Source organism: Nelumbo lutea, chromosome 1 (genome assembly GCF_056320005.1).
Source record: "Nelumbo lutea isolate HS-2025 chromosome 1, American lotus-T2T, whole genome shotgun sequence".
NCBI classification, from domain to species: domain Eukaryota; kingdom Viridiplantae; phylum Streptophyta; class Magnoliopsida; order Proteales; family Nelumbonaceae; genus Nelumbo; species Nelumbo lutea.
This window is the reverse complement of record NC_142684.1, coordinates 64,903,308-64,975,396: the sequence shown is the minus strand read 5'-3', so window position 1 is coordinate 64,975,396 and position 72,089 is coordinate 64,903,308. Positions and strand designations below refer to the sequence as shown.

The 72,089-nt window shown below is 39.7% G+C and overlaps 1 protein-coding gene across 2 annotated transcripts; it reads left to right on the top strand.

Moving 5' to 3' along the window:
- Positions 1-21,960: 21,960 nt before the first annotated feature.
- Positions 21,961-53,555, top strand: LOC148874964 (COP9 signalosome complex subunit 6a-like). Of its 2 annotated transcripts, XR_016104840.1 has the most exons (11): positions 22,190-22,557; positions 23,069-23,157; positions 49,526-49,619; positions 50,379-50,440; positions 50,521-50,599; positions 50,735-50,827; positions 50,896-50,996; positions 51,186-51,241; positions 51,365-51,470; positions 52,805-52,974; positions 53,063-53,555. XR_016104840.1 is itself a non-coding variant. In XM_088963936.1 (10 exons), exons 1-9 carry the CDS (start codon positions 22,278-22,280, stop codon positions 51,444-51,446), a joined length of 936 nt encoding a protein of 311 aa, XP_088820062.1. In that variant the 5' UTR covers positions 21,961-22,277; the 3' UTR covers positions 51,447-51,470; positions 52,805-53,065. The 2 variants fall into 2 exon arrangements, 1 of the variants encoding a protein (XP_088820062.1); XM_088963936.1 differs by having other exon boundaries at positions 21,961-22,557; positions 52,805-53,065.
- Positions 53,556-72,089: the final 18,534 nt, after the last annotated feature.

Here is a 72,089-nt window from a genome sequence, read left to right as displayed (position 1 = left end):
AGGATTTGTGAAAAAAAAAAAAAAAAAAAAAACAGATTCTCAGCATGTAAGTGTAACCCGGGCACCAATAACTTCAAGAACGCAGAAGTGATCATGGGCACAAACCATATAATTCACCTAGGCACACAGTACCTAAAACCCAATTGTGTCTTGACAGAACCCAATTCTATCAACAAAGGCATCTCAATCAGCACCCCAGAACCACCACAGATGATCCCAAATGGAAGACAATAAGGATAGACGTGTAATGCACATCCTAATTGAATAAAATAACACCGAGTAACCCAGTAATCAAAAACGTACTCAAATAATAAATTGTTTCATCAAAGGGGTAGACCGAATTGAATGGAAATCAACAACAAACTAGAAATAGGAAGAAAGAAAAGGGTAAAAGTGGGTCTTTCAGCCAAAACAACGGTCAAAACGGGCTCAAGTGTTTGGGTAAATGTCAATAGAATTGAGTTCAACAAAGAGAAAGATACAGATTTGAGACTTTGAAAAAGAGCCAAACAGAGTATTTGCAGGAGTTCCCAGAGGGTTCGATTTTCGAAGTAGAAGTAGAGCCCGGGACGGCAGTCGCTCCTCCCGCAACCAATTCTCTCATTTTCTACTGTTTCTTAAGAATAGAACCCTCCTATTGTTTCTTACAAATAGAACCCTCTTTCTCTCCCTTACGTTTGTTGTGTTGGGGTGGAAAGTGGAATGCAGTCCCCACGTCCCTGGTACCTCGCTGTGTGAGTCTTCCGACGACCGGTTCGGTCACTGGTGGGGGCGGGACGCTCTCGTGTTTGGAGTGGAATTTTCAGTCCATTATTGTGTGACATGTTGGTGGGGTTTAAACCTTCAATTATTCAAAACTCTCTGTTCAATCTTTATCCGACGAATCTAAATTGACTTCTGGACCATCTTTGTTCTTTTAAAGGTTTTCCGGTCATCAACGGTTTTGACCTTGAGCATTTCCTCGACCAAAACACTGATCAGATTTTACCATCTAAAGCCATTTCCTCGACCAAACGCCGGATGCAACACATGAAAAATAGAAATTGATATAAGCGCATATGGCAAAGCCGGGGATTGCGCCACGTGGCATCAGTCAGACGAGATCTTGGCCAGCCATTCCTAACAACCCTTTACTCAATTGCAAGGTAAAGTATAAAAGGGGGTACCTAGCTTAACGTAGATCCATCTTGTTCATTACTCTTTTCTAGTTCTCTTGCGAGTGACCTTGTTTGAGCCCTTGTCTCAAGCCTTGTCTATCCCCTCAAACGCTTGACTAATTTGATCGTCGAAATCTATACCCCTGAGACAACACCCGGGGCCTCTGACGTGCTCTCTTATTCTCAAGTTGGACACATCAGACTCGGCCAAAGATGTGAAATTGGCTTGTTGCCCTCGGCCCCATCCTTGTCAGCAACAGAAATGATGCGGACCATGAAAAAGACAATCAAAAACTTAATTAGGGTAAAAATCAAGCATCCTATTCAAACCACACGTTGCTTCTTGAAGGAATTATTGTTTTACATTGTATATCCCACGCATAGATGGAGTAAAGACATGAATGCAAATGAAATTGGATTTGTGCTCAAACCGCCCTTAATGCAAACTATAGCAAAAGAGTGGGAGTGTGGTGTAGGGATGACCATGGGACGGGTAGGGCCAGGCGGGGTATTTCTAGGTCAGGCATCCAAGCCAGACCATATGAATATACAATATTTATAATCAAAATTATATAACATGAATTGGGATCTGCTCCTCACAGAGTTAAGGGTGGATTTGAGCCAAGCTGAGTCGAATATTTGTCTATTGAAGCTGAACTTGCCAAAAAAAATGTTAGGCTCAAGGTCGATTTGAGCTAAAGACTTGAGTTCGAATTCGGCTTGGCTTAAAAGTTCATATATTCAAACTTAACTTAGCTCAGCTCAAGCTTGATTATGAGCCAAGCTTCCTATAAAAAATAAAAATATACATGTAAAAATATTTTTATTTTACATGCAAAAAATAAGAATTATAAAAAATATTTATTATTAAACATAAAAAATAAAAGTATTGTATATATATAGACTCCGACGAACATAAGAGCCGATGCACACCGACTTGAGCACTTCAACATCCAGCAAATTCCTCGAGCCGAGAACATAAGAGCCAATGCATTTTCCAAGTTGGCCAGCTCCCCAAGAACCAACCTCGGCAAAACAATACGATTGGACATCCTGGCCCAGTCGAGCATCACGCAGATAGTTCTCCTCGTCCTCCCGGTATAGAACGACCCATCCTAGATGGACCCTATAACACAGTACCTTCAAGGCACACTTCTAGAAGATTGGACAAAAGCAAAGAAGCTCCAGCACAGATCAGCCCGGTACTACCTTCTCCAGGGTCAACTCTACCGCCACTCACATACTCTCCCCTACCTGAAATGCCTCTCCCCATTCGAGGAAGATTACGTTCTCAGGGAGATCCATGAAAGCACTTGCAGAGACCATCCTGGCGCGCACACGCTGGCACACAAGGCACTCCGGCAAGGTTATTTCTGGTCGATGATGAAACAGGATGCGGCCCAGTTGGTTCAAAGATGCAACAGTTTCCAACGACACTCCAATCTCCACCACCAGCATGCAGTCCCCCTGAAGCCAATCACCAGCCCATGGTCGTTCGTGCCATGGGATGGACATCCTCGGCCCCTTTCCCATTGCGGTTGCTCAGAAGAAGTTCCTCCTGGTGGCGGTGGATTACTTCACCAAATAGGTAGAAGCCGAAGCTCTAGCACGCATTACTGTGCATAATGCCCAGAACTTTTTCTAGCAAAGTATTATTGTCTGTGGATTCGGTATTCCGCACATCCTCATCACAGATAACGGGACATAGTTCACTGACCGAAAGTTCGAAGCTCTCTGCACCGACCTAAATATCAACCACCAAACCACGGAAGTACACCAACCTTGAGCAATGGGCAGACCGAGGTGACCAACCGAACCCTACTGCACGATCTGAAGACTCGATTGGACCATGCCAAGGGGAGGTCGGCCGAGGAACTATCAAGCATACTCTGGGCATACAGGACTACTCCGCGGGCAACCACCAGTGAGACTCCCTTTAGCCTGACCTACGGCGCCGAGGCTATGGTTCCTGTAGAGATTGGCCCCCCAACCTTCTGGGTCGAGCTCTTTGGTGAGGACCAGAACAACGAGGACCTCTACGCAGAGTTAGACCTGATCAAGGAAGCCCGAGACCGAGCATATGTCAGGATGGTAGCACAACAACAAAGGATGGTGAAGTACTACGACACTAAAGTCAGAAGACATGAATTCAAGACTGGCGACCTCGTCCTTCGCAAAGTCATAGTACCCGCGCCTAGAGAAGGAAAGCTCGGACCGAACTAGGAAGGACTGTATAAATTCACCAAGGTCCTTGGCCCAGGCACCTACAGGCTCAAAGACCTAGATGGCCAACCAATATTGAGGAGTTGGAACTCGAGAAGTCTCAAGATGCACTACCAGTAGACTTGCAAGCAATAAGAGTTTCCTTTCTTTTAAGCTACAACTCTAACCCCAAGACACACACATGCCCACTGCACACACCGCACATACACATGCTAAGCCGCACTCCAAATCGAATTGACTTCGTCGATCTCCGAACAACTGAGTCCATTACGCCCATCTCGGCAGCATATCACCGACTAAGCTACCCAACTCAGCTGACAACGGCTGAGCCTAAACATGGAGGAATAACGCCCCCGCCCACCAAGGCCTAAGGGTGGTCGAGGAACTCTGCACAACCGCCGGCTTAATGGCTAAGCTAGTTGGGAAACGACTGCCCTACAAGTGCTCCAAAAGCTCCTGAGATTGGAAACTGAGCATCCCATGGCTAAGAACTCAGGAATCGAAAGATCTCAGGCAACTACACCTCGACCGGCACAAGACCGGGGATGTCGAGGCCACAGCCAACTATACCTTGGTCGAGACAAAACCGGGGATGCCGAGGTGAAGCCCAACCGGCTATGCCTCAACTAACAAACTAAAATTGCAGAAATACAAAGAAGTCCCCCAAGGAACAACCTACCCCGGCCGGTCACACCCCTGTCAACAGGATACAATAAGATGACGAGGCATAGCCCATCCCGGCACACACAATAGCGTAGCCAGACATGCCTCGGTTGGGAAAAGAAAAAGGCACTAGGGTAGCAACATATATGGACAGAATAAAGAAAAACTAAATATTAATTCATTACATCGCTTAAGGCTCAGCATACCGAGCGCAAGAAAAAAGAAAAGAGAGAGAGAGAGAGAGAGGGAGAGAGAAGGCAGCCGCTCAATCCTTGACAGTAGAGTCAGCAGCACCATCAGCAGGTTCGACTTCAACATCAGCTCCCTCGGCAGATCCTTATAGAGAATCCGGATCGAAAGCACCCCAGCCCTATGACTCATCAGTCAACTCCAGATGGCGACGAAGGATCCTTCGACGAAAGAGGTTGAACCCAACCGCAAAGGAAGCTTCGGCATATTCGTCCATTTGTAGCTGCATATCCTCTGATGCCTTGTACTAGTTGACTGGCTCCTCGGCAACCTCCTGCCTCAACCTGTCTCGCTCTGCCTTAAGCTCGGCGATCTCTCGCTTCATCTCCCAAACAAGACTGACCTACTCAGCCAACTATACCTTTAGCTCAGCCACCTCCCTCTCAAGAGTGGCTGATTTCTCCCCAGCAGCCTGCAGCTTGGCCAACTAGGCCTTCTGCCACATATACTTGGAGTGTTCTCGTTTGTATGATGACCAGAGGTCTCGTAGACGATCAACCAACGTGACCGTCACACAAGCATTCTGCAAACAAACATGATAAGTATACCAAGAGAGAGAACAAAACACAAGGAATAAGAAAAGGATACTTACCTGGGCCACGAACCGTAGCAGCGCACACTCCAGGGCTCCGCTACCGACCCCGATTGATTCCCAAGCTATGGGCATTTTCATGATTCCCCATAGTAACTGCTCAGGAACCCCAGGCATCTCCAGATTGTCATCCACACAAACTGACCACCTCGACATGTGCAGACCTGAGCTGCTGCCTACCTCAATTACCGATGCGGGATGATGAACCCCTTCAGGGTCGACCACGACGACGTCCTCCTCCTCAGCCTCCCATTGTCGGACTCCCCTTTGCCGATAAGCCACCCTGTTTGTGGAGCGTAGCTGCTCTCTTGTCTCATGACGAGCTTCCGGTTGCACACCGGCTTGCTCCTGCCTTTGTCGAAGTGCCTTCATTCGGAAAATAATCTCTTCCTCATTGGCCATACTTATACATGCAACACAGGATGCCCAAGGTAAGTAAAAGGCATGCAAGATAAATTTAATTCAACGAACGAATAAGTAAAGGAAACAGACCAGCCACCCTCTCCATCAGTCCGACGAGCATCAGCATCTCCGAGCATATGTACGCGATAACATCGATTTCATGGGTCATGCTTAGGGTCGACCTCTCATCCCAAGTGAGTGCTGACCATTGAGGTTGTGGTAGAGTCATCATCGGCTCCCGCAGCTCGGCAGGAAAAGGGGAACCCCCGGGAATGCGCATGAAAAAGAACGGCTCCTTCCAGTGCTTAACAGAGGAAGGGGCCCCGACCAACAACCGAATATTCTGCCGAGTGGAGAAGTAATAGTACCCCTACTGATGGTGTTTCAACTAGAGTATAAAATTCACCATCCCCAGGGTCAGCTCGATATCGCGGATGGCACAATAGAACATAAGGCCGAGCAAGAACCTAAAGGAGTTTGGCATCAGCTGCATCGGCAACACCCTGTGCCAGTTTAGCACCTCGGCAAACCCCTCGCTCAACGGGAACCTCAGCCCAGCCTCCAAGTTGTGCTCATAAACGCATAGTTCATCGGGCTAAGCATCAGTGGCCATCTCCTCGGGAAGCGGACACCTCGTTTGGTATTCCACAGTTATAGCGTACATAGCTCGGATCCGAGCCATATCCCTAGGCGTCAAGACATATGGTGTGGTGCCAAACCGGTGACCTGCCCGTAGAGGAAGCTCTGCCTCCATCCCGGAGGAACCAGCCTCAGCCTCCTCAATTTTGGCATCCACAAAATCTCTCAGCTCAGGCTCGTATTTTGAGCCGTAAGAAGTGCTGGAACCGGAACTACTAGAGGACCCAGAAGAGGAAGAGGACCGACGAGATGAAAAGGACATATCGGGCAATTTACAAGAACTAAGGAGCAAAGGTCACCAAGCTATCTGCCATGCCGGTTGCCGAGCTATCCGCCGTGCTATTTGCCGAACAACCTTTCGAGCAACGAGTGTCGAACACCTTCTTGCAAGTAATACTAAGGATAGGGGGTCCCCCCCCCCCATCTTCCCTTTTATAACCAACAGGGGCACAAACCGAGGAGAGATCAACGGTGCAGATGAAGCAGCTCTGAGAACGCCTTAGAAGACCAATCGAAGTGACCAATAACATACGACAGGAATCCTCGGAAACTGAAGCGACATCCTCTACAAGCAGCGATTATGACTATTAATTGTGCTGATTCAACTATAGTACTGGTCCAACCTTCAATGTAGAGACCCGTAGTACTGGTCCAATCTTCGATGCGGACCCTCGGCTAGGCCACTCAAGTCCTCGACTAGGCCACGTAAGACTACAAGGCCGCACAGTAGCCTGGCCGAGCACCCCCCCCCCCACTCCTCGACAGCAAAACTGGGGGAGTGGTTCGCGAACTGAAACTTCGATTCTCATTTAAGTTTTGCAGCCAATGAGCAGAAAACTCCTCGGCAACGACTGACTTGGCACGGACAAATAAAAAACAATCTCAGTTTCACAGCTCAACAACCCCAAAGGAACCCGTCTCCGCAACTCGGTGCCCCATGGCCAAGCATCACAACCTCAATTCCGGAGCTCGGCCTCCGACTGGCAGCAAAAGGCCTTTCCTCGACATACGGCCGAGCTAAGCCCCGACTTCAGAAGCTCGGCACATCACAGCCAAGCATTACACAAGCCCCACCTCCGAAATACGAACCCAACTCCAAAGCTCGGTGCACCATTGCTAAGCATCACTACGGCATAGAAGCTCGACTTCCACTTGGAGTCGAAGTCGTTCCCCAGCTCCACCAGGACGGACTTGGAAGCTCAATTCAACACCTTGGCTCTTTGCTGAGCTATGCAACCGCGCAATGCTTCGGGCCAAGCACTCCCCGTCCTCGGCTACAGAACTGGGGGAGTGGTGTTTGGATTCTAAAGTTAGAGCTCCTAGAGTTTTGCAGCTGACAATGGGAAGATTCCTCAGCCATTTTCTATATTGCCCGATTCTCAAGATTTCAACAAGCACCAAGGAACACCAAAGGGGTCAGACGCCCATCCAGACATCAACTTGAAGTTCTTCAGCCAAAGAACAAATTGGACTACTCCATTCCTCGACTTCAGAACTAGGGGAGTGGTGTTTGAGTCATGGCTAAGCTGGCCCTGTGAGACACGTGGCCTCCCAGCTATTGTCCTGCCACATCATCCTAACTCGGCCATGTCAGCACAGCTCAGCCACGTCAGCATAACTCGGCCACGTCGGTCGAGCTACGCTATTACTATGGCCCCCCATCTTATCCTTCCAGCCACGTCAAATGGATGAGCACAACAAGAAAGACGACTCCGCTAGGGAGTGGGACTCTATCTCGATTACCTCGGCAGTTAACCTCATCCCGACAACCTCGAAAGCCCAATCCGACCAGGACACGGATCTTCGGCTACAAAAAGGTACTCCATGCTCGAGGTAAGGGATCCAACTTTTGAGACCCGTACTGTTACTTAGCTCAGACCAACATCCTCATAGCTCGGCCCGACTGGCCTCTTACTGACTTGAGCGTTGGAGTACTTACCCGGGGATAATTCCTCATGCCTCTGACTTCTTTCTTGATCACAGGTCTTGAGACGCAGCCCCGTCCTTGTAGCTTGGCCTTGCGCTATCAGCAAGGACTATCTTATTGCTCTCCTCAGTTCGTGCACCACCTCAAATTGAGCAGCATCAAAGGGGCAATGCTCCTTCTTGTCGTCAACAACCACCAAGTAAAGAACCCCATTACCCAATCATCATCAATAATTTGGTAGATCATCTATTTCACCTTTGCAACTTTTAGTTTTAATGTTATATCTTCAAGTACTTCATAAAGTATAAACAATTTGTCACAAGCATGGAGGTAATCCAGAAAATATATGACTATGTCACAAGCAGAGTCTTAACTAAATTTGATCCAGTTAAGACCCATTTGCTTTGAATGGTACACTACACATTATTTCTGATTAATAATTTCATTTTATTTTATGATAATTCATATCAAAGTTAACTAATTATTTTGTGATTAATTGAAAATTCCCAAACAATATTACTATTTTAATAATTAATAATTTTAATTATATTTATATTTTTAGGATTAATTATTAATATTTTCCACAATTTGATAATAGTTTACCAAAATTAATTAATTATTTTTAGGATTAATGAAAAAATAACAAAATTCACTTAAAATATATTGTTTATATCCATGATTAATTAAAAATTACCACAAATATATTACTCTATTTAGTAATTAATATAAGTGATATATTAATGATTCATGATTAATTAATTAGCATTAATTAATATAAATTATTTTATTACTATTCTCAATAATCCATAATATTGGTTTTATTAATTAACAATATTTCTGAATATTATTGTTAATAATAGTAATATTTTTACAAATTAATAATTATAAAATTTGTTAATTCATAATTAAGAATTACTAACTATAATTATAAATTTATTAATAAATTTTAAATATTAATTATAAAATTTAAAAATAAATATTAAGAATTTTTGAATAATTAAAAATACCATACAATATTATTATTTTTAGTAATTAATATTACTGCTAATAACTATAAATTAAAATTAGTGCCATTAATTACCAGTGGGGACCCATGTGATGGACAAGTTTGTGAAAAGAATTTGAGGCAAAAGGAGCTAGTGGTGTAGCTTAGGTTGGCTGGACCTAACATGAGCCCGACCCAACTTAACCAAAGCTTTTGCACAAGTTAGGCTTGAGTTTCAAACTTCAACATGGGTTTAGGCCAAAAAACTCAAGGCTAACCTAAACTCAGGTTGGGCTTGGGTTAAGGCCTTGAGTAGTTTGAGCTTGACCTGACCTAATTTGAGCCCATGCCAACATTTTATGATATACACATCCCCATATTATCAATATGTTCTACCTGGAAATTGGGCTATAAAGCTCAATATGCCCAAGTCCAAGTCCAGCCCAAGATGTTGGGATAAGCTCAGGTTGGGCCTGAGTTGGTAAACTAAAGCTTAACCTTAGGTTGGTAAACTCGGGCATGGGTTAGTAAATTATCAGTAATTATAGTAATTATTATCATTCTATTTTTGTTATACATTAGTAAATTGTCAGTAATTATTGAAACTTATTAGTAATTTTTCTCTTACCAACCTATCCCTAACTTGAGCTTTAACCCAACATCTTGGGTTGGGCTTAGGAATGGACATGTTGAGCTTTGTAGCCAAATTTCTAGGTATAATATATCGATGATATGTATATATATATATATATATTACAAAATGTTGAGTGAGCTCAAATTGATCAAATTGGTCAGGCTTGGGCTACTTGAGACCTCAACCCAAGCCCAACATGAATTTAGGTTAGGCTTAAGTCTTTTGGCCTATGCCTAGCTTGAAGTTCGAAAACTCAAGTTCTTTTAACAAAGTGCATGCATCACACGGGTTCCTGCTAGTTATATAACATATTTTAATAGGAAGTGATTTTGGAGGCTGAGTGATGGATGGTTTTGTAAAACCACTCTACTAGTGATAGCCATTGAGACCAAGTGTAGGAATGAGCCTCTACGAAACAACGAATGCAAGTATTCAGGGTGTGGTTGATCACTTCCCTCTGCCATTGAACAGGGTGTGGTATGCTGAATTTATTCAAGGTGGGCACCCTATACCCAGAGCAACTCCTTCTAGAAATAGATTGTAAATGCAAAGTCCTTATCACTAACGATTTTCTTCGGCATCCTGTGCAATTTAAAGATGAAGTGGAACTATAAAATAATGATATTTGGAGAGATGGTCTACGACCACCATTATGACAAATTGTTTATTAAAGGGAGGCAAAATTGACACATAAGTCCATGTGTGCTCCTGAGTGGGTAGTAGTTGTAATAACCCTAGCAATGTCACATTCTCTACTTTGTTTTGTTGACAGATTTCACACTCTCATAGGAATCAGTCTCAAAGTCGGTAAAGGGGATAGGATCAAATTCTGGAAAGATCATTGGTGTCTGAACCATACTTGGCTAAAGAGTTTCCTCTTTTCTACCAGTGTGTCTCCAATCTGAATTCTTCGGTAGCTGAAGTTTACACAGTTTTGGGCAATGAGGTTACATGGGTTCCCTAGTTCAGGACAGGTCTTTTTGACTGGGAAGTTCAAGAAGCTACGAGATTGTTGGAAATTTTACAGGTTCAAATCATTGACTACAATCAGGAAGATCAGTGGAATTGGGTTTGGTCCAAAGAGGGTATTTTCTCTATAAAATCTATGGCCAGCAGACTCTATAGTAGAGTGGCAGATGAGGACTTCCCTACTGTGCAGGTTTGGAATTTAGTTTGCCCATCAAAAGTTAACTTCCTTGTTTGGACAATGGCCTTAAACAAATGTCTGTCTAGAACCAATCTTGAAAAAAAAAGATTGTAGATCCCAAATAAATCTTTTGTCCTTTGTGATGATCATCTGGAATCTATGAATTATCTCTTCATTCATTGCCCGTTTGCTACCTATGTGTGGTATCACTTCTTAAAGGCTCTGAGGATATGCTAGGTCATCCTAAATCGGTTAAGGAGTTGCTTTGTAGTTGGAAGCTCAGTAATTTGAAGAAAAGAGAGAAATTGGTTTGGATCTGCATCTTGGCAACAGTGATTTGGGCTATTTGGTCTAAAAGAAATAATGGAATTTTTAAGCAAAGAGTGAGAGGGCCCGAGGATATAGTTCAGATGGCTATTGGTAAACTGATCTCTTGGATTTTAGTCACCCCAGAATTCACACATAAATGTAACCCAGTTACTGAGAAATCAGTCAATTTGGTGCTTGTAATGGGGGTGGGTTTCTCAGGCCTGCCTTATTGTTGGCATGTTCTGTTTTGTACTTTTATTAGTTTGATTTAATAAATTTATCTTAGCTTTTCAAAATAATAATAATAATAATAATAGAAATAATAATAATAACATTATTAATTAATTAATAGTATTAGAAAAATATAGTATTAATTAACTAACAATATTGTTGTATTTAGCTAATTACAGTATAATTTTAGTTACAGTATAATTAATTGTAGTATAGTTGTATTTAGCTAATTACAGTATAATTTTAATTGCAATATAATTAATTGCAGTATTGTTGTATTTATCTAATTATAGTATAATTTTAATTGTAGTATAATATTAATATGTGATTGTAATATTTATTTTAATAATTAAAGTATTTTTTCAATAATTACGGTCTTTTCAATAATTACAATAATCAATATTAACATTATTTTCAATAATTATAGTATTTATTAATTAGAAGTATTTATAATTATAGTGTTTTTCATAATTTTTAATAATTAATAGTATTTTAAAAAATACTGCATTTATTAATTAATAGTATTTTATTTAATTAATAAATATAATATTTTGATAAATATAGTATTTTTAATAATTATAGTATTTTAAAAAAAATAGTATTTATTAATATAGTATTAATTATAGTATTTTCACAATTTTTAATAATTACAATATTTTATTAATTACAGTCTTTAATAATTAAATTATTTTTAATAATTATCGTAGTTTTCAATATTTTGAATAATTAATAGTGTTTTAAAAAAATACAATATTTGTTTATTAACAACATTAATTATAGTATTTTATTAATTAATTGTATTAATATCAATATTAATTAACTATATTTTATATATAATAAATATAGAAATTATATATAAGTTTTTAATAAATACCATATTTTAATTGTAATTTAATTTAATATTTCTATTATCCTTATTGGATTAGCTCATTAGCTTTCTAAAAGGATTAGCTCATTATCTTATATCAACAGAAAACCATAACAATGTCATTATTTATATCCTAATTGGTTTGTCTTATTAGATCATAGGAATCTATATACTTAATGCTTACAAGAAATTATAACAATGTCATTATTATTATCATAATCTATATACTTGAATTATAATTGTTTCCACATGGTACTAATGGATGGAATTCAAGCATATCATCTGCAAGTGGGTCTAAGGTTTCAATGAGAGCATTTATTTCATCAAGATTACAATACAAAGAAGTAGAAGGATTGACACTTTTGAAGGAAGGAAAGTTATTCCAACTTCCAAAAATTTGTATTTAATTCTTATGCAACAATTGAACATAATTGTTTGAGATATATTATAAATAATCAAGCAAACTTACGATATGATCTGTATCAAGGTCTAGAAGATGTTGTTATAGTTGGAGATACCAATGTGTCTGCGGTAAGAAGAATATTTATATTGCCATCTTCTTTTACAGGAGGGCTATGATATATGATACAACAATATCAAGATGTAATGACCTGAAATTCAAGAAGAATTAAACAAAATACCATGGCAACAAATAGAAGATAGACCTAATTTGGTTGCTAGAGTCTTTCATATTAAATTGAAGCAATTACTTTCAGACTTAAAGAATGATAAACTATTTGTAGAAGTTATTGCAATTATTTACATATTTAATTGAATTTCATCATAAAAACTGTAGTTGAATTTTAAAAGAGTAGGCTTCCACATTACCACATACTTATAACACTAACAAAAGAAGCTAAGCCTGTAACAGCTGACGATATTAATACTATCATATGTGTAGAAATACCTAACAAGGAAAATGATCTTCCTTATGAAATACTATCATATGTGTAGAAATACCTAATAAGGAAAATGATCTTCTTCCTTATGAAACAGTGGTCCAGTGTATGATACATGGTCTATTTGGTGAGCATAATCCAAATAGTCCATGTATGATCGAGGGGAAGTGTTCGAAGGGTTACCAAAAACCATTTTGTAGTGAGACCACTATTAGCAAGAATGGATTTGTTGCATATCGAATGCAGAATGATGGAAAAAAAGTTATGATAAATGAGATTGAAATTGACAATCAATGGTCATTCCATATAATCTAGATTTATTGTTAAAGTATGATGCACACATCAATGCTAAATGATGTGTACAAACAAAAACTATTAAGTAATTATATAAATACATACACAATGGCTTAGATCGTGCAACTAAAGTAATTGAAGAAAACAATGTGCACATTACAAATGGTGGAAGGCAACAATATCAATAGGTGGATGAGGTCAAACAATATTGTGATTATCGTTACATATCTTCAATTGAATTATGTTGGAGGATATTTAAATTTGAAATTCAAGAACACTTTCCAGTAGTTGAGCGATTACAATATCATTTGCCAAATCAACAAATGTTCATATTTTCATATTTTGATGACTTTAACACAATTCTTGCTCACCCGGATGTTAGAAATAGTATGTTGATAAAATGGTTTGAAACAAATGAGAATCATGAAGATGCAAGAACGTTAATGTATATGGAACTTCTTACATGGTGGGTGTGGAACAAACATAGAAAAGATTGGAAAAGAAGAAAATGACAAACATGTATAGGGAGAGCATATTATGCAATGCAAACTCAGGTTAAAGGTATTATTTGTGCATGTTGCTTCATAAAATAAAACGAACAATGTGTTTTTAGGATTTAAGGACAGTTAATGGTGTTGTATATGCAACATTTAAGAAGGTTTGTTCAATTTTGGAAACAATGGGAAGACCTTACAAATGATTTTCAGGTAACCATGAGAAGACATACTAGTGATCTTACATTAGAATTAGATGCACCTACATTGAAAGACATGGCACTTTATGAGATTGAAAATATTTTGAATAAAAATGGAAAATCTTTAAAAGAATTCCCACCCATGCTAATGCCATCCAACCAATACTTTCAACTCTTGTGCAATAAGTTGATTCGTGAATAATTAAATTATGACAGTGTGGTGGAAACTCAAAACTTTGCTATATGGCATGAAGGCTTAAATGCAGTTCAAAAATCAATTTTTGACAGGATAATGAAAGCACATAACAATGAAAATGGTGATCTTGTTTTTTTTATGTTTATGGGAGTGGTGGGACAAGGAAAACTTACATTTAGAAAACAATCATTGCCAAATTTAGTGCTAAGAATAAAATTGTTCTACCAGTTGCTTTTTCGAAAATTGATGCTTTATTATTACCTGGAGGAATGACAGTTCATTCAAGGTTCAAAATCCCCTTAGATTTACATGACTTATCATGTTGTTCAATTAACCAACAAATAGATTTAGTTAAATTCATCCAAAATGCGGATTTAATTATTTAGGATAAAACTTTTATAACGTATAAGGATGCATTTGAAGCGGTTGACAAAACTTTTAGCTATATAATGAAATGAATGTCAGCAATTGCAAAATATACAATTTTTTTAGGAATGTTTGTTATTTTTGGAAGTAATTTTTGCCAAATCTTGCCAGTTATCAAGAAAGGTGGAAAAGAACAAATTATTATATCTACGATTCAGTGATCGCACCTATGGGATCATTGCCAAGTTTTTACGCATAAAACTAAAACATGTGTATTCTGTCTCCAAATATTACAAAAGAAGAGCATCTACAATTGCAAGAATTTATAGATTAGGTTTTACAGATTGGAGATCGTAAGGTGCTGACTATATATTTTGTTCAAGGTAAAAAACCAAATTGGATACAAAATCCAAGAAAAATTCTTTTTGACAACAATAATGGAGAAATACAATTTCTTCTTGATACGATATATCCACGCTTTGAGGAGAGATATACTAATTGGTTATATTTATAACAACGTGGTATTTTGGCCCCAAGAAATGTTGATGTTGATAAAATAAACCCAATTATACTCACAAAACTGTCAGGAAATGTGCAAACATACTTAAGTGTTGATAGCATAGTTCCAGTGAAAAGGTGATGATAACGATCAAGATATGAATCCTCTGGAGTTGTTATACTACCTTAATTTTCTTAGACTTCCGAACCACAGTTTGGAGCTTAAAGTTGGGGACCCAATTATTCTTTTACAAAATTTGAATCCGTCAATTGACCTGTGTATTGGAACCCTTTTAATTGATCAAAAGATGGGAAATCGGGTCATTGAAGTCAAAGTAGTTACAAAGGCTAATGCAGGGAATACCGTATTTATTCTAAGGGTTACTCTTTTACCAAATGATAAAGAGTGGACATTTGTGATAAAACGGAGACAATTAACTTTACTATTGGCCTTTGTTATGAGCATTAATAAAAAGTCAAGGGCAAACAATGCAATAAGTAATTGTTTATTTGTCAAAACTTGTATTCTCTCATTAACAGTATATGTTGCAATATCTCATGCAAATTCTCTATCTGAATTGAAAATATTAATACAAAACAAAGGTGGTAAACCTAATGATTTCACACAAAATATTATTTATAATGAAGTCTTTTACGATATATTGCTACAATAGGTATCATAAATATGTTTAATAAAAAATATATAGTCTTCTTAAGTTACTTAAGTTGTACTTTTAGGGCACTATTTCTTTGTTGATTATTAATTATAATTTTTTTTTGTTAATTTTAAAATGAGGCATCCTCTACCTAAATTGCCAAAGATTCGGCCATCGATTGGTGATTAGAAAGCTAAGTAGGGAGTTTAATGAAGAAATATTGGTTAAAGGCACACCGATGAAGGATCATTGTTTAAAAAAAATCCAACTTACATCAAAACTAAGGGACTATGGTTTCAACATACTTCTTCAGTCTATAATTAATGTCATTATCAATACTCTTGGACTAAAATAGAATGGTGCAATTGATAATATATATTCGCACAATAGTCCAGATGATCCATTGATACTAACAGATTTATTGATGGAAAAAAGTACGATATCAACAAGTTGTGGATTGAGTTCGAACAAAGACCGAAAGAAAAAAGAGCATCTCTCTTAGATCATTATACCACCAAACAAGGCTTGTTTAATCGGTTGCAAAGAAAATGTTTTTTAGTGATAGTAGAAATTTGTTACCATGCATTTGTATCCACATTACCACCATTGTTATCAGAAGTGTACTTGTAATACATTGCAGAGCAAGTACCATATGATTTTCAAGATTTATTAGATTTTTTTTATGGATTTTGAGGATAAGGTCATGATGATCACTACGATAAAAGAAGTTGAGTGCAACTTAAGTTATTATAATCATCAAGATACTTAGCAAATATCACATCATTTTGTTTTTTTTAATAGATAATGCATTAGTGAACAATATTATTTTGTTAAACTAGTTACACTTTTTTGAATGGGTTACAAATTATATATATCCTCATGAAAATTTTTGTCTTAATGGATATTGGTTTATAACTTTAGTTCTCTCACTTATGCAAATTCAATTTGATTACTCTTACAATTTGAAATTTTCTTATTTATTTAGTTATCTTAATAGAATGACATTTCACCCAACTTTAATTTTTAAGATGAAATTTTCAAAGAAATATTAAGACGTAAAAGATTATCTTATTAGAAAATTTGATATTCTTTCATTTGGAGAGGGCAATAATATTCAAAAATTATGAAAATTGATATTTGTTGATTCCTCGGTAAGTTTTTTATGCAAATAGATGTTAATGTTTTATTTTATTTACATGGACAATAATAATAAATTTAATCATGTCGCAATTTGTAGAGGGGTAATATTGAAGTCAAAATGTTTAATATAGAAATTGAAAAGTTTTGTGATGAATTAAATGAGGGAATAGTATGTTGCATTTCGAAGTTGGCAATTGATTGTGCTGATACTAATTATACTGTAAGTCAAACTGATATAAAAATAAACTTCACTCGGCAGACAAAGATTATATGTATTTTGATGAACTGCCTAGAAATTCTTCTATATAAATATAATTTTGTTACATTTTATCATATTGCAGAATGCATTTGCAATATATGTTTTTCCTTTGATATAATTTTTTCATTATAGATATTATTGAATCAATTATTTATTTAGGCAACACTTCCTATATTCAAACTCGAAAAAAAAAAAGAATTTCTTTTATTGGACTAACAATAAGTTGATGTAATATGTTCATGCATATTGATAAATATTACGTAATTTAACATCATTTTAAATATGATTATTTGTTTTTTGTTTTTTGACAGATTGGTTCCAATGAGGTTCACTTTGTGGGATGGATTTGTTGATGTAATCGAATAATGGACTCCAAAAATAAAAGAAGAATTTACAATTATTATTGGAAGTTGCATAAAAGCGGTGTATTATAGAGGTAACTTGATATTTTGATAGATTTGAAAGTAAAAATAATATAATTTTCTCTTACATTAAAGAATTTGACAACAAGACAAAGTATAATGACTGTAAAGAACACGAGATTGTCTTTCAATTCATTCACTATAGAGGAAGAATTACTTCGATCATGGTAAATAACATTTAATAATAATTGATATAGCTAAGTTGTTCCTATAGTTGCACCGTGGCCATTTGATGCATGGGGGCCTGACGCGTTTGGTCCTTTACCTAAATCTTTTAGCTAACACCTCTTCATCCTAGCAACAACGGATTACTTTTCCAAATGGGCAGAAGCAATTCTTCTTTGAGGGCTTTAACAAAGCCCTTTGTAAATTACTTGAGAAGATCATGTCCAAATCCAAGAGAAATTGTTATAAATGCTTGGATGAGGCCTTACGAGCATATTGGACATCTTACCACACTACTACAAATGCAACTCCTTTTGCTTTAGTATATGGTGTAGAAGTTGTACTTCCCCTACAGAAACAAATGAACTCCTTAAGGATGTATCCAAAAGGGATTATAGATATGATAATGCAAAGCTACAACTAGCTGAGCTTGAAGCGCTAGACGAGAACAAGAATAGAGTGCAACCAAGCTTGTTTGGCTCGTGCATTCAACAAGATGGCTCATCTTCACTCCTTTTAAAAAGGAGATCTTATCTTTGTTGTTCGACGACCTATTGTTCTCTCACACCGTTCAAGGAGGAAATTTAACCCTAAATGGGATGGGCTTCATGTGGTGGAAGAAGTCTACACTAATGGTGTTTATCTCCTTGTTACAGTAGAGGGTTTACATCTTGGGCCCACTAATGAAAAATACCTTAAGATGTACTACCCCTAGTCTTTTGCATTGTAAAGCCCTTGGCTCGCATGAGTTTAAATTGTGAATGGAAAAATAAAACAAAAAAAGTCTTTTACACTGTAATGCTCCTAGCCAATGTGAGCCTGAACTATAAACGACAAAAAAAAAAGTATTTTGCATTGTAATGCTCCTACCCCACACGAGCCTAAACTGTGAACGATTTATCAAACATAAAGAAAAAGTACATCGTTTACAATACAAAAAAGAAAAAGTAATTGTCTCTCAAATATTTTATTGCTTGGGACCTTGGTGAATCCAATCTACTTTGGAAAGAGCATTGAATGTATTTAGAAGTTCAGCTATCATCTTGTCTATGCCCTGTACTTCTTTGCTTGCAACCTTCACTTGTTTCAACTCATTATATCGAGCCTTTGCAGCTGCAAGTGTCACCTCACCCTCTAGTTGGTTTTGGGCAAGAATACTATTTCGAGACATTAATGAATAATGTTTTTCTTCCATCTTTCGCCTCTCATCCTCAAGTGCTTGTAATTTTTCCTCGATTTGACATCGTGCATCTTCAATAGTGGCAATCTTTGCCTTGATCTGATCCCTTTGACTACTGATGGAAGTTGTATTCAAATCCTTTGTGGCCACTTTCGTGGATAAAATTGATCATTCTTTCTCCTTTTTCTTTTCAGTTTGAGCATTCTTAATTCTATCTCTCTAAATAAGGTACCCCTTATTGGATCAAGGAAGAAGCATCAAGGTGGAAGACGTCATCGAGGGCCTCTACAATCGAAGGACACTTGGTTGTCCGCCAACCTTTCATGTAATTGAAACATTTTTTTTATGGTAGGCTCCAATTCACCCTTTATAAAGCTTCTTATTACTTTCATGTTTAGGAAGCGTGCACATACCGCATAATCTCCAATAAGACTAGTAGACCTCTTGGAACAACTTGAAAACTCTAGCACTACTTGATCTGTGAAAGAACCTCTTTGAAAAAGAGATGAAGAATTATAAGAGTTGGAAGAGGTGGCACTATGAGATTGGTAGGATGGAATGGACTATACTTTCTTAGTGTGATTTTTGTCTTGCATATTAGAAGATGCATGCTCGAGTGCCTTATCATTAAGAAGAGAGAAGTTGTCAATGTTATCTCCCAATGCATTCACTATATTCTTTGACATCTATGCCGATAGTGTTGTTATGAGGTATCTCTGGGAATGGCTCCAAGTGATGATTCTCTGGCTGTAAGAAAGAGAAGCTACATTAGTGGGAAAACTAAGGCAATAGAAACAAAATCAAAATACAAAGTATAGATTTTACTACTAGTAATGTTATAGGGTGACAAATCTAAGGGAGGAGCTGAAATTTGAGAGGGTGGATTGGTCACTGATGACTAGTTAGTTACCACGTCAATAAACTCCTTACCCTTCTCTTGGGCTCCCTCAAGAACATTGGAGAGAGCACGCACCAATGACTTAGTTCATTAGCGAGATCGTTCAACAGCTACATCAGTCTCCTTGTCACAGTTTGCTAGTAGAGGAAGATCTTCTCTACTTCGTAGATTCTGAGAAGCATCAATATCTTTGACTATATGTTGTTGGGATGTTCTTAAAGTTTGTACCTCTTTGGGATCATCATCCAATTCAACTACATCGGTGGGGTCCTGGTTTTTGAGGCATGCCCAAGTTTTTAATAATCTACTGAACCAAACAATGAGATACATGGGCATTTGTTGAAATGCCTATGAGGATCCAACATGGCACCATTTTTTTGAAAAACGGCAACAGTTCCAAACATCCCCTTAGTTTCTAATGTCCTAACTCATAGAGGTAAGGAAGGTGTCTCTTCTGTTTGGAATTCCCCTTTGAATTGGTTAGAGGATTGTGTTGTTGTTGACTTAGTGCACAACAATACAACCTCTAGTAGTTTTGTTTTGTTTTGTTTTGTTTTTGTTTTTTTTTTTTTTTGTTTTTGTAGTCTTTGTTCTTATTCTATTTTGTTTGTTTACCAAATGAATGGAAACACAAAAGCTTCCAACTTTTCTATTAGATTTCTTATATGCCAAGATGCATAAAATAGACCATGTAACCAATCATGAGTTAGTTATAATTACATTCAACAGGTACATAATGCCATAAACTTCAAGGGGGTGTTTGGAAATTGGATAGCCTGGGTTTTGTACAACATAACCATGCATGGTTGGTTACATGGTCCATGATACACACTTGTGTTCATAGCAAACTTGGACTCTTCAATTTCCAAACATCTCTCTTGAAGTTTTATGGTTGCATGTACACATGGAATGTAACAACATGCCACATGTTACACTCTCACCAATTGTTAGGGAGGCAACTTGGTTGGGCCCAACTTTAGGGCTATAAGTTAGGTGTAGGTGTGAGACATTGGATATGCATTTAAGGGTTTAAGATCGAAGCACTGGATAGAGACGCTTAGCAAGGTTGATGCTTAGAAATGAAGGGGGCATTCTTTTTTTGGATTTTGAGAGGGGGGAAGTTGGTCAATGGGATTTTGGTTCCCATTAACCAAGAATCCATGTTCATTTTTTAGATTAATGTGGGGAATAAGGAAAGTTTATTTTCTTGGAGATCATACCCATCTCCTAGGTGGGTAAATAGCTTTCCCACCTAAGAGGAAAGTTGCTAACACTTGAATGGGATAAAAATTCCCCTTTTAATAATAAATTTTTATGACTAAAATAGTCATTACCTTATTTACCTTAGAAATAAAAGAACATGGGTAAATGCACTTACCCAAGTAAGTGTTTCCCAAGAAAAACTTACACAGATAATTGCATTTACCTAGGTAAATAATTTATCAAAAAGTGAACAGAGCCGAAATAGCATCTCGAGAGAATACATAAGCCTCACAAGGTGAAGAACCTCGCGGGTGCATCCTAGACACAGCCTTGTCGGATTGAGTAAGACCCAACTAGCGAGGCTTGACCTCATATATCAAGAGTTCTAGAAACATGACTCTAGCTTTCACAAACCCACTTCAAGTCATCATACATGTAATTGTTGCTTCAAAGAAAACATGATTGATTGTACCTAATGGTTGTACTAACATGTGTCATCTCTCGGCCTTTGGGAACATGTTTTAATGACCTTGTGGTCCACTTTGGATAATGTCATCTAGGGAAAGAATGGCAGGATTTACCTCCCACATGTCAATTAGGCTATGAATATTCTGGAATATGCTTGATTTTCCATTTCTATAAATAGGGAACCGGCTTTTGATTGGACCTTTTTCACCCTTCATTTAATTCTTCCTTAGGCTGCGTTTGTTTGAAGTGTAAATTTCATTGATGTAAAACTCCACCGATGGAGTTTCACACCGAACTGTTTGAAAAAAAGTGAGCATTGAAAATGTGTCTATCGATGTTAAAGTTTTATTGATTTTATCGATATAGTTTTTACATTGACAATTGGTGTAAAACTTTACTATAAGTGATGTTTTACATCGATTTACGATGTAAACCAAACTTCCATCTAAATGCCTACAAAATCAAACCGTTGGTGACTTCTACACTGCATTCAAATGCCGATAAAACCAAACCGATAGTGATGTTTTACATCAATAATGTTTAATACCGCAAACAAACACAACCTTTGCTTTTCAGCCTTTTGACTATCTTCTTCGTCCTCATACTTGTCATTCACAGACCCACCATTCTCCAAACATTAGTGGCGTTACACAAACCATCCTCATCGAATAGGCTTACACTAGGCAAAAAAAACTTAGGCCTGATTTAAACTAGGTTGGACTTGGGTTAAGGTATATATATATATATATACAGACTATGCCCGGTCTGACCAAACCCGAATTGTATTGGGTTAAGCTCGGTTGGGCCTGGGTTGGAACCCGACCCAACACACCGGAGCAGCACTCCACCAGTCGTCCCAAATTACTACTATTTTTACGGAAGAAAGCAGGAGGACAGCTGTAGTAAGCGAAGTATGGCTTCGTCGTCGGGCAGCGGCTTGACATTCAAGCTGCACCCGTTGGTGATCGTGAACATATCAGACCACTATACGCGAGTGAAGTCCCAGGCACAGCCTCCTCACAGTAGCAGCAATGGAGGCTGGTCGCCGCCTCCTCAACCGCCAAGGGTATTCGGCTGTGTGATCGGAATCCAGCGAGGTAGAACGGTCGAGATTCTCAACAGCTTCGAGCTCCTTTACGACCCTTCCACCGAGTCCCTCGACCGATCCTTTCTCGAGAAGAAGCAAGAGCTCTGTAAGTGTTCATTCGATACTAGACACGCTTTGAATTGAACGGGAAGTGACGTGTCTTGGATTTATTTGATATGGTTGTTTGTGGGTTTTCTTTATTTTGAGTTTTTGATATCCGTTTTCTTGTTTTTAATCAATGTTTTTCGTGTTCATAATTATGAGAATTGGAAAACTTTTGTCATCCCACTGTATAAAATTCAACGTTTCTAAGGTTTATGTGATCTGCACGTCTGTGGGTTCTCTTTTTTATTCTTCATCACTTTTTTTTTTTGTGGATTCTATTAATTATAAGAATTTGGATTTTTTCTTTTTGTTTCATTACTGAGTAAAAGCTGATATTTCGTGGGCCTAATTTGATCTGGAATGTCATAGGTTTTCTTTTTTTTTTCTTCTTTTTTTATCAATATTATGTGGGGTTTCTTAATTATTGTTAGGTGTTTAGGGCTTTGGGTGATTCATGGTCTAGGGTTTGCTGTCATTTCAACGTTAAATTGACTTTTATGTGAATGTACTAGATAAGAAGGTATTTCCGAATTTCTATATTCTTGGTTGGTATTCCACGGGAAGTGATGTACAGGAGTCGGACATGCATATCCACAAAGCTGTAAGTTTCAAATCTTCTTCAACTACAATCGTGATGTGGATTTATCCTTTTTTATTGCAAGATGAATTCATTTGGTTGCCCTTTATACTGGCTCCTTTTATAGCGTCATATCTTATTTATTGTGAGCTATGGTCGTTTTAGCCAGTATAAAAGGAGGCTGCCTTTTTTTTTTTTGTTTTTTTTGTATTGGTAACAAGTAAATCCGAAGACGTAGGTTTTCATTGCAGCTGTCTTTTTTGTAAGGTAACCTGTGAAAGAGATAATATGGGAGTTAGTTGACATTGGATTTTCCATTTTGCTTCATAAGGAGTGATTTTTTTTTTTTTTAAAGGGAGCATATCTGGATAAGTAAGTGGCAGAAATAATAGAATTATAGAAAGGAAAATGGGTATGCTTCGGGTGAAAATTCTCTTTGGAAGACTTTGAATTCAGAATGTTGCATTAGGCTGTGTGGCAACATGACACAACTCGGTTTCATGACATCACCTGGAAAGATTTGAGTAGAAATCATTGTTTAGAAATCTAGATGAATTCCTTGTGAAGAGAAAGAAGAAGAAGATGAAGAGTTTCAGTAGTAGAGAAGAAAAGTGAAGAAAGAAAGGATAGGATGTCAACCAAAATTGAATTAGGTCTGGCTGCCAACCCCTCATTTTATTTTATACTTAACTTAAAAGAATAAGAGATTACAAGAATGCCCTTAGTAGGGCGGCTACTAAAGTAGCTGAATAGTTACAACTTAAAAACATAAGCTAATGGGTCTAAAGCCCAACAACTTAAAAAATAAGAGCTAAATAACTGAGCCCAATAACTAGAAATCGACCCAACTCAACACTCCCCCTCAAGTTGGGAGTAAATGTCACACATTCTCAATTTGCGTAGATCATGCTTTAGCTTGTTCATTTCAACACCTTTTGTGAAAACATCAGCAAGCTGCAGATCATAAGCAATGTATGAGAGACAAACTTCCCCAGAAGTCACCCTTTCTCTAATGAAATGTCTATCCACTTTAATGTGCTTTGTTCAGTCATGCTGAACTGGGTTATGGGCAATGTTGATTGCTGCCTGGTTATCACAGTATAGCATCATAGGTTCTTCTGCCTGTACACCAATCTCTCTTAATAGGGAACGAATTCAGAGAAGTTCTGAAACTCCATGTGCCATGGCCCTGTATTCAACTTCAGCACTTGATCTTGCCACCATTGTCTGTTTCTTACTCTTCCACGAGACAAGGTTACCCCCAACAAGGGTGCATACTCCTGAAGTAGATCTCCTGTCATCAAGGCATCCTACCCAATTTGCATCTGTATAAGCCTCTAGTTTCAACTATCCATGATCGACAAACAATATGCCTTTGCCCGGGTGTCCCTTCAGATAAGCAAGAATCCTGTCAACAGCCTCCCAATGTTAGACTCGTGGAGCATGCATATATTGACTTACCACACTTACTGCATAGGGAATGTCTGGTCTTGTCATACACAAGTATAGTAGCCGCTCCACAAGTCTCTGATATCTCCTAATGTTCTTTACTGGCTCACCTTCTGATGCATTAATTTTGTGATTCTGATCAATAGGAGTATTGATTGCCTTTGTTCCAAGCTTCCCTGTTTCTTGTAGAAGATCCAAGACATACTTCCTTTGAGAGATAAAAATTCAATGTTTTGATCTTGCAACTTCAATGCCTAAGAACTATCTAATATTCCAAGATCCTTAATTTCAAATTCTCTGTGTAGATTCTTCTTCAGACAATCAATCTCACTTAGGTCATTTCCTGTTACAACAATAACATCCACTTAAACAATTAGGACTGACACCAAGGATTCTCTTCGCTTTACAAACAAGGTATGGTCAGATTGAGTTTGAGTGTAGCCAAAAGCAACCAAGGCTTTCCTGAACTTGTCAAACCATGTTCTAGGAGATTGCTTTAAGCCATAAAGTGACTTATTAAATTTGCATATATTTCCCTTTTCAGCATCACTGTAGAAACCAGTAGGAATATCCACATACACTTCTTCTTACAAATCTCCATTTAGGAAATCATTCTTTACATCAAGTTGAAATAGGGGCTAAGAGTATGTGGCAGCAAGAAAAAGAAGTATCCGAACATAGGTCATCTTTGCAACTGGTGCAAAGGTCTCTAAGTAATCAATGCCATAGGTCTGTGTGTATCGTTTTGCAACAAGTCTGGCCTTATACCTTTCTATACTTCCATCTGCATTATATTTGACTATGTAAACCTATTTGCATCCAACAATCTCCTTGCCCTCTGGTAGGTTCACAATCTCACATGTTTGATTTTTAATTAAAGCTTCCATCTCTTCCTGCATAGCTGTCTTCCATTTAGGTTTGGAGAGAGCCTCATTGACACCCTTGGGTATAGACACGGAGTCAAGAGAGGAAATAAAAGTTCGGTAGGAAGGAGAAAGTCTACTGTAGGATAGGTACTGTGAAATACAATGAGCAGTACACTTTCTCTTCCTTTTTCTAAGAGCAATAGGAAGGTCCAAGTTATCTGTAATGGGGTTAGTAGAATCAATGAGAATTGAAACAGTAGAGGGATCAAGAGGAATACTTGAATCCATATCAACTGAATCTAGAGTCTCCAAGGAACCGAAAAGAAGTGATGTGAGTTTTGTTGCAGTGGAATCAACCTCCCTGTTAATTTTCTGTCGTGAGTAACGTTGAGAAGCAGGACGCAAGGGAGGTGGTAAGGTAAGTGCATAGGAGGAGACACAGGAGTAGACATATGAACTGGAACTGGAAGAGGGATAGACTGCTCACTCACTTCCCCAAAACACTCCCCTTGAGAAGGATTCTTCGAGAAGAAGTATGTGGATTCAAAAAAGATGACATCCATATTTACATATCGACTTCCAGAGATTGGATCATAGCAACAGTACCCTTTTTGATTTTCTTTATATCCAAGGAAGACACACTTCTTTGCCTTCGGATCAAGCTTTGAACGGTGAGGACCATGAATATGTGCAAAGAAAACACACCCAAACACTTTGAGAGGAATATGGAACATCTCCCCCTTGAGAAAAAGGAGACCGAATGGGGTGCTGAATCCAAGTATACGGGAGGGCACCCTATTAATCAAAAATACTGATGTGAGAATTGCATCATCCCAAAACCGAACAGGAACTGTAGATGTGATCATCATGCTTCTTGCAATCTCAACAATGTGTTTGTTCTTCCTTTCTGCAACACCATTCTGCTGTGAACTGTAGAAACAACTGCTCTGATGGACAACACCATATTCTAACAAATATGAAGCAAGGTGTTTTTCAAAATATTCCCTGGCATTGTTTGATTTGAACACCTTTATTCGTGTTCCAAACTGTGTTGGCACCATCTGATGAAATTGCCTTACCAAGGATGGTACCTCATCTCGGGATCTCATCAAGTAAATCCAAGAATATCGAGAGAAATCATCCACAAATAAGAGAAAATATCGATAACCACCCATAGAAGGAACATGATAAGGTCCCTACACATCAGAATGAATAACATCAAAAGGAGATGAACATCTTTTATTACTAGCTTTAAAGGAATGTCTACAATGCTTTCCAAGTTGACAACCTTCACACTTCAGACTTGACAAACTAACAGACTCAAATAGCTTTGGAAACAAAAGACTCAAAGAAGAAAAAGGCAAATGACCTAAACGATTATGCTAAAGCATAATCTGACTCACCATCACCGCTGACATGATGACTCTGATGAGGAGGAAACACATCCAGGAGGTAGATTCCATTCACTTCACGACCACTCCCAATCGTCTTCTTTGAATCTAGATCCTGTAAGATACAATGACTAGGAGATAAAATTACTGAACAGTTTAGGTTCTTAATCAAACAACTAACAGATAATAGATTAGTACTCAATCTGGGAACATGAAGGACAAAGTGAAGGAAAATGGAATCACCAATCTTGACAGACCCCTTCCCAACAATGGGAACATGAGATCCATCAGTTATGGAGACCCCATCTCTACCAGAACAGAGTTGGTAAGAAGAAAAAATAGTAGAACTATGAGTCATGTGCTCTGAGGCTCTAAAATCTATAATCCAAGGAAGTCCCTCTTACCTGAAGTAGAAACATAATTTGCAGTGGCATGTGAACTACTTGTGTGAGCAAAGGAAGTAGAGTGTACTCCACTAGAACCACCTGTACTTGGCTGTCTGTTGTTGAACTAGAACTGGTTGTATCCCGCTGGTTCAGAAACTATCCATACCTTTCAAGTTTGGCCCTTATTGCAGCAGCTGCAACAGACTCCAGAGTAACTGTAGTAGGAGGGGCCGGAATGTCACCAGTGACTGCCATGTGAGCATTTCCCTTCTTATTTTTGAGTCTATTTAGCACAATATCGGGATGAAGCTTCCAACAAGTATCTCTTGTGTGTTTAGGCTTCTTACAGTAGTCACAAATCAAATCCCTTTTGTCTTCCTTCTTGATTTCATTGCCACCTCGGTCTTCACCTTGTTTAGGTCTCATAGTGCTAACCATGGCTGTTTGATCAAACCCAAAATTTTTCATTATCACATTTCTCCTGCTCTCTTCCCTTGACACAAAGGCATATGCCTGGGAGAGAGTAACACTGCCCTTGGAAAGAATGTGCTATCTTGCAATATCATATTCGGGGTTAAGGCCAACAAGAAATTCAAACACCCTATACTTCTCTAGGAGCTTCTGGTAGGCAACTGCATCCTTAGTGGTTTTCCAAACAACTATTTCCAAATGGTCAATCTCCTGCTACAAGGTTTTAAGGGCTGAGAAGTAAACAACAATAGGTCTATCTCCCTGCCTTGTAGCAATAATTTGATTTCTCAATTGATAAGTCCTAGCAACATTCTCCCTTTGTGAATAGGTTTTTGCAACCCCATCCCATATTTCCTTAGCTGTATTTGCCCACAAAAAGTTTTTACTTATATGGGGCAACATGGAATTACACAGGCAAGTCATCACCATATAGTTCTCCTGTACTTACCGGGAGCTGTCAGTTTCGGGTTTCACTTCTTCACCATTGATATACCCTAACTTCCTACGAGCACCAATGGCTATCTTGTAGATTGTGACCATTCTAAGTAATTTGAACCATCCAACTTAACTGTAGTAATGGTCCCAACCTCAAAAAGGTCTCCAGCACCTCCTTTCATTGGTCCTATTTCACTCCCGGGCTTGTTTTCAACTCCGTTACCCTCCATACCTCTCAAAAAGGAGATAGAAGATTACCATAATATTTAAGAATATCAAATAAATCACTTTTGGTACAAACGACACCCTTCTGCTGCCCTAGATGTTTCTCCCACAAAAGATTCCTTTTCTGCGGGATGGGAGAAGAGAGAGAAGAGGCAGCCGCTCTCTTCAGAAACCTTTAAATCAGGCAGGACTTGAACTGCCCCCTATAGAAAACTCCAAGGAACCCTAAAAAATTAGGGCACCACTTCCTAGGTCAAAACTGAAGAGTCCAATAGAAACAAGACTCTCCCCCTTTCTCCAGTTTTTCCTGATTTTGATCGGAAACCCTAGACCAGCTATAGGGCAAAACAGATCCACCAAAAATTCCAAAAATTGGGCTTACCTGAGATCTTTGATCAGCCTCTTAAATCACCATGCAGTCGGCTGATCTAGGGCTGCATGAGAAAACAGCTCAAGGAACCTTCGGCTGCTCTGATACCAAGTAGAAATCACTGTTTGGAAATCTAGATGAATTCCTTGTGAAGAGGAAGAAGAAGATGAAGAGTTTCAGCAGTAGAGAAGAAAAGAGAAGAAAGAAAGAGTAGGATGTCAACCAGAATTGAATTAGGTTTGGCCGCCAACCCCTCATTATATTTTATACTTAACTTAAAAAAATAAGAGATTACAAGAATGCCCTTAGTAGGGCGGCTACTAAAGTAGCTGAATAGTCACAACTTAAAAACATAAGCTAATGGGCCTAAAGCCCAACAGCTTCCTAACTTAACAACTTAAAAAATAAGAGCTAAATAACTGGGCCCAATAACTAGAAATCAGCCCAACTCAACAATTTGCAATGCTTATTGTTTATGTTTACAATGATCTAGGTTTGAGCAACCTGATTTTATGTGGAGTATGTCACATGGTGATGGGAGTTGTATGGGCAATCCAGGACCCTCTGGAGCTGGAGGGGTAATTAGGGATGAGGAAGGAAACATACGTGCTTTCTTCTCAGGTCCAATTGAGCAAGGTGATGTGGCAGCTGCAGAATTCTTGATTCTTGCAGCTGTTTTTGGAGTTGAGAAAGCCAAAGATATATATATTTTTTAATTTTTTATTGAGAAAAGTTAACTGAATTTCATTGGAACAAGAGAGAAGTACACAAGGAGGTATACAAAACAAACAGGGGACAGACCCCTAAAGATTACACAGGAGGAATCCTATTCCTATCACAGTACAAGACCTCTAAATGAGCACCTAGTTTTGCTAAGCCATCTGCAATAGTGTTTAAATACCTTGGAATCCAGTATAGATTTACATTCATAGGAGCCAATAAGTTCCTTGCCTCTGCTAGAAAGTGGCCGAGTCTCCATGGTCCAGTCTTCTGCTTTCCTAACCATTTTATAGTGTTTGCAGAATCACCTTTGATGGAGAGGTTCTGAATGCCCAGTCTGTTGATTAAGCGGATCCCTGTGAGTGCAACCATCACTTCTGCCTTGGCAGAATCAACTATACCAATCAGTCCACTGTACACCCAACAGATGTTCCCCCTTTTGTCTCTTAAAGCTCCTCCAATACCAGCTACACCAGGTTTACCTGAAGCACTTCCATCGAAGCTTAGAGTCAAAGTTCCTTCCCTTCTGAGAATTAGATCCCTGGAGATGGGTGGGGGGATGGGGAGGAGAACAGGAAGTTAATAGCATTCCCATTAAGGTTGTTTACAGAGATTCCTTGAACATATCTGAACCGGAAGCCCATAAATTACAGTAGTAGTTGATGTGAGAGATCAGTTCACTCTGGGATTTGGCCTTATTCTCAAACAGATGGTTGTTCCTTTCCTCCCATACTTCCTAAAGCACAGCATGCAGCACTATTTGCCAGTACACCTTACCTATCCTACTGAGACCTTTTCTTTGCCACTGATGGAGCTAGTCCAGGAAGTGATTTGGAGAAACCCAGCTGTAACTGCCTAGCTGTAAGAAGTGATTCCAAATATATCTAGTTTCCTGGCAATGGATGCATAAGGGATCAGCTGACTCCCCTTCTCAAAGGCACATGATGCAGGCATGGGGAGAGAGATAAAATTGACCAAAATTCTTCTTTTGCAGCAACTCACAAGTGTTTATTCAGTGCAAACACGCCTCCCAGACAGAGAAACAAACTCTTGAGGGACATGGTTGCACCAGACCTTCTTGAATGGGAACTAACAGTCTTGCTCTCCTGCAACCAAAGCCTTGAAGAGAATTCGCCAACAGGGTGGGGTTTCCAAATACGGGAATCTAGGGAACTAGGGGAAAGATAGGCCTTTCTGAAAGTCTGGAGAAGTTTAGTTAACTCATTGATCTCCGAATCTCTTAAGGGTTTTCTTAGTCTCAAGTTTATATTGTTCTCAGTGGAGGTGGGGAGGCACTGGGAGATGGTTGCTTCTTTGTTAAGGGTAAGGTTGAATAGTCTAGGGTGGGATTCTGCTAGAGTAGAATTTCCCTACCACAGATTAGTCCGAAACTTTATTCTAGTGCCACTGCCCACTTTAAATCTTAAAAAAGGAATAGAACTATTATAAGCGGAGATGATACCTTTCCAAGGGCTTAAGGAAGTTGATTGGTTTGAATGTGATAACATCTCCACAACCACTTTCTAAGGAGAGAAGTGTTCTCTTTTAAGTGTCCAATCTCCAATCCTCCAGCCTCTTTAGAGTTACAAACCTGAACCCAATTCACTAGATGCATTTTTTTCTCCCCTTTGCCTTCCCAGAGGAAATCTCTTTGAAGCTTTTCAATTTGTATCATAACTTTAGCAGGGATCTGGAACACAGAGGAAATAGATGGACAGATTTGCAAGAGAAGCCTTAATAAGGGTAAGTCTCCCCCTTTTTGAGAGAGAACAACATTTCCAAGTGTTAACTTCTCAATTTTTTCCACCACTGGCTCCCAAAAACTGACTTTTTGGGTTCCCACTGAGAGGCAACCCCAAATAGGAAAGGAGGTTTTCCACTCGACAATTCAGAATTGCCTTGAAACTTTCCAAAAGAGCTTCTTCAACTGAGTTTAGAGTCACTAGACTACTCTTTAAGAAGTTTACCCTCAAGCCGGTAACTAATTCAAAGCAATTTAGTATCCTTTTCACATTAGTAATATTCTCCAAAGTAGCCTCCAGAAATAGGATAATGCTGTCTGCAAATTGGAGGTGGGAAATGTTGAGTGCATCTGTTCCTACATCAAAACCTTTAAATAAATTTAGGCTTTTGGCTTTGCCCACAAGTTGGCTGAAGTCATCCATCACCAAAGTGAAGAGAAGGGGGGAGAGAGGACAGCCCTGTCGAAGTCCTCTACTTGCTTTAAATTAACCTTTGGGCCTTCCATTCAATGATACCAAAAACCAAGTTGAACTAATACAGCCTTTTCATCCACTGCAATCATTTTGTGCCAAAGCCCCTTAGTTTCAGAACTTGGAGAAGGTAGTCCCAATCTGCTATGCATGCGCCCTTTTGAGGTCTAGTTTGACAAGGTGACCCGGCCTACCACTTCTCCTTTTTTCTTCAACACATTTGTTTGCTATTAGAATGCTGTCCACGATTTGTTTGCCTTTCGCAAAGGCAAACTGGCTAGGTGAAGCTAGATCTCTTAGGACTTCTCTAAGCCTTTTTGCCAACACTTTAGCCAAAATTTTATACACACTCCCTACTAGGCTTGTTGCCATGAAATCTTTCACTTCCAGAACACCACCTTTCTTTGGAATAAGATAGATTAAGGTAGAGTTGTTTCCTTTGTTTACAACAACCGAGGAGTGAAAATGCTTGAATACTTCCAACAGGTCATCTTTTACAACATCCCTTACTTCTTGCTCCTCAAAGTCTCTTTCAAGCCATATTCTCTTTTCTTCTGCTAAAGTCAGCCATCTCAACTGCTTAAGGTGAAATTTCTAAGATTTTCCTTAGAATATAGCTCTTTGAAGTGGCTAAGAAAAGCCTCTGGCTACTTCACCTGCATCCTCCACCTCCCTTTGACCTACATTGATTTTTGAGATGTAGTTTTTCCTATGCCTGCCCGAAGCGTAATTGTGGAAAAACTTTGAGTTATTATTACCTTCTTTTGATTGATCAAAAAAAAAAATCACCTTCCTTTAACCATCTAACCCTTAACCTCTGCCTCCAATAGATTTCTCTTCTAACCACCTTCTCCCAAGATCAAAAAAAAAAAAAAAAAAATCCCTACTCTGTAAGGATTTGAACTCTTCTCTCTCTCAAGATTTTAGTTTTATTTGAATATATTTCAGCTTTTGCAGTAATCTGTTGCCAGCCCAGCCTTGTACTCTACCTCCCACCAGGAAGCCACCTTCTTTTGAAAATCCTTGTGCAAAGTCCACACTTTTTCCAGTCTAAAACGGGGATTTTCCTCTCAGTACCATACCTGTTCTCAAGACTAGAGGCCGGTGATCTTAAGTACAGCGAGGTCTGATCTCTTGAATGGGATCTGGAAAGTGCTCTACCCAATCTGAAGTTACCAGGAACCTGTCAAGTCTGCAGCTGATCATGTTCTCTTGCAGATTTGACCAAGTGAACTGACCGTTATGGAGAGGGAGATCGCAAAGGTTATGTCTAGCTATAAATCTTGAGAAGTCCCTCATGCTTCTACTCACTGTTCTTCTGTTTGAGTTCTCTTGGGTGAATCTTGTGACATTGAAGTCACCCCCTAGACACCATGGAATATCGTCGTACTTGTGAAGAGAATCCAGCTCATCCTGAAGTTTTTGCCTGTCTGAAGGAGTTTTTAGGCCATATACTCCAGTCAGAATCCAGCTGAATCCATCATTTTCGTTGGTGAACAGCATGGACATTGAGTCAGTTCCAGACACCTCATCTTCATCTCAAGCTAGATAATTCCCCCGGAAGTACCAAGAGCAGGAAGAACAGCCCGTTTCTTTCCATGAATTCCCCAAATTGCTCTCAACAACACTGTCTACTGCTTCTTTTTTTCTTTTGTTTCTTATAAGATGATTGTATCTGGCCTTTCTCTTCTTACGTGTCTTTCACTAGACTTCTCTTAAGCTGGCCTCCAGATCCCTGACGTTCCAGCTTAACAATTTCATTGTGCTCCGATTACTGATTTTCCCTTGTCTTCCCTAGGACCAGTTGTCTTGTGATCCGTATTCCCCACCAAAGTCTCTTGAGTTCCCTTTTAGAAACCCTTTTTCCACCTTTCCTTGAGTCTTTTTTCCAATTGCCACAACTCCCATTTTTCGATCCCTGACTGTGAGAGGTTTCCTTTTCTCCGTTTATCCCCAATTTCCCATCCATTATCAATCGTTCCATCTTCTAAGTGTAAATCCATTCTACGACTGTCCAAACAGTGAGGAATGTTCTCAGGCGGTTGTGGATTGTCCGACTCTCCCACCCTCTTCTGCACAGAAAGCTCCTCTAGAAGCCCTATTTCTTGAAGAAGTGTGTGGGATGATCAAAAGTTTGGATGGTGATAAAGCCACTGGTTATGACGGTTTCCACATGAACTTCAACAGCTGCTGGGACATGGTTAAAGAAGATGTGTGAGAGTCTTGGAAGATTTTCACAGTCAAAGATCTCTACAAAGATGTTATAACAACATATTGCTCTAATGCCTAAAAAAGGGGAGCAGTAAACATCAAAGGCTTCAGGCCAATTAGCTAAGTTGGCAGATTCTATAAGATTTTGGCGATGCTATTAACTTCAAGGCTCAAGAAGGTGTTACCAAGCATCATTTCTTCCTCCCAAGGAGCATTTATTCTTGGCAGGAAAAAGCAAGATGGAATTCTTGCGTCTAATGAGCTTATTGATTCTAGGTTGAAGTTAGGTGATCTTAGGGTGCCTTTGCAAACTGGACCTTGCAAAGCCTTTGATCATGCAAGTTTGAGCTTCTTAGACCATCTTTTGGAAGGAATAACTTTGGCAACAACTGGAGTGCTTTGGCTGCCTAATGTAGGACCAGCTCAGTTCTAGTCCTTAGAGAATGTTGAATGGTCTTCTTGATCAGAGTTTTATGGCCGTTGATGACTGTAATGACTTCTTGAAGGAATAAGAGAGAAAATACCTGGAATCACTCTAGGGCATGGGAGTCACTCACCATAGCTAGTATAAGCTGAAGAAAACTCAATAAACACCATTGCCTTCGTGTAAAACGTCCATACATATTTATAGACTCTAAACTCATAATAATCCTAGGAGTCAAACTGCTAGGCTCATAATAGTCTTAGGAGTTAAACTGTTAGACTTATATATATATTAAAATTGGTCTGTCCATGTCAGCATGTCTCTCCTTTGAGAGAAGCTATTTTTCTATTTTCTCCATTTTTTCTTATTTTCTTTTGTTTAAAAAAATATAAAACAATAATCACTGCCTATCTTGATTAGATTAATAAAACTGCACACTATTAGAGAGAGACCTTTGGGTTTTCCAAGGCCTCTTATTTTAATGCTTGTTATTATTGCATTTAAGAAAGACATTTAAGAGAGAGAGAGAGAGAGAGAGAGAGAGAGAGAGAGAGAGAGAGAGAGAGAGAAATCAAGGTTTCTAAAACTGAACCAGACAACGAAACCGTTGGACAGTTGGACGGTTTGACCACCCGGGTCAACGGTTTTTGGCAAAATAACGGTTCTGGGGTAGAACGGAACTGGGCACCTGATTGGTTCTCGGTTTTTCCAGTCCGGTTCGGATTTGAAAACCATGATATAAATCAAATAACATAAATAGGTTGAGGTTAAACAATCAAAAAATTATTAATTTAAAAATCCACTAAACTTTCATTAAAAACAAATATTAACAAAACTTACTAAATTTTACAAATATGTTTCAATTCCACTTAAAAATTCAACTTAATAAACACTAATAAAAACAAGAAATTAAAATATAAAAAATATTAATTGATAGTTTTAATAATATTATTAGATAACTTATGAGTTGAAACCTTAATAAACGCTAATAAAAAATATTAATTGATAGTTTTAAAATACCAACAATTAATTAAAAATATGAAAAACCTGAACATAATTAAAATACTAAAAATAATTAAAAAATATTAAAAATTAACAATATTTTATATTAATAAGGGTATTTATTGAAAATAATTAAAAAGTACAATTAATAGTATATTATTATTAAAAAATAACAAAGATTATTAAAAAAACCCAATCCAGAAATGATTGAAAAATATTGAAAATTAGCTGTATTTTTTATCAACTATGGTATTTATTTAGTTATTTAATGTATTTTTACTGAAAGCAAATGCAAATTAATTTTGTAGTGACTAATATGCAAAAATAAATGATGAAAATACTGAAAGTTATTGAAAAATACTCATTATTGAATAATGAAAAAACACAAAAAATTATTCATTAGTGAATAATAATGAAAAAGCACAAAAAATTAATTAAAAATCCGAAAATTTTGAAAAACCTAAAGCTGAATTAAAATACTAAAAATAATTAAAAAATTAAATTAATTGTATTTTATTGCAAAAAATACTGAATAATAATGAGAAAAATAATGTATTTTAATTTTTAATAGTGATATAATTAACAAAACTTATTTTTAAACTGTAATTAACAATTATTATAATTTAAGCTATAAATAGTAGAAAATTACATTTAATTACCAAAAAGTTATATTTAATTACTAGAAAATTTCATTTAATTAGTTTTAGCCAAGAAATTAGCAATATTTTAATAGCTAACAATATTTTCATAATTAATAATAAAAAGTAACAAATCATTTATTACTTAACCTAACCCGATTAGATGTATAAATTTTTAGGCTCAAGCAACTATTTTCTTTTGAGTTAGGTCTAGCTAAGATATGCACCATGCCCACACATTATCAGGGATAATCAAATCCGAAGTCTAATTGGGTATCAAACTTTTGGAGTGCAATGATGGCTTTAGCGGATAGGACCTAAGCTAAACAACCCCTAATAAGCTCAACATGGAAGTTATATACATATATGCATGAAGAAGAGATCAAGTTGTTATGTGGAAAAAGAATAATGGATTAGATTCTCATTCTTCCAGAATTTGAAGGAGTATCAAAGGAAGATCTTGGAAATTGTTTTTGGTCTTTCTTTGAATTGGAATAAAGGAGTTCAATTTCTTTGTATTTTGTATCTTTGGGATGTTTTTTTGGCTCTATGCCCTTTGGAGTTGTATGTTTGGTGATAATTCATCACCTTATAGGATGTAATCCTTTTATTCTTATTAATAAAATTTTCTTTTTATTTATTATTAAAAGATAGGCCACCTCCCAACCATTGAGCCTTCTTTGAAAAACAGGTCACCAAATTGTCTCACCCCAATTGACTTAATAGTAGTCCTTGACCCTTGCCTCCTTACATAGAGCAATTGAAAATAAGTCAGGAACATACCCTCTAAACATCTTATTAAAAAACCCCCTCTAAACAGAATAGCTATAGGATTGATTTAGGATCTTTGCATTCCCATCCATTGCTATGGAAGCCATACTTCTCAACGGTTGATTTCCTCTATAATCCATCTGGTTCTTCAGTGAAGTGCCACAACTATCTGCTAAGAAGAGTGGTATTAGTAGCTAATAGCCTCCTAATCCCAAGGCCTCCATTTTTAACTTTTCTGCAAACACTCCCCCAATCAACCAAGTCGAATTTAAATGATTCCTTTCAACCTTTCTAGAGGAAATTCTTCTTATGCTTCTCTAGACACTTGGCCACCTTAGCAGGAATAGGAAATGAGGACATGTAGTAGGTTGGAAGACTGGAGGGGACACTTTAATTAGTGTTAATTTGCTCCCCTCCCCCAACAGGTATATGGTCTTCCAAGACCATCTAATGAGGACATGCAAGTTGGAAGACTGAAGGTGCATGTGCCTTTTGTCATGGTTGGATTTTTTGATCTGTTGGGCTTGACATATGTTGTACTTGAGCTCTTGTAGGATTAGGTCTCGCTGAGTTAAATGGTCATTCATCAATGCTATTGCAGTAGAGCTCTTCTCATAGGGAAAGATTGCTAGAGGTCCTTTGGCGTAGAGAGTTCTAAAAGGAGTCATGCTAGCTGAAACTTGGAGTGAAGTATTGTACCATAGCTTTGCCCAGGGCAACCATTTAGCTCACTACTTGGGGTGCTTGCCAATGAAGCACTTTAGGTAAGTCTTCAGACATTGGTTCATGAGCTCAGTTTGGCCATCCATTTGGGGATGATAACTAGTGGACTAGGCCAGATGCATGTCCTGAAATCTGAAAAACTCAACTCAAAATCTGCTCTTGAAGACGATATCTCCATCAGAGACAATGGTCTGTGGTGTTCCATGCAACTTAGAATCTGTTTAGTTTGCAGTCAGAATTGGAATCGGAACCGAAATCCTCTGGAATCAGAATCAGAATGGTCCATTCCCATAGCCTGGTTCATACAGGAATGAGAATGAGAATTAAAATCAGTAGGAATGGGATTTCATTCCCAACAGTGGGGCAGGGAATGACCATTCCCTCAAATGGGGGAGTGCCATTCCAGCAGGAATGGGAATGGGATTCCGGTTCCGCCCAACCAAACAGTTGGAATCGGAATAGCCCATTCCAATTCTGATTCCAGACCCCCATTCCTGTGAACCAAATGGGGCCTTATCTACTTTCACAAAGAGCCACTTGGAATGCTGAGTAGGGGTGAGTTAGCACTGCATTAAAATGTGTGTACTTGGTGAGGCGGTCAACGATTACAATAATGACAGATTTCCCCACTGATGTTGGAAGACCGGAAATGAAGTCGATTGATATGTCTTCCCAGCCAAAAATCAGCTATGGCTGCCTCTCCATTTAGCTTTTCTACTTAAGAGAATAAAAGGTATACACCATCTAATATGCCCTTAATAGGGTGGTTACTGTTAACAACTTAAAGAGCCACACTAAACCAATGGGCCTTGGGCCCAACAATGCTAACTAAATAAAATAAACAAGTGACAGACTGACAATGAATCCTCAACACTCCCCCTCAAGTTGGGAGTAGATGTCACACATTCCCAACTTGTGTAGGTCATGTTCAAGCTTTCTCTTTGTAACTCCCTCGGTATGGACATCAACCAACTACGAGTTAGAAAAAACATATGGTAATCAAACTTCCCTTGATGTTATCCTCTCTCTTATGAAGTGTCTATCGATTTCAATATGCTTCGTCCTATCATGCTGAACTGGATTATGGGCAATGTTGATTACGACTTGATTATTACACTATAACATCATAGATTCCTCGGCAACCATTCCAAGTTCACCAAACAAGGACTTGATCCAAAGAAGTTCTGAGACACCATGTGCCATAGCCCTATCTTCTGATTCTTCACTTGATTTAGCTACAACTGAATGGTTTTGCTCTTCCATGAGACCATTTTGCCCCCTACTATGGTGCAAACCTCTGATGTAGACCTCATGTCATCCAAGCATCTTGCTCAATTTGCATTCATAAAGTTCTCTAGTTTCAAGTGTCCATGATCAGTAAACAATCCTCTATCGGGGTGTTTCTTCAGATATGTGAGAATCCTATCATTGGCTTCCCAGTGTTGAGTTTGAGGAGCATGCATGTACTGGTTAAAACATTGACAACATAAAAGATATTTGGACGGGTCATACACAAATACAAAAGATGGCCCACCAACCTTTGATACCTACCTACATCCTTCACTAGCGCACCATATGAGGCATTAATCTTGTGGTTTTGACCAATAAGAGTATCAGCTGGTTTGACTTGAGGGGCTTGGTACAAAGCCGACTTGTAGAATAAGGAATGCAAGATGTTTTACATCACGTTAGCTATTTGAAGTAATGCAATTGAGGAAAAAAAGAGATTGTGGGTTTTACATGCTTTAAAATGTTTTATATGTTTGATTTTATTTTTAAATTTTCATTTGAATGCGCTTTACATGTTTATGTATTTTAATTTTAGGTAATAGGTTTTTTAAAACATTTATTTTAAGATTTAAGTTTATATTTTTATTAATATTCTGTTTAATATTTTTTAATTTTTTTGGCATTTCTTGAATTTTCTGACTTTTTTTATTTTTGGCATTTTTTTATTTTTGCGCCTTGCAAAAAGGAGCGTGCCTTGCCTTGTGCCTCGGGCGCAATTGCCCCTTGCATTTTTAAAACACTGAGTTTCCCATGTGCATCAATGGCCATCTTGGCTGATTTTGCCCATTCCAAATAGTTTGTACCATATAATTTAACTATAGTGATAATTCCAAATCCCAAAGGACCACTGAAAACTCCCATACCCAATCCTAGGTCTCTGGTTGATTGCTGTTCAACACCACTGCCCTCCGTACTATCTCAAAAACTTAAAACAGTAAAAAGCAAAGAAATACCTCCTGGATTAGATCAATCCCACTTAGACAGTCAAAAAGATCTCCTGGAAACAAAAAAACTTACCCGGAGAGAATACTTCTTTCTTAGGAAGAAATAGAAATAGGAGAAGAGGTTGTCGATCTCATTAGGAGCTCTAAAACCAGCCAGAAACAGAACTACTGCTTATATGATGCCTCAAGAAACCTAGAAAACACAGTGCCCAACTCCAGGTAAAAAATAAAGAGTACTGTGACTAGGACTCTTCCTCTCACTCAAGTTCTTCCTGATTTTGGTGTCAAATCACAGATCACCCTCCTGATGATTGAATCCTATAAAAAATTCCAAGGACTGGCCCATCCTTTATCAAGCGATCAGCCCTTTTACTTCTCCATGCCGTTGGCTGATCTAGGGCTGCATGAGAAACTCCAAAAAAGGTCTAAAAGATGCTCTGATATCAAGTAGGAAACAGCAACAATAAAATCAATAAAGAAATAAGAGAAAGAAGAGAAAGAAGAAAGTGGTTTGTGTTAGAAGAGGAAGAGAAAGACGAGAGAATGAGAAAAGAAGCAAAAATCAGTTATGGCTGCCTCTCCCTTTAGCTTTTATACTTAAGAGAATAAAAACTATACAATGTCTGGTATGCCCTTAATAGGGCAGCTACTATCAACAACTTAAACCAGCAACTTAAAAAGCTACTAAATAATGGGCCTTAGGCCCAACCGTCCAACAAGGTCCAACAATGCTAACTAAATAAAATAAACAAGTAATAGTGAATTCTCAACAGTAATGAAAGCCAAACTTGTGTGTTTAACACCTTCCGGGTCAGGGGTTAGACCTTGAAGTTGGATGTCAACACCATCAACCATGAAGTCCATTGTAAGCCTACTCCAATCACATATCATTGGACCTCTACTGTAGCCATTCTATTCCCAACACATTAGCTGCTCCACTAAAATCAAGTGGGTGTATGTCCACTAGGAATTTGTGTGACTGGATTTTCAGTCTTTGAGACTAAGGCCTTTACATACACCATTGCAACTAAATTTGTTATCTTCAGCAACATCGACTGTAAATGGGACAACTCGCTGGCCAGGAAGGCCAAGTTGTTTCACCAAAATGTAGTGAAATTTAAGGTACTCCCACTATTCACAAGAATTGACCCCAGTTTTCCTTGGAATAAACCTTGATTCTCATAGTTTGGGGTGAAGTGAGCCTAATAAGTGCCTGTAGTGATATCTTAGGGGAGTCCAAGGTATGGTCCCGTACTCCCATTTGGTTTCAACTTCAGGTCTAGGATTATTATTTGAATCACCCTATCTGGGTAGGCCCATTGGTTTGTAATAGAAGAATCTGCTAGACCTTACATTTATGCCCTGATCCAAACTTTTCTAGGCAAATATTACACAGCTTACGTTCCCTATAAGCTTGCATTTTAACCCAACTCAACTTTTGAAATGGTATGGTGGTCTATGCTTTATTGACTACAAGCCCATTATTATTGGTTAAGGGAGGCTTGCCCAATATGCTGTCAGTCTTGGGGTTTTGGACCATTTTATAGGTGGGACCCACCAACTTGTTAACTTGCCGTAACTGGTCAAGTTATTCCTCCTGAAATCTAGTGAGTCCTAACTCCTACAACAACCATCACTGTTGATGGTATAAGAGCTTTTGCCTCCAATCAGATTTTGTCCTTAAAGCCACTGATAAAGCATTTGATGAGAGACTTTACCGGTCACCCATGAACACAGTTGGCAAGGTGTTTAAAATCGATCTGATACTCACTCATAGTGCCAATTTGCTTCAACTTCACTAGATTCTCGTTGTAGTCTTCAAATGTTGTAGGGCCGAAGTGAATGAAGAGTGGCTCTGTGAAATTGGCCTAGGTGAGCTGCGGATGGGATCATTGGTGCCATTGGTACCACTAGATGGCTTTTCCCTCAAGGTGAATTGAAGCTAATGGCACTCGTTGCAGACCTGGAATTTCATTGGACTCAAAAATAGCACTTGGCTTTGTAGATTGAAGGAGCTGGATCTTTTTTTTTTTTTTTTTTGATAGATTAAAATTCATTAGAAGCAAAGGATAAAGAATCTATTACAAGCATCCCAGTAGGAGGCGTGAGGTGCAACCTCGCTCATTAATATAGAAACAACATAAGGTTACAAGTGGGCCCAGTACAACTGATCCCTAGTTACTCCTTTCTTAGCTAGAGAATCAGCAAAAGCATTTTGCCTCCCTTCCCACCCATTATATAGTTACATTCATCTTCTGAGTTATCCATTTGAATTTCTTCATTTCATTTCTGTAACACCAAATCATTGAATCTGGGTCTTTTAGCCAACCCACCACCACCTTGGAGTCCCCTTCCATCACCAAATTCTTCGATCCTAACTCTCTTGCAATCTGCACACCTTGTAGGGCTGCATACAATTCTGCCTTTAAGGAGTCTTCGTTCCCCACTAGCTGAAAGGAGTGCTCTTAAGTTTCCTTCCTTGTCTCTGATGGGCCCTCCTATTCCAACTCGGCCTGGGTTGCCTTGACTACTCCCATTGAAGTTTAGTTTCAAAAATCCTTCAATGGGAGGTGTCTAAGCCATCCTTGCTTTAACCTTCTACACTGAGCTAGATGCCACTAAAGGCCAATTCCTCCAAATGTCATCAAATGTGAAACTTTTTAATAGTTCCAAAGTTTGTAGCCAGTGTATAACCCTGGTCATTACACACTCCATAATTTGTTGTTTGCTCATTTCTTTCTCTTGGAAGATTCTGGCATTTCTCTCTTCCCATAAGGTCCACATCACTACTGCTCTAGTTTTCCTCCACATTACTCTTCCCCCTCTTCTTTGGTAAAACAAAGGTAGATGGATCAAACAAAAATTTTATCTCCGTTGGCATATTCCACCTGTTCCTAAACAAAGAGAAAAATCAATCCCAGATATTTGTAGCAAATGAACAAGAAATTAGTAAGTGGTAACAAGATTCACCATCAGATTTGCATAGAGCACCGATTTGCGGAAATACATAGAAAATGCCTCTTCTTTTGCAAGTAACCTAGAGTGTTAATTTTCCCAAGAGCCACTTCCCAACAAAAGGCCTTAATTTTAGGGGGAATCAGCTGAAACCAAAATTCTTCCAAGGAAAGGATAGAGAGGAAGGGGATTGGAAAAGAGCTTTAAAAAATGAGGCACAAGAAAAGGAACCTTTAGGGCTTGGGAACCAAACTCTTCTATTTGGAATAGAAAGCTCTAAGTAGACACTATCAAGAAGAAGGAAAAGCTTTGATACGACCTTATTTTTATACAAAGGCAAAGAAGGAAGAACAAGAAAATTCGAAACGACCTTATTTTTATACAAAGAAATAGATTACAAAGAAGGGAATAAATCCTTTAAAGGCTGGTCAACAAACCAAGTGTCTTCCCAAAGCGGAATTAAATTCCCTGAGCAAACATCATACTTGATATACCTGAGAAACTTAGGGAGGAGGCTATGAATTGCTTTCCAAGGTGCTGCCAAGGTAGCTCTACGTGATACACAAGCATCCCGACCGTTCTTCAATCTACCATGTATTCTTCTTTCTTACATTCCTTAGACCTAAACCACCTTCTTCCTTTCATTTACACACTATCTCCCCAGTTTATTTAGTGGTCCTTTCTAGTCTCTCCCGGATCCCAAAGGAAATCCCTCATAATCTTTTTTCTAATTTCTTTTCTTCTCTTGGTGGAATCCTATAAACAAAGGAAATAGATGAGTAGGTTAGACAAAGTTGATCTTATCAAGAGTAATCCTACCTCCCAAAGAGATATAACTTCTCTTCCAAGCAGCCAATCTCTTTTTACATCTTTCTATAACTAGGTTCCAAAAACTACATTCCTTGGGGTTTGCACCTAGAGGAAGCTCTAGGTAAGTCAAAGGCCAAGGGGTGATATGACATTCTAAGCATTCCACTACCCTATTTAGGACCCACCATGTTAATCCCTGCTATGCAACGCTTGACTAAATTAATTTTCAGGTTTGACACTTCTTTAAACTTCTTGATTAAAATTTTCAATCTCTTGACTCTCCTAATGTCTTCCCCTTCACAAAATATTATGATATTGTCTGCAAATTGGAGATGAGTAATTGGAACGTTGTCTGTACCCACTCTCCAACCCCTAAAATCATCTTCCCTTATTGCCTTAGAGAGGAGTCTACTAAAGACATCCGCCACTAAAGTAAAAAAGGAAGGGTGAGAGGGGATCACCTTGCCTTAACCCTTTGCAAGCTAGGAAGAAGTCTTTTACTACTCCATTAATAAGGATAGAAAAATGACAAGACCATACACAACCAAGCATCTAGTTGCACCATCTCTCCCCGAACTCCATTGATGCAAAACTTATTTAAAAAATCCCCAGTCCACCATGTCATAGGCCTTTTCCAAGTCCAATTTGCACACAAACCTTCCTAGATCTTTTCACTTCCTCTACACTTCCATTGGTTATCAGGATTTGATCAACTATTTGTCTTCCTTGAACAAAAGCTCCTTGATATTGACTGATGAGAGAGGGGAGAATTGCTTTGATCCTCAATGATAAAACCTTAGCAATTATCTTGTAGACACTAGTCACTGGACTAATGGGTTGAAAATCTTTTAGATGGCTAGCATCAACTTTTTTTGGAATCAAGGCCAAGAAAGTTGCATTAACTCCAGGGCTAACAATATGTGTATTTTAGAATTCCTTAAAGACTTGAAATAAGTCATCTTTCAACACTTCCCAACAATCCTGATAGAAAACAATTGTGAATCCATCTAGGCCCAGCGCTTTAGACTTATTCATGGAGAACACTATCTTTCTTATTTCCTCTTCCTCAAAATCTATTTCTAGCCATTCTAATCCTTCTAAACTCGATCTATCCTCCAAAGGTCTCCTATAAAAGGATTTAAAGTGGTCCACAAAAATTTTGGCAATTTCATTTTGACTCGAGATCAACTCTCCATTGATTTCCAATCTAGCCATAAAGTTTTTGCGCCTTCTTCCATTGGCCATCACATGAAAGAATTTTGTATTCCCATCCCCTTCCTTCATCCATTTATGTCTTGACTTTTGTCTCTAGGATATTTCCTCTTTCTTAAGGACTTCCTCCAACTCTTTCTTTAATTTCCATCTGAATTCCCTCTCTTCCGCATGGAGGTTTCTCTCACTTTCTACATTGTCCAATTCTTCAATTTGAGAAATGATAGTCAGTTTCCTTTTTTTCTAACCTTCCAAAATGTTCCCTATTCCACTCCTTTATTTTAGATCTCAATCTTTGCAATCTCTTATGGAATTTGATTCCCTCCCACCTTATCCCCCTTAAATCCTCCTTCCATCATTCCTCCACTTTCCAAACAAAATCTAGATGCATCAACCACTGGGTCTTTTGCTGCATAAAATGGAAGTCTGGCTTTCCTTGACTCGAACCTTCATATTTGCTATCCCAGCTTCTTTCTTGTGTCATTTGCTCCCATATGGTCATAACTGGGGCCAGTTTCCTTGATATCCCTAAGATCTATTGCTACTTTATGCAGATCAATCTCGATCTTGTCTACTTGGTCCCCCATCAGATAGGGAGAGAGAGAGAGAGGGAGGGAGGAAGGGATAGGCAACCCTTCTAAGTTGAGACCAGGAATCTATCCAATCTAACCAATGAAGAGGGGCATTGGTTATTTGTCCATGAGAATTTGGTACCTAACAGGGGAGGGTCAATCAAATTCTACCTTTGAATATCTTGCCTAGATTCCAAACGGGTTTTAAGAGAAAAAAAGGCTCTCCACCTTATCTACAATCTTGAAAAAACTGGTATCCCATACGATTGTGATTCCACCTACCAAGTTATTATCTGGACTAAAAATATAGTCACAAGCCTTAAAACCCCATAAGCTTTTGATCATAGACAAATCCATATTTTGCAATTTTGTTTCTCGAAGCAATAAGATATCCAGATCCCATTTCTTTAATTAGGCACATGCCACCATTCTCGTCCTCACTCCTAGACCCCGAATACCTCAAGAGACATATTTTAGGTTGCTCATCGTTTAGGACAAACTTCTCTCCCTTCTTCCCAACTTTGGGGTGCCACTGCTTTCTCATTGAGGCCCCAAGATAATCAGAAAAGTTCCTTTTCATGTTTGCGGTTTTGTTTGCCTTTCTTCATTAAGGCTCTTTGCTTTATAGCTACCAACAGGGGAAACTCCCAAAAATTCTCCAAAACTGAGAAGATTGGAGAGTACCTGGGCCAATACCTCCCGTGAACACCTGAACAACAACATTCATTGGGGTGTGACCATGCTTCCAATCTTGTTAATTTATGGTTTCTATTCTTTTGGATTCACCATTGCTTGGGGCTCAGTTGTGACAATGGAGTTCTCATTCGGAGTATAGGTTCCTTTTCAACCAACATTAACTCAAGGATGTTTTGATTCTTAATGAGTTTGGTTTCAAAGGTATGTTCTTGGCCAATGTTGCATGGGATGAGAGCTTAATTTCTCTCTTCTCCTCCATCTGCTTTTGCTAAATGAGCCTTTGTGTTTGATCTTCCTTTGGGCTATTTTTGGATTTCCACGAGCTTCTAAGCTTCCCCCTTTCTCTATAACTTGCAACACTATGATCGATTGCCTCCACGAGCATTCACCTTTCTCTAGTTGATAGGTGCTTTGCTCCACAATTATTGTCATTAATGACTTAGTCAAATCCTCATTCTCTTCTACCAAAACTTTCCTTATCTTTACTTGGGACAAGTCCCAATATTTCCTTCTATAGTGTTGGAGTTTCTAAGCCTCTAGAGATTGGCTAAGGTTGATTGTTGGTTTGCTTGGTAGGACCGGAGGATGGTTTGGTCCACCAGTTGGCTTGAATCAGAAAGCTTTTTGACTGGATTTGCAATAGCTTCATTCAGCTCCCCTTCCTTGACAACTATCTGATTTGCAAGGGTTTTGGATTTGAATTTGAAATTTCCCCTGTATTGATCTGGGTCTCTCATATGTGGCCCTTTCTCCCTTCTAGCTATGGGAGATCTATGGTTTATATTCCTTCTCCTCTGCTCTAGTATAACAGCCTTGCCTCTTTGCAAGTTTCACTTGCACCGTTTCGTGTCAGGTTGAGTAGCTCTATCATGCTCTTGTTCTCTGGTGACCATATCCAACCCTCTTCACTTGGGGCCTCTCTCTTGCATAACCTTCAACCACTCTCTCTGACAGCAACAATCCCACATGGCAGCCCCTTGTTGATATCCACTGCATTTGTTTGTCTAGCAAAGCTTTTATTTTCCAAACTCCCCATATTAGAATTGCCTCCTCATTTGCTTGCCCCTCAAGAGCTAACAAAATGAGCAGAAAGGATGGATTTTAGAAGGTTTTTTAGTGAATGATGGGGGGAACTAGAGTTGATTTTCTTCAATTTGGAGATGATACACTATTTTTTTTTTTCAAGGTAGCACAGATCTGCTATGCAGTCTTCTTGGTATTCTTAGGTTGTTCAAAGTAGTTTTTGGCAGGAGACAATGGTGGAATGGGTGAAGCGGCTTTGGAAAGCCAATTACTTATCCAGATTGGATAAGATCACTTTGATTAAAAATACATTATCAGATTTTCCTTCCTATTTTCTATCATTGTTCCCTATTCTTGCAAAGGTGACAAGGAATGTGAAAAAACCAAAGAGACTTTGAAGAGGTTGCAGGGATGAGAACAAGATCCATTTTGTGGCATTGGAGAAATTTATTCTCCATTTGGGGATTAGTAAGATTTAGAGTGGTGAATATGGCCATGCTAGGGAAGTGATATTGAAGAATCAATATTAGAAACAAAGACACTATGAAGGCAAATTACTATGTTGGCTTGTGTAACCATGGCTGAGATCCTAAAGGAGTAACCATGTCCTATGGTTGCTCCTTAGAGTTACAACAGTTAAATCAAAGGGATAAAATGCGGTGTAGGGGAATGGGTGTAAGTTTCTAATTTGATGCTTGGTGTGATGGCAAGCCTTTGAAGGAGTTATACCTAAGTCTATATCCAATGGCTGGTGATAAGGAGGCTGTAATTGGACAAATGTATGAAGTACTAAGAGGGAAAGTGGTGTAGACACTGAGGTTTAGAAGAAATTTATAGGATGTTAGGATTAGGAATTGGAAAATGTTACAACCCTTTCTTATGGGGACCGAGGGAATAAAAAAGAGATCATCTCATTAAATGGCAGACAATGAGTGGGGACAAGAGAGAAAGTGGATTTGTGTAGTGATTTAAAAGGCGCACCTGACTAGGTGCATAGGTGAGGCGAGGTCCCAGGCGGAGTATTTCCAAAAGGCGTGCGCTTGGTGTGCCTTTTCAAAATTTGTGCATTTTTCTGTTTTCTGTTTTTTTTTTTTTTTTTTTTTTTTGTGTGTGTGTGTGTGTTATAGCAGTTGGGATAGGAGCATAGAGAACCCCTATGGACTTGTTTTTATGTTATAGCAGCTAGGACCGGAGCGGAGAGAACCCCATTCATTATTCTTAAGAGTTTACATGCTTGAATATGTTTTATATGTTATGCTTGATTTTATTTTAAATATGTTTTACATGTTATGTTTATGTATTTTAATTTGAGATAATATGTATTTTTAAAGCATTTATTTTAAAATTTAAGTTTATATTTTTATTAATAATGTGTTTAATATTTTTAGATAAATAATATTTTAATATTTTGCATTTTTTGCATTTTTTGTTTTTTGATTTTTTTTTTTTGCAATTTTCTGCCTTGCTTCAAAAAGGTGTGCACCTCACCTTGCGCCTTGCACCTCGGGCGCAAATTGGCCCTTGTGGTTTGTTTTTTTTTTGTGCCTTTCGCTTTTAAAACACTGGCTTTGTGTTGGGTAGACTAGTGCAAATAAATCAGGTTTTGTTAGGTAAGTGGTATAATGGTACCTCCTTGATTAGGATAACTTGTGGCATAAGATAAGTAGCATTCATGGTTGAGCCTCTTATGGGGTGGCTTGTTGGAGTGACCAATACATATGCATTGCCTTGGAAATCCATCTTTGCATTTTCCCCTTAATTTTCCCAACTCATTAGATATGATGTCTTTCATAACACAGGAGAGATTTAAGAGGATGTTGCCCATTGAATTAGAGTAGGATGGGCAAAATGGATAGGTTCATCCAGGTCTTGTGTGTGAATACCACTTCACCTAAAAGGAAAATACTAAAGTGGTAAGGCCAGTTATGTTGTATGGAGTAGAGTTTTGGGCAGTTAAGAAACAACATGTCCAAAAGATGAGTGTGGTGGAAATGAGAGCTTAGATGGATGAGTGGTAAAACTAGTAGGGAAGGGTTAGAAATGAAGTCATAAAAAGGAGCCTAGGAGTAGCTCCAATAGGTGACAAAGAAGACCATCTACAACACCTGTTAGGAAAGGTAATCAGTTACAAGTTGAAGGGGCTAGAAGAGTTAGGGGCAGACTGAAAAGGGACTTTGGTGGAGGTAATAAGAAATGACTTCAGTGCTCGTAGTTTGAGGATGGGTATGACACTGAACAGAACAACAAAATCCCCCACTTCCACCCTCCATGTTACCAACTCTAGCCCCTCTTGTTGGCGCATCAGCTTCTGCGTTTTCTGTCATTGGTCATTCCCACTACCACCATTATGACATCGTCACTACTCGTTGGCACCATCATCTATCTTTTGACTCTTGTTGCCATATCATGGTCACACCAGTCACCGTCATAAACACTACTACACTACATTATTATTGTGACACAGCCTACAAGTGCTTTTACCTGCGTATTAGAATGAGATTGTACCAAGTAGAATGATATACTGCTTGAGTTCGAGTCATAATGGCAATTTCTTGTTAATGAATGGAATTGATTTAATGTTCTTTTTCGTTACAGTTGATGGATATTAATGAGAGCCCAGTTTATGTTATTCTCAATCCTGCTATCAATCATTCACAAAAGGACCTCCCTGTGACCATCTATGAAAGTGGTATGTGGACTTGCACTATTATTATTATTTTATAGTCTATCCAATAAAACTGATTAAAAATATCTATCCATGCAGGCCTGTTTGAAATGCTGTTTGATGAATCTCTTGTTGAACAAGTTCTTGTTTGTTGAAGCTATTCTCCTTTTCTTATTATTACAAACAGCTTGTGAGATGTGACATTTTGTATTGCATGCTTTTTTTTCAAGTTAACCATGAGAATTATCAATGTTATGGAGAAGTTACTAATGTAAACCTGGAAATTTATGCAATTTGCTTCTTTTCTCCAGGGTCATATATGCAAATTGCTTGTGATTAAAATCTACTGTGTTTGGTGGCATCTTTCCCCTATGAATTCAAATTAATGTCATAGGATGATTGCTGGAGGATAATTGATGGACTTTCTTTGATAGAATTTTGTAGGTATAAAACCAAGCAATTGTTTGTTACTTCGGCCTGGTGGCAAGGGTTTCTGGGTTTGAATTTGCTCCACTAACAAGATAATTCAATTGTGAGGGGGAAGCTGTGGGGCCAGTTTAAGCCCTAATCCAATTTGCCTTCAGGAAAATACCTTGGATGTTCAGCATTTACTAAACAATTCTACTAGCCAGATTGATCCACTACCTTGTTATCATCATTATTGTTTTTGTTGTCATCATCGTCATTAAATTGGAAAAAAGTATATCAATGATACTTTATTTTGGAACTGATACTGACAAATGATCTTTATTTTTAAATGGGAATGGATTGTTGCAACTTAAGAGTTGCATGTAATAGATGGGATTCCTCAGCTGATTTTTGTTCGTTCAAGCTACACTATTGAGGTAAGCCTTTCTCTTGTGGATGTTACTGGTCATATTTTCATTGCAATCTAGTATTTCTGAATTATTTCCTTCATTTTAAGACTGTAGAGGCAGAAAGAATCTCAGTTGATCATGTTGCACATCTTAAACCATCTGATGGAGGATCAGCTGCAACTCAGTGTGAGGTTTCTGGTTTAAGTGTCTTTATGTTTCCTATATTTCTGTTTGTGGTGTTCTGTTCATGAAGCAAAACCCTGTGTGTGAAAGTCTGAATTTCATGTTTTCTTTTTTTTTTTTTTGTTATTTTGGGTGCAGTGGCTGCGCATCTCACTGGCATTCATAGTTCCATCAAGATGTTGAATAGTAGAATCAGGGTTCTTCATAATTATCTTCTCACCATGCAAAGAGGTACTCTTATTTGACTTTAATATCAATATATAGATGCTGAATGTCATAGGAGTTCGTTGAAATGGCAGGTGATATTCCTTTGGAGGACTCATTATTGAGGCAGGTTTCTAGCCTTCTGAGAAGATTACCAGCAATTGAATCTGGGAAATTTCGAGATGATTTTCAGATGGTCAGTTTCTCTATACCTACAATCAGCAACAGGTCTTGAATTTATTTTGAACTTATTTTTGGTAATTTTGGACTCTTAGATTCAAAACTCATGATGAGAGGAAAATTCTGGTGATGCATCAGTGCTGCTTATCTGTTTATGTTTTAGTTGACAGTTGGGATTCTAATAGTCACCTTCTCCTTTTTGCAGGAATACAATGACACTCTACTTGTTACATATCTGGCCATGTTAACCAATTGTTCGAGGTGCACTATATAGGCTTTATTCCTTTTGTTTTAAGGGAAAATAAATAAAGTTCCTTCTTTTAAATAGTTAAGGGACAATGACCATACGATTATATAACTGAAATTTCTTTTATGGTTTTGCAGCACCATGAATGAGCTGGTCGACAAATTTAACACTGCATATGACAGACATAGTCAGAGGGGGGGCCGGATGGCTTTTATTTGATGGTTATTCACTTGCTGTGTTAAGGTGGGGTTTCTTTATAGAATCGGTTTCCCTGCTTCTTATAGGCATGGCAGGTAACATTTTGATAATTATTTTCATTGAAAAGAATGAGAAGGGAAAATAATCTGGATGTAGCACTGTGTTTTGTTTAATTATGGTTAATTTTCTCCATTTTCTCTGAGGTTCAGCTTCCCTCGAAGAAGTTTCTGTGTTGGGCAGTAACCCAACACTGGTTTTGATTAAAATCTGTTTTGCAATCAATTCCAAATTATTGCATGCCCATAATTTAATTTCCTAAGAAGATTCTTTAGATATGGATAAAATTTGGAGGCAATTTTGGTGGAATAAAAAACATTCCAATTATGGTTTTAAATGTGCTGTTTGGGATGTTTTGTGTGCTCCTAAAATATTTGGGGGTTTGGTATTTTTTTTTTGCTAAACTGAGGATGTTAACATTGGTTTTCTTGCCCAAGCTTGCTGGGAGATTTATTACCTCCCTTGATTCTATATGGGTTAAGTTGCTTAAAACAAGATATGTGATGCACAATGATGAAGTGCCCAAAAAGAGAATTAGATCAGCTTCTAATGCCTGTAAAGCTATAGGGAGTATTTTAAATGAGGTTCCAGAAAGATTTTGCATGCCAAGTTGCTATCAACTCTGATCTAAATATTTGGAGTGTCTTGGGTCTAAAATAATGGCAGCTGTTAGCACATACATGGAAAATGGTGATGAAAATCTCCTTACCAAACAGCATAGTGTTGCCTTCTGCCTACGTGGCAGAAGCATTTTTTTTTTTTGAAAAATGGGTCTTGGAAGCTGGGGCGTTTTTTCTTGAAAATCAGTCCCTTAAAGCGCCCATGCTTCCAAACATCATGTAAGATGTCAAGCCAGTGATGGGTTTGTTTTTGATTTTATTGATTACACTGTCCTCTCTACAGAGTAATATAGAAGAGGATGTGTTTCTCTCTTGGATTGCCCTAGCTTTTCATTATGTTTGGAGAGTTTGTAATGATTCTTTCTCACCAAGAGAAGTCTGGATTTGATATTATCATGGTTCGAAGTATCAACATGCTCAATATGCAAAAATCGAGTATCAAGCATGTGAAAGCCAATATACTGCTTCTATTTTAAACTTTAACGTGACAGCCTATCCTAGTAATTGATATTGTCGTACAATGATTCATATTTGAGCTCTCCTGAAATTTTCAGCCTCCTCTAAATGGAAACAATCTATCTCCTCCTATGTCATTTTTTTTTTCAAAATCCAGTGTGGTGGAGGTAATGAAGAATAACGAGGAAAGGGCCTATGGTTTTGTAAGATTTACTAATTCAGGAGCTTTTGTTGTTGCTGCTGCAGGTGAACCAAAGAAAGTAAAGCAAGGAATTCTGCAGATGGAGCTAGATGTTATTTTGTCAGCTATACTTCGCGTCGGAGCAGGGTTGGAGGAACTTGTGATATTCAATCGGGTTCCTTGATGTTGATTATGGCGATTGCATTCTTGGGAATGCTTACGTTTTTGGATGACAGTAAGTTTATTATTTCTAGGTTTAACAATATTACATTTACTTATATTAATAGAAGGTTTAATTGAGCTGCTCTTGAGTATCTGAGCAGGCATAATGTTTTCTTGATGAGCGTACGTTGTGATGGCATAGTCCAGTAGTTCACCATCCAGGATGGTGAATGATCCTTGTCCTGACGTCTCCTTCTGTTAATATACAAGTTATTTTATTCTAAAAAAGAACAGTGTGAAGTTCTGACCAGTTGGGAACTTTCAACATTGGAAAATGTTCAGACAGCCGATCCAGGCCAACGTTAGCCCCATACTAATAGGGGTGTTCATTACATCATGGTCTAGACTATCAAATCGCACCGCACCAAACCGTAGTTGGTGATTTGGTTTGGTTTCGTCTGAGGATTTTCAATTGTAATTTTTTGGTTTAGTTTGTTGTTTTCTTTTTTTTTTTTTCAATTTTATTAAAATTCATACCAAACAAACCGGATTATTAATAATATATTATTAATGTATATAATAATATAATATACATGTCTAAACAATTGTAAGTATTTATATATTCATTTAGTATCTCATATGTTAACGTTTCAATTTGATATTTGAATTGTACTTGTTATTTATGTAGGTATACATGTTACTTTAGCTTTCTAATTGGGTTAAGCCTAATAGAATGACCCAAACTGTATTAGAAATCAAATCAAACCATAATAAAATGGTTTAGTTCAGTTTGATTTGATAATTGTAAACCGTAATTTATTGATTTGGTCTGTGATTTAGAAATCGAAGCAAATTTGACCAAGAAACACCCTTAGTACTAGGCAAATTAACAAATGCATATTAATCGGTAAACAAATTGAGAACAAAACACCACATGGATCATCCCTTCGGTTTGAACGGTTAGCAAAAGCAAAGCCTAATTGTATCTAATGTTATTTGCCTAGTTGAAGAAAATATTGATCCATTGGGTATCTTATTAATCGTCACCGTCTCACTCACATTCTTTCTGCTCAGGTTTTTCATTCTTATTTCTTGATCAGAGTTTTCACTCTTTGGAATAAAAGTTGTTAAGCTTGGACATCAAGGCCCTGTTTGTTTTTCAGGAAGTTATTCGGGTAAATGAACTGGGAAACACTTACCTGGGAAAGTGTGTAACCTACATTTTTTTATTTTCTGGGTAAATATGACAATGACCGTTTCAGCTATAAAAGGTCATTATTAAAAGGGACAATTTTGTTTCATCCAAGTGTATGATAATGATCGTTTTAACTATAAAATCATTATTCAAAGGGGCAATTTTGTCTCATCCTAGTGTGGGCAATTTTTCCTCCAAGTGGGAAAATTATTTACCCTCCTAAGAGATATGCAAGGAAAATGATTTTTTATGAACCCCAATGAACATGGGTATCTTGATCAATGAGAACCAAAATCCCATTGATTTTCCCTTTCAAAGTCGGAAAAATGAGTGGGCCCTAATGAATACTAAGAGAATGGGAACTTCACTTTATTTGGATTGAGAATGTGAATAAGAGCTAAGGTTACATCAACACAACAAAGATGACCCTCTAACTAGGATTTGGCATTGGGCCCGAGGTCCGGTTCATTTGATGTTGGGCCTGAATTAAACTCAGTTGCAGTCCTTTTTGTAGAGATTTCAGTAACATGTTGCAAGCGTGTGGTATAAGTTCCATTTTCTTAAGGCTCAGTTTGTTTGCAGTTCCAATTTCATTTGTAGCAATGTAAATGCATCGAAGTTCAAATAGGGGTAGTGTAAATTCTGTTTTACTTTTGCCTTAGGTTTGAGTGTCTTATTTGTTTGTGAGAAATAAAATGATGTGGTCTGCACCTTATATGAAGGGAAATAAGAGGGTTATTTGTTTAGGGGTGAAGAAGAAAAATGTTGTTTCCACTTTGAATGGGGAGAATTGATTTAAAAGGAATGTGGTGAAAAATTTTCATCAGTTTTTGGGATGCCAAATTTGCATCGCTAGTGAGTACAAACAAGACAAAAAGTACACATTTTGTATCATGTAGGAATTCAATCATAATTACAAACAAATGGATGCAAAACTGAAGCAGATGCAAAATTTTTATCTGGTTCTAATTTGCACTACAAATAAACAGAGCCTTAATGTGCTCTATTATAGTTGTAAGTTTGGTTAAATCATTGCTTTAAAACTAGGCCTGGAGTATGGTTGTCAAACTAGACTGGGTCGACTATAGTGGTTCTTTCTCTGTGATTTTGTCTTGATTAATAATTGGGTCGGGAGTGGTTTTTATTGTTTTGAACCCATAACCCGTAAACCCCTTAACCTTGGTTCTGAACCGATTCATCCTAGGTCTCCACTACAAATAGCAGGAGACCTTACCAACCAGCTAGTTGGCACCTTTGTGATTATTGAGTTAATAATACATAAAGGTTTTCTATTTATTTTGTAATTTTTATTATATTTTATGTTTAAAAGGATTCAATAGACAATCTATAAGATAATTTTGGTTAAAAGCATTTGACTTATTAACATATAAACAATAAACGATTATAATGCCATTTTTATTAAGGCTATATTATAAAAAATTGGAGCTTTAACTTGTTATTTATAGACGATTATAGATGTTAGTATAATTGGGTCAGACTTGATTATCTTGATTACTGAGTCTGATTTTGTTCCATTCAGGATTGGTACACACTGTACTACTTTTCCTTCTACTTGGGTGGTTTATCGGTTCAACCATCTAGGTCACTGGGTCAATCTTTCCTATTAGGGATGTCAATGGGTCGGTTTTGGCTTAAGTTAGGAATTTGTATTATAGATTCTAAGGTGTCACTTTTTTCATTTAAAAACCAAAATCAACATATAAAGAAATCCTAAACTTTAAGACCATAAAGTTAGAAATAAAAAAAAGGGGGGGGGGGGAATCAAAACCCTAAAGCTGAATATGCGGGTCAGAAAGAGCAAGGGAGTGATCTCTTAATATGTGCGTTTGGGTCAAGGTAGGCTATGTCCTCCCCTGTTTTGGGGTTAAAAAAAGTCCAGTAACCACTAAAGAGGTTAAACAATTGTTCAACTAATCATATCGACCGGTTTAAAGTTTGAATTTGGGTCTCCCATTGGGCGAGAGTAAACAAAGGATATGGTTATCTGATTTTAAAACATATTCAATGTTTTAAATGCTAATTAAAGGGGTATTTTTATGGTATGCTTTTGTTTTCATTTGTTTTTGAAATTGTCACGTCAGCATAAAAAAAGGGGGCATTATTAAATTGTTTTTTAAGATAAATTTTGTTTTGAAAAGCTAAAGTTTTGTTTCAGAAAACAATATTTTTGAAACTATCAAAATAATGATTTTGTAGTATTAGTAATTATATGATTTATGAAGCGTGATATTAAATAATCAGAAGAAAACATGTTCTTTAAACTAGAAATTCAAGATCATGTTTTTTATTTTATTTTGAAAACAAAAAACACATATATAATCAAGAAAATGTTTTCTGTATTTTTATTTAGGCGTATTTGACAACATGTATGCTTTTGTTTTTCAAAACAAAAACAATTGTCACATGACAGTTGTTTTCGTTTTAAAAAACAAAACCAAGACGTGGTATTTCCTACCAACGAGAACTCTGTCTACATCTACTCACAACACACTACCCCCGTGAATTGGGAACATCTCCCCCTGTATAATACTATGCAGAAGGATGAGATATTCTCCATATGTGGCTGTAGTGTTATGTGGGCAAATGTGGGCAAGAGATTTGGACTCCAAAACCAAACCATATTGTTGAACACTCCCTTGAAAAACCAATTTGTTTTCAAACCAGCCGAACGTGAAGGATTCCCGGGGAGCTCTCCTAGTGGGAACACTCCGATGGCTAAGTTAGAATTCTGAGGAAAACTCAAGGAAAGCACAAAGTGAGTTAAGAGTGTTGAAAGTGCTAGCTTTAATACCTTTGCTTCGCGAGGGTCGGGGTCCTTTTATACTGGAGCTTAGTCACATCAGGCGTAACTGCCACTACCCTAGCCGTTACTGCCAGGGCTGAGATGGCGGGTGCAAGCTGCTATTGCAGGGTATAAACCCGTTAGGCATGCCATGCTTTTCAGAGATGGCAAGCACGACGCCGCCTGGCGAGAGACGTGGGCGTTGCCACTAGATCCGACAGGTATGGATGTCAGCCAGATCTTCCCTACAGGTTGCCAGGCTACTTTGCACCGAACCGCCTAGGGCTGAGTTACCTTGCACCGAGGTGCCGATGTACCCCGAGGTGCTCACACTGGAGGCAAACCTTAAGCAAGTAAGAACAAGAGTGTCAACGGTGCTGTCCCGAGGTGTTTCTCCCTTGGGACACTTAGCCAAAAGTCAGGGTGCTCCTTTCTTAGGAAGGAAGAGCTCGGGTCTCAAGGGTAGCTTGGGTCCCTTCGCACGGAAGGAGCTTGGGGCGCTCCACCCTTAGGGCTTGGGGTGAGCTGGGCCTTACTTCTCGGCGAGTTATCACACCCATCGAGTCATCTAGCCGGGCTTCGGCGAGCTTGCTATGTCAAGTTGTGGCTAAGTTGTCATGCTGAGTTGCCACTTATGCCAGGTCATGTCCACGTGTCCCCGTGTTACGAGGTCGAGCCAAATCACCTTACATCAATTGCCCCCCACTCCTCGTTCTGGGGGTTCTGACCCAGCGCGGGGAGTTCGCGGTTTGCTGAGGGGATTTGGCTCGGTGCTTAAGCCTTCTTGTCCGCCAGCTCATTGGTTGGACCGGTTCTCTGCTCGGCTCGACCAAGCACAGCCTGGGTCACGAACGGTTTACGTGGGGACATCACGTGACTTATGAACTCCGTGGATGCCAAAAAATGCGCTAAACCGATTTTGCCTCGGGGGTCGTGCAACCGGTTTTCATGAGGACTGTTAGATTGTTTCAATCTCAATCGCTGATGCCCGCGTACAGCGACTATAAATAGCAGGGGTCCTGGCCATTTTTTCTTTGCCACAAATCCTCAGCCTTAGTCTTGAGCTTGCGTCCAAAGCCTCTAGCTCGGGTCAGTTCTTCCCAGTTCTGTTATCTTCCTTTGGTGAGTGACCCTAGCTTCTTTTCCTTCAATTTCATTATGTCTAGTTTTGATAGCCAATTAGATGAGCCCGAGGTGGGTACCTCGGCTCAGGGTGACCCCACTAGAGTCCAGTTTGCCGAGGTGCGGGAGGCCTAAGGTAACTTGGCATCCACTTCTCACCGAGGTCGGATGCCAGATAGGTTCGGACCCTCCACCATGACCCTAGAGAGGCTCCGCTACCTCATCTGACAGTATAACCTGCCTAGGGAATACACCTACAGTCTACTTGCGGGTAACTTTTCATGGGAACACGACCTTGACAAGGTTGTGATCTTCCAGGAGCATCTCATAGCCGGGCTCCGTGTTCCTTTCCATCCACTTATTGTGGAGGTCCTGAATCATTTCAACGTTACAATAGACCAACTCCACCTGAACTCGGTCCGTAATGTGGTCGGGACCATCTCCCTTTGCTACGAGTACATCCTCCCCCTGAACCTGGACATATTTTGTTCCATTCTCACCATAAAGAATAGCGCTTCATGCATTCTCCCCAAGCACAGGAGGGCCTATTACTTGTCCCCTCGCCCAGGCTTCAAGTGTTAGACAGTTTTATATGCCCTTAGCTTCAATCAAAATGATGTACTTTATGAGTTTATTGTAAATGAATAAAAGTGCATATTTGATTCATGTTCCCTTGGTATGTTTCTGTGTAATACCCTTAAACTGGACACTTAATGAGACACGTGTTAGTTTAGAATGTTCACGGTCAGTGGGTCGGTCTGGGGAGACCTATCCTGACAGGGCTAACACTGTGGTGCCACCAAGTCGGTTGGGGTGGCTTGTCTTAGCTACCAGTGTGAGACCCTAGGCACATACAGTGTGGGATTAATTGAATCTTTGAACTGGACCAGATTTCAAATATTGCCCTGGACCATGGAGATTGATGGGCAAAACTGGAAAGTTACACCCGACCCCTAGACTCGATTATGATACTGCACTAGGTGTCGGATTAGGCTATCTTTGATGTACCAATCAGTGAGATCCTTAGCGGGGGTCAAAACCTGGGTATGTTGGGACAGTCTGAGAATTCATCTGAGTGGGTGATTATAGTGACAGGATCATCCCCTTTGTCGGACAAAGGTAATGATTGGGGATGCACTCTCACTGATGGAAACCAAGACTGCCGGCAGCCGATTTCAATCATTGAGATTTGTTTTGCAAAACATATTTTATATGAGATATAAAAGTATATATATTATGGTTTTGAAATGTTTGCAAATAGGTTTTAATTCCCGAGATCCATACTTGAGAGAGTGCAACACTATTCCTTGCAGCCGAGGGAGAGGTCCTCTCTTGTCGGGCAGTGTATGATCATTATGGGCTGAGAGGTTAAGTGTAAGACCATTGAGGATAATACCTGATGGGCTAATCTTGCATCTGCCCATAGTCCCTGGGTGTTACAAGGTGGCTTGGCCCAGGAACCACTTAGGGTAAGTGTTGGGCCCGTAGAGCCCATCTGATGGGTTTCAGGGGGTGCACTGTCCATAACAGTGTATTCAGCCAGGCCTTGTAACAAAGGCTGCGCTGAACCCATGTGGCTGATGTGTAGATCAATATTTGGGTCCCACGCCATACAAGGAAGCCCAACAGAGTAGCAGTTTGGAAGGCTTAATGATTACATAACCCTAAATGGGCCTTAAGCCCATTTCGAACTGGACTAATTTGATTAGTCTTTAAGGGGCGAATTCTGAGATAAGATCAGCTGATAGGATTGGGCCCACACCCTATCCACTCAGAGAGTCCAAGATCTAAATGAGATTTATATTTGGAAACTTCCTAATTAGATTAGGAGCTGGCTGATCTAATCTGCAGATAAGATAAGGATTATCCCTTATTTTAAAGGGACTTCTAATCCAGATATGATTTGGGTTAGCAACTCCTAATGGGATTAGGAGCTGATCCCTTTAAGTCTATAAAAGGAAGAGGGGGCAGCAGCCTTTAGATACACAATCACCGGCAACAGTCTTGTCTTCAGAGCTGAGATCATAGAAGAGAGAATTCTACACCCTACAAATACTCTCTAGCCGCGTCCTTTCTGTAGCCGCCGCCTATAGCAGTTTGATCTCCATTCCTTGGGAGAAATCAAGATTGGATCTTAATTCCAATCTTTTGGAGAAAAGATTGGTAGGAGTTGTATTCATAAGCCATCCAGGTGATTCTTGAGAAGGATCAAGTTCTTTTGGAAGAACACTACTGATTCTGCTCCACCCTGCACTGCGCCATCTTCAGTGGGAGCAGATTTTGGAACCTACCTTGGGTGTAAACACCTCCATTGAGAGATATTGTTTCTCTGTATCAGGTATTATCTCTCCCTACTCCTTTTGGTTCAGATCTGGTTTAGTTTATGGTTCAAGAATGATCATTGAAAATATGATTTTCTAAATTGGGAATTCGATTCCCAATTGAAGGGAGAGAAAAATTTTTGAAATTTGCCCCCCTATTCCACAATCTTTTGGTGTCCATGTGATGGATTTCCTATCCCTTCAGTGGTATCAGAGACATGGTTCAAATCTTGAACCATTCTGTTTCAGATCTGAACCTGCACAAATAGGGAGAAGGCGTTCTACCCAATTTGCGCAGATATGGGTTTTGGGAAATTTGTTTCCAAAACAGATGGGCAAATAATCTGAAATTAATTTTAAATAAATCTGATTATTATTTAGAATAGTTCTTTATAATTTTCTTGATTTATGGGCTGTCCGTACAAGAGGAGATCGAACTCTTGGTTTGCGTAGGGAGAACTGCAAGATTTGCAGTTTATTGAATTTATTTATTTCATTTGGTCTGTAAATAATTTTTTTTTTATTTTTAGATTCAATGTATAGGCATTCGATCTGATGTAATAATTAATAGAAATAGGATTTCTATTTATTTTTAATTTTGGATCGAAGATGGCGGCGTAGAGAAGGAGATTTCGCAGATGCGAGATTCGCTATCTGCGATTTGCATTTTGAGAAACTGCAATTTGTGATCTAACCTCTGTTTTGTAGGATGGAGTGTGCGAACAACCCTGATTAACTGATTCTTATTTTTCTTTTATCAGTTATTTAATTTCAGATTATTTTCTTGAATTAAGGATTTAATTAAAAATCAAACCCTAGACCCATTCGAACCAAGATTGGTTCAAACCGTTTGGACCAAATCTAGGGTTTAATCAAGGCTGAAAGTCAGCCCTAATTTTTCCCACTAATGGGCCTGAGGATTGATATTTAATTAAATGGTTAATTCGGCCCAACCTATAAGGGCCCAGTTTTAAATAGTTAAAACTACAAAAAGCCTACTTTAAAGGATAAAGCTATATGGGCCAAACTGGGTAACCCTAATTCAGCCCATATACCTAGATAATATTAATGGTTAATATTATGGAATTTTAACGGGCTTCCAATGGGCCTTACAGATAATTAATTGATTGGATCAATTTATCCCTGCATGAGATGTATGGATGTGTGATGTGCTGCGTACATGGGCCATAAGTACTTGGCCCATGCTCATTCGACAGTGGCTCTTGCGCACACCATGGCTGAATGCACATCATTGCCATGGTGTCCCCTTTGGTCATTGGATGACCTCCCTCAATGGTGGGCCCCACACCTCATCAAGAGGTTACGTGCGAAACCCTAGCCGATTTAAGGCCCACCGAAATCTGACTTTATGAAAGTCAATGGGAGCCACTTTGGTTTGACCTAAATCAAACTAGGGCATAATTATTTGTTCCCTCTAGCTAATATGAGTGCAAGTGATGGGGAGATTCATATGATAAACTCTCTAAAGGCCTTCCATCATTAGCATGAGATGGGTCCTTCAGTAATGAGGAAACGCGCCAGAAAATGGGCTATCCATTTGCTATTGGGTTTGTCTGAGTGTTTCATAAGATGATAGGGGCGTCATAGACCGATGTGGGAGGGGCTTCACTAGAAAATGGGAACTCTCTCACGGTACCTTGGCGTTCACGAATATGATGGGTAAGCACTCACTGGACAGAAAGGTTTACCTGAAAACGGCTCTGAACCTTGTCTGACAGAGGCCAAAGGGAAAACTCATAAGATGAGTGGATATGATCCTTCACAGAAAGGTGGTGGGGTTATGCAGCTGAAACAGTTGGCTCCATGCACCCTATGTGATTTTCCACATTTCCAGAGACAACCCGTAGTCTCCATCACTGAGAAAGGAGGGAAATCTCAGAGATGAATTAATGGAAATGGATCGTAGATTAAAAGCCATATCTATGAAATGAACATGAATCAAATTAGGTTGTGGACTGATGTTTGCTCTTTTATTAGAAAATGGCAAACGAATATTTTGCAAAGCTTCTTGATGACAACAAGCTTAAGGGCCCAAACTACACCGACTGGTACAGGAACCTTATGCAGGTCCTAGCTTTAGAAAAGCTGGACAAAGTGGCAAAGAATCCTGCTCCGGAGCGTCCAGGTGACAGGGCTTCTGAGGCCCGAAGGAGAGACTATCAGGAATGGGAGGAGAAAAACTCCCTAGCCCGGTGTTACATCATCGCCTCCTTGGACAACCCAATACAGAGGCAGTTTGATCAGATCGAACATGCCAAGGACATATTGGACAGTCTGAGGACGATGTATGAAGAGCAAAATCGTTCTACTCGACAAAAGGTCTTGAAATAGTTCATGACCACTCAAATGTCCAAGGGCCAACAAGTTCACGACCATTGTCTTTGGATGATGGGTTACATCAACGAACTGGAGGCTCTTGGATCCGGGCTGGACCTCGCAACCCAGATAGATGCTATCCTTAATTCTCTGCCTCCTTCCTTTAATCTGTTCATCATGAACTATAACATGAACAAGCTGAATGTCAGCTTGCAAGAGCTCAGCAATATGTTGCAAAGAGCTGAAGAACTGATTAAAAAAGATGAGCCTGTAGCTATTCTTGTTGAAGCTAGCAAAACGGGCAAGAGAAAGAGGAAGGCAAAGAAAGCCTTAGAAGAAAACCACCAAGAGCAAAAGGCAGAAGAAAGACAAAGCATCGGATGCCTGTCACTTCTGCAAGAAGACCGGCCACTGGAATCCAAGAAAGGTAATTTCGAAACTTGTGTTATAGAAACCAATTTATTGGTAGCTTCTGCGTCCTGGTGTATTGACTCCAGGGCTTCAACTCATGCGTGTAACTCACTGCAGGGGTTCAAGGTAAGCAGGAGGCTGAGTGAAGGAGAAGTCACTCTCTACTTGGGGACAATTACAACTGTTGCAGTCGTGACAATAGGAACCGTGGAGTTGATTCTTAGAGAAGGAAAAGTTGTACTGAAAGATTGTCTTTATGTACAAAACTTAAGAAGAAATTTGATTTCTGTTTCAAAACTTTGTGCAGATGGTTATTCTGTCTCCTTTAGTAATACGATTACTATTAAAAGAAATAACAGATTCATCGCATACGGGGAACTGGAGAATGGTCTCTATGTTCTACATCCTTCTCTAGAAACTAACATAAGCGAAACTACGTCGGCTGAAATCCCCAAGAAGAGAGCCCGTGATACAGTTAATCCCACGTGTCTGTGGCACTCCCAACTTGGCCACATCGGTGTTGACCGAATCACAAGGTTGGTAAATGATGGTCCTTTGGATTTTCTAACTGTAGAAGATCTTCCCACCTGTGAGCCTTGCCTACAAGGCAAGATGACGAAACGACCATTTAATGGTAAGCCTGAAAGATGTATAGGCACACTTGACCTAATACATATTGATGTATGTGGTCCCCTGAGTGTTAGGACACGGAATCAACATGTGTATTTCATCACCTTCACAGATAATTTCTCACGATATGGTTACGTGTACTTAATGAGACACAAGTCTGAATCCTTTGAAAAGTTCAAAGAGTTTAGACAAGAGGTCGAGAAACAGTTGGGGAGAGAAATTAAAGCCCTTCGATCTGATAAAGGTGGCGAGTATCTTTCTAACGAATTCAGGGACTACTTGAAGGACATTGGGATAGTATCACAATTAGCTCCTCCTGCTACACCACAACTTAACGGTGTTTCAGAGAGGAGGAATAGGACCTTATTGGATATGGTCCAGTCACTTCTCATACACTCAGAGTTACCCACATCCTTTTGGGGTTACGCATTAGAGATTGTGATTTACGTGTTGAATTGGGTTCCAACCAAATCGATTCCGAACACTCCATATGAACTTTAGACCGGAAAGAAACAAAGTGTCAGACACTTGAAGATTTGGGATTGTCTAGCACACGTTAAAAGAACGAGTGCAGACAAGTTGGAATCCAAGACCAGCCGTTGCCTATTTGTAGGCTACCAAAAAGGCTCTGTAGGTTACCTTTTCTATGACCCAAGTGAGCAGAAAGTGTTCTGCAGTCGAAATGCCCAGTTCTTGGAGACTGATTACATCCTGGACACCCATCGTCAGGAAATTGTTCTTGATGAGGAGAGCTCAGGAGCTGTGGGAGATGTCCTACAAGTTCCAAGTAGTGACCAACCTAGAAGATCCACTTAGGTATCCAAGCCACTAGTCTGTTATGATTATGACTAGGATAGTTACCTAGTGGAAACCTTGACTAGTGAGGAGGGTCCCGTGACTTACGCGGAAGCTATGTTTAGATTCCTAGAAGTGGGTGGAGGCCATGAGAGCAGAGATGGACTCAATGGAGAGCAATGGAGTCTGGACTCTAGTAGATCCGCCCTCCGGGGTAAAAGCAATCGGTTGCAAATGGATTTACAAGAGGAAGAAGGGCCCCGATGGTAGAGTTGAGATCTTCAAAGCTCGTTTGGTGGCGAAAGGGTACACTCAGAAAGAGGGCATCGATTATGAGGAAACCTTTTCGCCTGTGGACATGCTTAAATCCATTAGGATCTTGCTAGCTATAGCAGCATACCATGATTATGAGATTTGGCAAATGGATGTCAAAACTGCATTCCTGAATGGAGATCTTACTGAAAATATCTATATGCAGCAGCCGCAAGGCTTCATAGCTGCGGGTCAGGAAAACATGGTATGTAAACTTAATAGATCCATTTATGGACTTAAGCAAGCTTCTAGGAGTTGGAACATCCGTTTTGACTCTACTGTCAAATCGTTTGACTTCGAGCAGAATCCGGATGAACCCTGTGTTTACAGGAAGTACAGTGGAGATAAGGTTACCTTCTTGGTTTTATATGTAGATGGCATTCTAATCATTGGGAATGATGTGGGAATGTTGACTACGGTGAAAGTATGGCTTTCACAGCAATTCTCCATGAAAGATCTTGGAGAAGCCTCCTATATACTGGGTCTTCGACTCTATAGAGATAGATCGAAGCAGATAATAGGATTATCACAATCTGCCTACATTGACAAAATATTCAAAAGATATAGCATGGAAAACTCCAAGAAAGGAAATGTTCCTTTTAGGCACGGAGTCACTCTCTCCAAGAAGATGTCTCCCAAGACTTCTGAGGAGATTGATGGCATGAAGGGCGTTCCCTATGCCTCTGTCGTAGGGAGCATCATGTATGCCATGTTGTGCACTCGCCCTGACATTGCTCAGGCAGTGAGTGTAGTAAGCAGATTTCAGGCCAACCCAAGGCAGGAGCACTGGACTGCTGTGAAAAACATACTTAAGTACCTTCAAAGGACAAAAGAGTTTTGTCTAGTATTCGATGGTAGCTCACTACAGATCCAAGGGTACACAGATGCCGATTTCCAGTCGGATCCAGATGATAGAAAGTCTACATCTAGATATGTTTTCATGATATGATCGTGTGCTGTTTGCTGAAAAAGCAGCAAACAGGGGTCCAATGTAGACTCCACGACCGAGGCTGAGTACATTGCCGCAAGTGAGGCTGCCAAAGAAGACGTGTGGATGAAGAAGTTCGTTCACGAGTTGGGAGTAGTTTTGTCCAGCACATCACTCATCCATTGTTGTGTGACAACAATGAAGCTATTGCTTAGGCTAAGGAGCCACGAGCGCACTCGAAGTCGAAGCACATTGAGAGGAAGTACCATGTACTGAGGGAGATTGTTGGTAGAGGGGACGTCCTTATTCAGAAGGTAGCGTCAACGGAAAATGTAGCAGACCCATTGACAAAGCCACTGTCATAGAAAGTGTTTGAGAAACACGTGGAAAACATGGGACTTCGACTAGTACCTGATTGGACCTAAGTGCAAATGGGAGCTGTTAGACAGTTTTGTATGCCCTTAGCTTCAATCAAAATGATGTAATTTATGAATTTATTGTAAATGAATAAAAGTGCATATTTGGTTCATGTTCCCTTGGTATGTTTTTGTGTAATACCCTTAAACTGGACACTTAATGAGACATGTGTTAATTTAGAATGTTCACAGCTAGTGGGTCGGTCTGGGGAGACCTATCCTGGCAAGGCAGACACAGTGGTGCCACCAAGTCGGTTGGGGTGGCTTGTCCCAACTACCAGGGTGAGACCCTAGGCACATACAGTGTGGGATTAATTGAATCTTTGAACTGGACTAGATTTCCAGTATTGCCCTGGACCTTGGAAATTGATGGGAAAAACTGGAAAGTTACACCCGACCCCAAGACTCGATTATGATATTGCACTAGGTGTCGGATTAGGCTATCTTTGATGTACCAATCAGTGAGATCCTTAGCGGGGGTCAAAACCTGGGTATGTTGGGACAGTCTGAGAATTCATCTGAGTGGGTGATCATAGTGACAGGATCAGCCCCTTTGTCGGACAAAGGTAATGATCGGGGATGCATTCTCACTGATGGAAACCAAGACTGCTGGCAATCGATTTCAATCGTGGAGATTTGTTTTGCAAAATATATTTTATATGAGACATAAAAGTATACATATTATGGTTTCGAAATGTTTGCAAATAGGTTTTAATTCCCGGGATCCATACTTGAGAGAGTGCAACACTGTTCCTTGCAGCCGAGGGAGAGGTCCTCTTTTGTCGGGCAGTGTATGATCATTATGGGCTGAGAGGTTAAGTGTAAGACCATTGAGGATAATACCTGATGGGCTAATCTTGCATCTGCCCACAGTCCCTGGGTGTTACAAAGTGGCTTGGCCCAGGGACCACTTAGGGTAAGTGTTGGGCCCGTAGAGCCCATCTGATGGGTTTCAGGAGGTGCAATGTCCATAACAGTGTATTCGGCCAGGCCTTGTAACAAAGGCTGGGTTGAACCCATGTGGCTGATGTGTAGATCAATGTTTGGGTACCACGTGATACAAGGAAGCCCAACTGGGTAGCAGTTTGGAAGGCTTAATGATTACATAACCTTAAATGGGCCTTAAGCCCATTTCGAACTGGGCTAATTTGATTAGTCTTTAAGGGGCGAATTCTGAGATAAGATCAGCTGATAGGATTGGGCCCACACCCTATCCACTCAGAGAGTCCAAGATCTAAATGAGATTTAGATTTGGAAACTTTCTAATTAGATTAGGAGCTAGCTGATCTAATCTGCAGATAAGATAAAGATTATCCCTTATTTTAAAGGGACTTCTAATCCAGATATGATTTGGGTTAGCAACTCCTAATGGGATTAGGAGCTGATCCCTTTAAGTCTATAAAAGGAAGAAGGGGCGGCAGCCTTTAGACACACAATCACCAGCAATAGTCTTGCCTTCAGAGCTGAGATCCTAGAAGAGAGAATTCTGCACCCTGCAAATACTCTCTTGCTGCGTCCTTTCTGCAGCCGCCGCCTATACCAGTTCGATCTCCATTCCTTGGGAGAAATCAAGATTGGATCTTGATTCCAATCTTTTGGAGAAAAGATTGGTAGGAGTTGTATTCATAAGCCATCCAGGTGATTTTTCAGAAGGATCAAGTTTTTTGGAGGAACACTACTGATTCTGCTCCACCCTACACTGCGCCATCTTCAGTGGGAGCAGATTTTTTATCCTACCTTGGGCATGAACACCTCAATTGAGAGATATTGTTTCTTTGTATCAGGTATTATCTCTCCCTACTCCCTTTGGTTTAGATCTGGTTCAATTTATGGTTCAAGAATGATCATTGACAATATGATTTTCTAAATGGGGAATTCGATTACCAGTTGAAGGGAGAGAAAAATTTTTGAAATTCACCCCCTTATTCTGCAATCTTTGGGCGTCCATGTGATGGATTTCCTATCCCTTCAGCAAGTTGCTACACAAGCTTTCGAGCAAGATCCTGGCTTGGAAGCAAGACTACTTCGTAGTCCAGAATCCCGCAGGGTGGCCCTTCCGTACTCAATGGAGGGCGGCTATCCAAGACCCTGGCATCATCCTTGACAAGAAGACAAGGGAGATGCTCCAGTCGTGGACTGAGGTTGGGCTTAGTTACAAGGATTACAACACCGAGAGCAAGCTCATTTAGGCCGGCTTGAGCCCGGGTAGGTAGTCTTAGTACCTTAGTCACTTGGCTTGCACCTTCTCCATTTTCTTTTACTTGAGTACTAATGACGAGCTCTGTTGCAGGTCCCATGGGAGCGGATAAGCTCAAGGGGGAGAAGCTCTTCAACCATATGAAGGGGAGGAAGAAGCGGGCTGCTAAGAGAGCTCGCGTTGAGTCACTGCTAGCCCCCACTCCCTAGTCCAAGCTTCCGCCGACTCCCTCTTCTGAGCCCGAGCTCCCTGATGCTCCTCCGATCATTGACTTGGAGGAGTCTGTACCGCCTTGGGAGCCCAAGATCTCGGTTGAGCCTGCTACGAAGGCAACAACTGAGCCTAAGATCATCACCGAGTCTACCGACGTAGCAGTTAAGGCCTCTGTCAAGCCCATCTGCACAACTCAGATGACAGTTTCCAGCTCGGGAAGCCCAAATGGAGCCCAAAGCATCTTGGTCCCCCAGTGCAGCCTTCGGAAGAGCAAGGGGGTTGTTTACGCCGAGGAAGTCTCGACCTGGGCCGAGTTCACCCCTTCTCAGCTCGGAGCCCGAGCTGCTACCCACACCATGGTGGTAAGTTTTCTCCCTTTTCTCCTCTTTATCTATATATATACATCTCTTCTGTGCTAACCAACTTTCTTCGTTAGGCGAATTCCACCGTGCACGCCCTGACTCTTCAATCTGAGAGGAACCTGAAGCGGGGCTCTGAACGCTGGGGAGTCATCCCGCGCAGCCCATGCTGATCTGAGGGCAACTCGTGGCCAAATCCACCAGCTGGAGAGCGACGCTGTGGCCCAGAAGAACGTCATCATGACATTGATGGCGGAGAAGGACGAGATGGCACGCGAGAAGGACGCGCTGAGGGGCGAGGTGGACACCCTCAAAGCAGAGCTAGCACATGAGAAGGGCGTGCTGAGGGGCGAGCTGGACGCCCTCAAGGCAGAGGCAGAAGGCGTTAAGGAGAATAAAAAGGCCCTTCTGCACGAGATGGAGTTCCTCAAGGCTGACATCGAGGAGAAGACCGAGATCTTTACTCAAGCCATAGAGAAGACAAAGATCAAGGCTGTCGCAGAGTACATCCAATCGGACAAGTTCGATGCCGTTCTGGGGGAGGCCTACCGTAAGGTGTTCAAGCTCAACAGGTGGTTGATAAGGCATACATACCCCGAGCTTGACATGAGCGCCATCATCACCTCACGAATCACGGATGAGATAGCTTGTCAAGCCACAGAACATCCAGATTCCGAGGAGGAGGATGGTGATGAAGAAGCAGATGTCACCGATAAGCTTGAAGCTTCTGAGGAGGTCCCACGCGGAGATGACGAGCCCCCAAAGTAATTGTTTTTTGTACTTCGAGCCTACGAACTCAGTTTTAGTTTCTTTTTCCTTTTTCCCCATTTTTTGTCAAGCTCATTGTACAGAACTTATTTGTTAATGAAATCAACTTTTTCTTTTCCAAGTGTTGTTACTTGCTAAAGCATCTGTTTTGTCCGAGCTATCGTAGTAAAGTGTACGAAGTAGGGTTTCTCAACCGTTGCTGCCCCGAGCTCTCCTAGTACCTCGCGGGGTTGGATCTTGTGACATACGCCGAGGTTATTGACATAGTAAGGCATATGCCCGAACTGTCTTCTGGTTGTACGCCGAGGTGAGCTAAGCGTCATGGAATCTACCGGTCTGCTTGCACCCTTGACACATTATGTACTGTGGTGCTGAGCTCCTTGGTTAGCTCGGTATTTTAGCCCCTTGGCCGGGGGGGGGGGAGTGGCTTTAGCCACTCTCGGAGTTCGTTCATGTCATAGAGGCGGCTAGGTCTTATTGCGCCGAGGTCTTTGTTAGCTTGGCATTTTGGCCCTTAGGCTCTGAGAGCGACTCGTGGTCTGCTCTTGGAGTTCACCCATAGGCTCTGAGAGTGACACGTGGTCTACTTAGTTATTTATAGGTAATACTGCCTTAGGTTGACAATACTCCTTGCCTGAGGTACTTGTTTCCCTTCCAGGGTTTCGAGCTCGTATATTCCTTCCCCAAGTACTCACTTTACTCGGTAGGGTCCTTCCCAGTTCAGACCGATCTTACCAACACTGGGCTTAGGCACCATAACCTTACGGAGAACCAAGTCGCCAATGCAGAGAGTCTACTTTTTGACCTTGGTGTTATAGTACCGAGCTACCCTTTGCTAGTAGGTTGCGGTCCTGATGTATGCGAGGTCCCGTACTTCATCACGTAAGTCGAGGTTGGTATGTAGCTCGTCTTCATTTTCCTTGTCATCATACGCTTCTAGTCTCAGCGAGGGAACTTCGATCTCAGCTGGAATGACTGCTTCGGTGCCGTAGGTGAGGTTAAAGGGGGTTTCTCCTATAGCGGTCTTTTTCGTGGTAAGATAAGCCCATAATACGCTGGGCAGCTCGTCTTCCCATAGTCCTTTAGCTCAGTCCAGGCGTGCCTTTAGTCTGCGGAGAATAGCTCTGTTCGTGACTTCTGCCTAACCGTTTGCCTGAGGATGCGTCACTGAGGTGAAGTTCTGTTGAATTCCCATGTCTTGGCACCAATTCTGGAATTTGATGTCTTCGAACTGTTTACCATTGTCGGAGATTAGTACCCGAGGTAGTCCGAAATGACACACTATGTTCTTCCAAAAGAAGTTCTACACATTCTGGACTGTGATTGTTGTGAGGGGTTCAACCTCAACCCACTTCGTGAAATAATCGACTGCCACCACTAGGAACCTTCTTTGCCCTGTTGCTGGTGGGAATGACTCGAGTAAGTCGATCCCTCATTGTGCAAATGGCCACGGGCTAGTGAGGTATTTTAGGTCGCCGGCAGGCCGGTGGTGGATGTTGGTGTGCTTCTGACACTTGTCGCATTTTTTGGCAAGCTCGGTCGTGTTTGCCTTCATCGTTGGCCAGTAATACCCCTAACGTAGTTCTTTCTGAGTGAGGGCCTTGCCCCCCAAGTGTCCACCGCACAGGCCCTCATGAGTATCGCGGAGGACGAGCTCAGCTTCAGAGGGTCGCAGGCAGCGTAGATAGGGGAGCGTGTAGGATCTTTGGTACAGCCATTCGTCCATCATGACGTATTTGGCTGCCTGACGCTCTACCCTCCTGGCGGCATTACGATCTGCGGGGAGGGTTCCAGGTAGCAGGAAGCTCGCGAGCGAATCAATCCAGTTTGACTCTGCTTGAACGATGGGAGCGACCTCCTCTGCCCCCCTAAGAATGCTAGGCTGAGGCAAGTTCTCTATATACACAGTTCTCATGGTGTTATCGCTAGTGCTGGCTAACCAGGATAGGGCATTGGCCTTAGCGTTCTCTGATCTTGGGATTTGCCGGATGAAGTGTGACTGGAAGTTGAGTAGGGCCTTTCTTACTTTGGCTAAGTAAGCTATCTTGGTTGGTTCGCGTGATTCGTACTCACCCGTAACTTGGTTGACCACGAGATGGGAATCACTACAGACAACAATGTGCTCGACTTTCACTTCCTTTGCTAGATCTGGCCCGGCTAGTAGCGCCTCGTACTCTGCTTCGTTGTTGGATGCCGCAAACTCAAAGCGCAGTGCATACTCCAGTTTCACACCGCTGGGCCCATACAAAACGATCCCAGCCCCGCTGCCCTGCTGGTTTGACGAGCCATCTACGTGAAGGATCCATGGCACCTCGTCCCAGTTCGTGCTTGGCCTAACTAGGAGAGATGCCGCACTGATTGCTAATTCACGGCGCTCGAGC

Bases quoted from the DNA above. Each gene is read 5' to 3' on its own strand.
- LOC148874964 (XM_088963936.1), top strand. From the start codon at position 22,278: ATGGCTTCGTCGTCGGGCAGCGGCTTGACATTCAAGCTGCACCCGTTG. The intron at 50,441-50,520 runs GTAAGCCTTTCT...CTTCATTTTAAG, and splicing joins GTTCAAGCTACACTATTGAG to ACTGTAGAGGCAGAAAGAAT. The intron at 51,242-51,364 runs GTGCACTATATA...ATGGTTTTGCAG, and splicing joins ATGTTAACCAATTGTTCGAG to CACCATGAATGAGCTGGTCG.